The sequence below is a fragment of the Mirounga leonina genome, unplaced genomic scaffold (genome assembly GCF_011800145.1).
Source record: "Mirounga leonina isolate KUSES-001 unplaced genomic scaffold, KU_Mleo_1.0 Mir_166, whole genome shotgun sequence".
Classification (NCBI taxonomy): domain Eukaryota; kingdom Metazoa; phylum Chordata; class Mammalia; order Carnivora; family Phocidae; genus Mirounga; species Mirounga leonina.
This window is the reverse complement of record NW_023270418.1, coordinates 9,980,829-10,052,917: the sequence shown is the minus strand read 5'-3', so window position 1 is coordinate 10,052,917 and position 72,089 is coordinate 9,980,829. Positions and strand designations below refer to the sequence as shown.

The 72,089-nt window shown below is 38.7% G+C and overlaps 1 protein-coding gene across 1 annotated transcript; it reads right to left on the bottom strand.

The window, feature by feature from the left end:
- Window positions 1-21,973: 21,973 nt before the first annotated feature.
- On the bottom strand, window positions 21,974-38,778 carry ARL14EP (ADP ribosylation factor like GTPase 14 effector protein). Its single transcript, XM_035012482.1, has 4 exons — window positions 38,677-38,778; window positions 26,380-26,881; window positions 24,609-24,736; window positions 21,974-23,371 (listed from the first exon to the last, which is right to left on the bottom strand). Exons 2-4 carry the CDS (start codon window positions 26,800-26,802, stop codon window positions 23,143-23,145), a joined length of 780 nt encoding a protein of 259 aa, XP_034868373.1. The 5' UTR covers window positions 26,803-26,881; window positions 38,677-38,778; the 3' UTR covers window positions 21,974-23,142.
- Between the last annotated feature and the right edge of the window lie 33,311 nt (window positions 38,779-72,089).

Sequence of the window (72,089 nt, the reverse complement as noted above, 5' to 3'; positions counted from 1 at the left end):
ACCCGACCTTAGGACCAGGAATGGAGCTGTGGCAAGTGGCATAAAAGGGTCCCTGAAACAGGAATATGCAGATATGGGTTCAGCTAGCTCTTGCTTTATGACATAGATTTACCCTCTTGGGTGCAGAAATATTAGACTCGAACCGATTGAAAAATCTATCTATGCTATTTGTATAATTATATAATTAGACAATCTATACCACTATAGATCAAAAAAATAGTCTATTCTAATTTGCTGAATCCTGAGAGGAAAAAAAAAATGGAATTCAAATATTTTCTACTACTGAAACCATGACCCGAATCGTTATCACGACCAAGCCTGCCCACCCTGGTAAACACACACTCTGGGAAGGGAGAGAAGATGCAAGATTGACTCAGTGAATGAGGACTGACTGATAAAAATAAGGACCAAAGGATAAAAAAGGAATATCAAATAATTCTGTGCAGTAAACCCGACTAAAGCCAAATGATATCAACCCTCCTTTTTCAATCAGAAACTAAGCATTCTGCTAAATAAAACAAAATGATTTGGGGAAATGCAAGTCACTTTAGTGGAAATACAATATTCCAATTTAAGAGTAACTCACATATAATCAAGTACGTGAGAGACAGTGGGGTTCAAAATGTCCTTTTAATCTGTAGTAAACCAAGCATTATAATGAGAGTAGTGTCTAAATAGCTTTCCCCTTCTTGTGGTCCACACCAAAGAAGATGAATAGCCTGGCTTAGCTACAGAGAAGCAGCCTCCAAAGTAGGGAAGTAAATGTGTCCTTCCTCTGGGAAAATGCTGGGAACCAAGAGGGTTTGTAAACATCAAGGGACAGGTGTATCCTTTTTTTTTTGCTCTTCACAGTTGAGGATCTGGAACATTCCAGGCTGCCTCCAAAATTGGCAGCAAAAAAGGTTAACCAGCTGTAAAAGAATGGAAAGGGCATATCTAAAGGGGCAAACTCTTTCATGCCCTAGGGATTCTTTGGGCTCTGGTGAGAGATTGTGTCCACCTCACCCTCTCCTAGCCTGAGGGAGAGCTGCAGCTAGCCGGTGCTGGGGCTTAGAAGTAGATCCATAGCGGCTTCTCGGCTTGTTTTCCAAACAAGTCCAAATCAGAGACAGATCAAGACTGAGCTCACACAGAGAATTTTTAGGCATGGGGGTAAACTCGAATTTTCTGATTAGAGAAATGAGAGCTAAGGCAAGAGAGTGCTAAATGAAAGATTCCAGGCAAAAACATCAGGGCTGGTTGCCAGCTCCCAGACTGAGCTTGGCAGACAGACAGTGGAGTTCTGACAGGGAGTTTCTCTGTGCATTTTAGAAGAAGGCAAAATGGATCTAAATGCAGCGAACCTATTGATTTATTCTCTTTGTACTGGACATGGCTTTTTATTAAAGAAAGCAGATATTCAATAGTGTTAACTAGTAATGGGAATTGACTTTTCACTAATTGCACAGACCTTGGCATTAATACACTTTAATGGAACCTGGGCTCTGCATCCCTCAGATCAATCCTGAAGTTTTTCTCTAACTCTTTCTGGTCAAAGGACATGAACAGTATTGTAACTGAGGGAGACCTTTTTAAAATCTTCCTTTCTTTTTTTCTTTTTTTTAATTCGTGGGATGAATAGGCTGAGGGACTTTCTTTTATTCCAGGGGACTAGAGAGAGGGATAGTTCGTAGAAAATATATAGAAACTCTGCAGTCTGAACTGACTGTGGAGTTTGGTGTCAGCTGTTTAGAATTCAGTTGTGAATGCTGGAAAAGAGTTTGGCTCCCCATGTACCTGGCTGGGTCCTACCCTTGCTGGATTCTCTGAGGCAGAAGACTCATCACTTATTTATCACTCATTGCTGGATTTATTAAAAGTAAATAGGATCCCTGACAGATACTGAGTTCACACACAGACCTGGAACCAGGGATGTGAGAATATATGTTGCTCTCACGAACCTCTAATAGAATCTGACCTCACCCAAAGGCAAAACAGCATGGGATACTAGATCCTGCCAGGAAGAAGGACATTCCTGAAATTCCCACGATGGCAAATGTCCCATTCTCTAGGACTCATTGCTAGATTCTTCCTCTGGCCAGGCAGGGCAAAGATGACCTTCTAAGACAACGATGTTTCAAACCAAACCATGAGACTGGGAGGTTCTCAAAGAGAATGTTTGTATCTTATTCATCTTTGAATACAATACCCAGAGTCAGAGTGGGAAACCCATTTAATTCATGCCTTTACCTCCTTCTAGTTGTGTGGCATTAAGTGAGCCAGGCTCTGTGAGCTGCTATGTCTTTATCTAAATAGAAAAGAAAGGAAAAAAAAAAAGGTAATTGAAACACATGCTTTGCAGAGTTGTTGTGAGATTAAGTAAGATACTGTATGTAAAGCTGTTACTCATTACACTCAAAGCTTTTTAGCTCACTGAGGGCACATAACTGAATGACAGTTATGACTTCATCATCTTCGAATCCTTTGAGCTTCGACATTGGGCATTTGGTAAATGGAAGTTCGGTGAACGGGTTCATTCTTCGCTTCAACTATTTCTATGCCTGCTCTGTATCAGCCACGGCTCTGCCGTGCACAGACAGAACGCATTCCCTGACCTCATGGAGCTTACAGTTTGGTGGGGATACAGGCAATAAACAAATACATGAGTGATGAATGAGTAAACTATCTGAAATGTAATGTAGGATAGTGGTAAGTGCTGCGAAGGAAGTTAAGTAAGAAAAAGGGGTAGAAAATGACTGTGTCTGTGGTCAGAGAGAGAAGGGCAGGGGTACTGGGGAGACAAGTGAATAAATGGGCAGAGGTTTCTTCAAGTACCTATAATGCACCTTTCCCAGCTTGTTTTAATTCCTCTGACCATGTGCTAACTCAATAACTTCTCTCCTTACCTGATGGATTTTTGTGCTATAGAGTTTCTCACTATGTAGTGAGGTGACATAACTCCTTATCCAAACCTTCTTATGCCTTGCATCTTTTTCCTAAAGTGTCCCCCACCCAAACCCAGGAGTTCACCTCAGAAATGAAGACTACAACCTGGGAATTCTTCTACAACATATTTGCCTTCTGGAAGGGGACAGCTATGGATTGGAGATGTCTAGAGCTTAGAAGGAGTCTTTGCTTTCTATTTGGCTCTGCAAAGGATCACAAAACTAGACTGCCATATTGAATTATTTTCAGCAGTAGAAATTCTTCGGTGCCCCATCTCAGACCAGGCTCTAATTTGAAAGTAATAACATTTGGGCAAAGCTCAGATGCACTAAGTTGCTGCCGAGGGCTTGGTGGGTTTTGAGGTAATTGGTTTTACTCAGTTGCTGATGCTTCACTTGGACAAATGAGAAATCAAACTACAGCTCAGTTTGCAGAAAAGCCCACGTCAGCAGTTTATTCTGACTACTATTTCAGAGCTTGTTATGTTATTGGCAATAAAATGCAACTAATATACTGTTAATTAATATTGCATCCTACAGCTAATTTATCACATTATTAATCAGAGTGATAAAGCCAAGGAAAATGCGGCTCACCTTTCTTGTCTTTTCATCTCTTTCAAACACTTGTATTTATGCACAAATACATGTTTTGGTCAACACTGCCAAGTGTTTGGCTGTTCCTGGATGAGTGTATTCTATTTTCAAACAGTAACTTGCCCCTCAGGAATATTTTATTTAGCAAGACAGGACTTAAAGTGAAAGGGTAACCATTTCTGATCATAACCTTGGCTTTGTGCTTCTAGTAATTATCCTTTAATTGCATTACCCTATTTGAAATAGAGTTGTAATTGGAAAAAAACAATTTGACATTCCCTGATGCTTACTCTGACATGCACTATTTGCTTTTTATTCAAATGTAAATTTTCTCCATAATACTATCAAAGAAAGAAAAAAAATTAAGCAAAATTGAAATGTCAGTTGCAATTTCTGACGTGCAGGCAGTGTCATTCACTCGTGCTGTCTGGAAGGCAAGACTTTCGGTTCAGATGGAGAAAAAATCAAGCTATGAAATTGGCATGCTCTGAGGAGAGGGAGAGATGGATGGCAGAATCACAGATTTATCCCTTTGGGATATGTGTCCACTTTGCACAATGGCTTCAAAATATCAAACAAGCTACCAGCTACAATTTTTGGATGAATAATCCTTTCTGTTTTATAATAAAAAAATGTTTTTCCTTAAAAACTGAAGGATAATAAACTAACTCTAGACCTATTTCACCTTAGGCTTCTTGAGGGTGTAATTTTAATTTGGAACATGTGATAGGCAGCCTCTAAAAAGTCTCCAGTGATTTTAGACTCCTGACAGTCCTGCCCTTTTGTAATCTTTTCCCTTTGAGTGTGGTCTGGACCTTTTGACTTGCTTCTAATGAATAGAACATGGCAAAAGTAATGGGATGTCACTTCCAAGATTAGGTTACACAAAGTGCTGTGGCTTCTGCCTTGGGCTTCTCTGTTTTGTCCTCTCATGTGCTCACTCTGAGGGAAGCCAACTGCCATGTTGAGACCTGCCCTCTGGAGAGGCTGTGTGGTAACCGAGAGAGGTCTCTGGCCAACAGCCAGTAGGGAATGGAGGCCCTCATCCAACAGCCCACGAGGAACCCAGTCTTGCCGAGAGTATGGAAGTGAATCATTGCTCAGTTGAGCTTTCAGATGAGCCTGCAGCCCCAGATGACACCTGACTGCAATCTCTGGAGAGACCTTAAGTCACAGACATCCAGTTGAGTGACAACTGGATTCTTGACCCACAGGAATTATGAGGTAATAAGTGTTTGTTATTTGAAGCTGCTAAGTTTCAGGGTAATTTGTTATATGGCAATAGATAACTAACATAGGGCAGGAGAGAATGGTTATTAAACAAATAAGTAATTGTAGATATGTTTGGCTTGCCATGTTATTTGGTAGGGAAAAACATGAACAGTGATGGAGGAGAACAACAACTATGCTATTTTCTTAGTATATTCCCTCAAATAAATCACATAACCTTACTGTGTGCCTCAACTTTCTTATCTTTATCATGGGTATAATTTACTCACAAAACTTTTGTGAGTTGGAAATGAAATACCAAATGCAAAAGCAATTAGAAAAGTTCTAAGTACTGTACATATCTGAAATGATTAGTACTAAAAATTTCTGGTACTTTCGACAATAACCCTCTCAGTCCAATATGCAATGTAGAACTCGTGGCATAGTAGAATGAGGCCTATGTCTCAGTAGACCTGGATTCTAATCCAGGCTTTTCCACTGCATGGCTACAAGACCTTGACAAAGCCACTTATGCTCTATCACTTTCAACTTCCTGACACTGAGAGAAAGGGAAATAGAACAGGTAAGTTTTGATCAGTAATGGCAGCCTAAAAGCATGGGTATAGTAATTGGGACTCTGGTCAAAAGTAACAGAAATCCACCTGAAATAGATTATCTCTAGGATCTACTCTAGGTTTAAAAATACTGATTTTTAGTATTTGTTTGGGTTTTGCTAGGTTCCCAATAGAATGTGATTGTAATTTTCCTTCACCTAGGACATTTATGTGTCAGGATGAGTGCAAAAAATACATTTCTTGAGAGGGTGGCTAGCTAAGTGAATCAATTATATGTGCAAATACTGAGCAAAGGTATTAGAACAATGAGGTCTAAATGACAGGCATGACAGAGTTGACTACCAGTGCCTACTTTTGGTCATCTGATTCTTCATTCAACGTAACTTCCAACACTTACTTTCATGTAGAAACAGTGTCTTTATTTCAGGGGGTCTTTATTCGTAGACACCTGAAGTCTGAATTTTGCAGCTATGACCTTAAGGATATCACAGGGCTAGGGCAAGCCCTTGCATAACCAGCTATGACCTTAAGGATATCACAGGGCCAGGACAAGCCCTTGCATGACCAGCTATGACCTTAAGGATATCACAGGGCCAGGCAAGCCCTTGCATGACCCTGAATATAGGTGTCTCCTACTTGCCTCCCCTCCTCACTTGCTTCATCCTAGTCTTGGCCCAAGTGTTATTTCCTTTGGTCCCTCCAAACATAGGCAACGGCATTACCCCCTTTCTTGTAGGCAGAGTTGAACGTTCCCTAACCAGTTCTGAAGATCCTATGAAGGTCTCCTTGATCACATCATCTTCCTCACTGGCTTTCATCAATAACCCGAAGTCGAAGCTTTGGGTCACTTCCTCATGTAAGAAGGTATTGGGGAAAATATACTGGATTTGGAGACAAAAGATATGGGTTGAAATTTAGATTCTGGCAGGAAATAACTGGGGGGATTTAGGCAAAAATTCTTGTGAGTCAGCAGTTAATTAATCCAGGCCTGACTTTTCTCTTCTGTAAAGTAAGGAAGAGCATAACCACCCTATCTTCCTGCATGTTTTGTGGATTAGGTGAAACACTGATTGAAAAATTATTTTGAAATTTGTAATAGTAGTGTGTAAATGCTTCCTGTGATCATTAAGGGCTAACACATTGTTCTCAGTGTTAGCAGTGATGAGATCATCTGTTCAATCCTTAGGACACGGAAAAGAATGGGAAAATGTTGAGTAAGTTTTAATTGATGAGCACAGGGTGAGGGCACAGGTATATGAATCATGACCCTTAGATCAAAAGTGAAAGAAGTCCAATTCAGAATAGTTTAGGTAAAAGAATGGGCATTACTCATAATCTAGAGTAGAACGAGGGTGGATTTAGTCCTCAGGGAAAATTGGAAAGGGACTCAAATTCAACCAAGACTTGACTTTTCTCCTGGGGCAGTGCCCTTCTCTGCTATGTAGACTGTCTTCTTCCCTGGACTGGGACCCTGGCTGATGGGTGTTCCCTCTTTTCAAGTTCTGTTGCTTCCACCACCGAAATGAGGCACATCCTCTCCTTAGTTTCAGCTCTAAGCATTCCAGGGAAGGATGCTGATTGGCTGGGCAGAGGTGCCCACGAGTGGACCACCTGAGGCCGGGGAGGCAGAATCCCCAGGGGAACACCTCAAGGTTGCCTTTCCCAGAGGGGTGGAAACCCCTGGGAGCAACCCTCTGAATGTCCCCTGTGGTGAGGCTGACCGGGTGGCTGGGCTGCCACACAGAGTCACTCAGCTTGTACACAGTGCCCTACACAATAGCTCCACTGGCCTGGGGAGAAAGCTAACTGCCATCCAGCTGCATGAAAGCACTTCATTTCTCAAGGAAATATACCCCCAAAAGGTGGCAGTGAAAGCGATCTTGAAAAATGTTTGTCTTGGGCGCCTGGGTGGCTCAGTCTTCAAGCGTCTGCCTTCGGCTCAGGTCATGATCCCAGGGTCCTGGGATCGAGCCCCGCATCGGGCTCCCTGCTCAGTGGGAAGCCTGCTTCTCCCTCTCCCACTCCCCCTGCTTGTGTTCCTGCTCTCTCTCTCTCTCTCTGTGTCAAATAAATAAAATCTTTAAAAAAAAAAAAAAAGAAAAATGTTTGTCTTCATGAGAGGGCATGGCAAAATTCCACTGGGAGAAAGGATATGCCCATGTCAGAGAAGCCCTTCTCAGTCCTTCATCAGAGCCTATGAGTGAAGGCCCTGGCCTGGGATGGGCAATAATTCCATCCCTCCCCCTTTCATACTGAGGTAGCGGAATGGGAAACTCCACTCAGCCACTAATATGAATGGGAAAACTACAAACTAGGGGTTCCTTTTTCACACATTAGAGAAATGATTGCCCTTCCCGATGTTGTTGGAGGCATATTGCAACTTGTCTGAGTTGCTAATGTAGGAGGACCCCCGTCACCTTCGTTACTGCTTGCCAGGATGATGAAGTGCACCGAATCCACTCCATCCCTCCTGCAGAATGCTGCTGGGTTAATCTTCCTCAAGCCCACAGGCTCTCATCCTCTCTCCACTGCCTGCATCCCCGCATCTGGGCACCTAAAGCCCCTCACACTATGGCTAAAATCTGCCTTTCCAGGTCCATCTCCTACTTTCTCTCTAGTCTATAAATATAGACCTTGTTCTCCAACATGTCCAGCTGGGTCTCCCCTCCATGGCTCCCCTGGCAGGCAGAGGAATGTGCTCCCTTTCACAACCTTCCCTGGTTATTCTCTGTGAAACCTTTCCTGACTCCTCCGAGTAGAAATGTCCTCTCCTCCTCCGACTCCCAGAACTGATGGTTGGTACTTCCTTATGGCACTCACTATACTCTGTCTTAAGTAATATTTGTACTTGTTCCATTCCATTCTTTCAGGGAAAAGATCCTTGGAAGAAAGTTTTTAAAAAATGGTGGTGGCAAATATGTAGATTTACTATGTGCTGACACCACCGCCTATTTGAAGTTATATGATACTCAGTACAGATAAAAAATGTTTACAGATGAAAAATTGAGGCACACAGAGGTTTAGGGACTTGCCCAAGGTCACACAGCTAAGTCAGGATCTGAACCCAGGTAGCGTACCTCCTTGAATCCATGTTCCTGACCACGATTACACTTCCCATGGAGGTAGAAGTGCATTTGCTGCAAAGCCAACAAAGCCCCTTCCAAGACAATGCACTTAATTTTTATGCAGAGCATTTGCAAGGCATTCCCAGCCATGTCACTGGATCCTTCCAACAACCTGAAAGTCAGGCCTGGTCATGGCTGCTTTTACAGATGGCAAAACTGACCTCAAAGACGATGATTGATTTTGCTTAAGGCCACCAAGCTAGTAAGTGATGGATCTGGAGCTGAAATTCGGGGTTTCTGATCCCATATATCATGCTTCCTCTACTTAGGTATTTGCTGCCTGTGGGTTCTGAGAGCCTTTCCAGCGCTTAGTGGATGGCACTCCTCCTCACCCCCACCCCACGCAGACCCATTTGAAGAGCACTCCATCACAGGCAACAATTATCTAAATTGAAGTTGTCCATCCTGCCTTTTAAGTTCTTCTCCAGATAATGAACCTTTTCAACCAACACAGGGTGCTTGATGTTAATCACACAGAGAAATGCAACTCAATCTGTTCACCTTCAAATAGATAGAGCCTAAAAGGTAGAGGAAGTGCATTTAACTTCCAAGCCCTCATCTTGATAATTTCTTAGGGGACACTTCTTCAACTGCCTGTATTCCAGACACTTTCAAAGCCCTCAAGCAATTGCTAAATGATAATAGAAATGTGTTTGCCTGTATCTAGACGTTTTTTGGTAAGTAGCCCATAATTGATCATTCTGCATTACAGAAAGCCTGGAGAATTATATTATATAGAAGGGACCAGCTTTTCAGCGGGTATGTAAATATATTCCCAAAGCAGAGGAGCCCTGGATCCTGTTAGTAACGTCTAAGCAGTGACCCTGGAGAAATCACTATGTCCAGTCATATCCACGGACATGCTGACTCTAAGTGTCATGGAGGTGAGTGCCTCCACCAGCAAGGCCCTTGTCTTCTTTCCCAGACTTAAGTCGTCAGTGGGAAAAAGGTAAACAGGGGCAGTAGTTAAGAACTCAGTCTTTGGAGTTAGGCCAGCCTGGGTGTGACTCCAGCTTCACCCCTTACCAGCTGTGTGGCTTATGCGTGGTGTTGAACTCCATTCATTGATTCGACAAATGTTTCCTGAGTATGTAGAGGGTAGCCAGTGTTGTAGGTACTGAGACAAAGGAGTGAACAAAGCAGAACTACCTCATCAAGTTTTCATGTGTCTGCAAAATGGAAATATTGAAGCACCTACCTTCGATGGCTGTTTAAGGGTTACAACACAAGTGTGGGTCCGCGCTCATACTTACTACTGCAAAAAATAATAAAGTAATCTTTTACTTTGAGTCTAGATTTTAAAAAAATATCTCAGGGTTGTTCATGTGTTTATATTTCAAGCCTCTCTAAATTCTGTTTTTCAGGATATTTTTGAGGGGTTTCCCTTGATGGGGCCTGACAGTAAATAGTTTCTGGTGCTTCAGGCCATGTGGGTGGGAATCGTGGCAGGAGGTGGGGCCACGGGAGGGGAGAAGTGCATTTGGCAAATCCAGCCATGGGAGGGAGAAGCAGGCTTCCTGCTGAGCCGGTAGCCCGATGTGGGACTCGATCCCAGGACCCTGGGATCATGACCCGAGCCAAAGGCAGTCGCTTAACCAACTGAGCCACCCAGGCGCCCCAGATGAAGTGTTTAACCTAAATCCCTGATATTGTGGCTCACATTCATTTTGTTTCCTCTTGCGCTCCAGGTCTCAGTGGTGGGGGGTTGAGTTGGATGGCCCAGCAGAGAGATATGCACTTCTACCCAGGTCTGGGTACCTGTGCTCTCTCTCGGGCCTCCGTGGGATGCACCACAACCCCAGGCCCGTGTGCTGGCCCATCTCTCGTTGGTACACAGACACAGAACCACTCCTTTTCTGATAGCCAAGCAGCTGTTCCTCCCTCCCATTCCCAAAGAATCACACTTTCATTCCTTTGTCTTTTTATCATTAGGAATCCATTCCCCAGAAAGGTCTGGTATCCATTTCCTTGTCTTCAAACTTTTGAGATGGGGTGAAACAAGAGTCATAGTCAAATCTTTTTTTTTTTTCTTTTTAAGATTTTATTTATTTGAGAGTGAGCAAGCGAGTGAGAAGGTGCAGACACGAGCCGGTGGGGGTGGGAGGCGGGACGGGGGGGAGGGGGAGGGGCAAAGGGAGAGAAGCAGACTCCCTGCTGAGCAGGGAACTCCATGGGGCTCCATCCTGGGACTCCAGGATCAAGACCTGAGCCAAAGGCAGATGCTTTACTGACTGAGACACCCAGGTGCCCTGTCATGGTCAAATCTTATGAAATTGCTAATATCAGCTGTTTTTTGAGAAGAAGGAAGGAGGGCAGGTAGGCAAGCTTGAAGAAGCCAGGGCTAGAATTTGGTAACAACTCATCTGTTCTGCTCTCTAATAATAGTTATTACAGTTGATTGGATGCTTCCTCTGTACCAAGCAGTGAGCTGAGCAAAGGTTTACATATATCATCTCACTTAATGATCACAACTGAATGAAGTCCCTCCCCACTACCCCCACTCTATTGAATTATTCCCATTTTAAGGACACAAAAAATGAGGGTCAGAGTTGTCAAGAGACTTGCCGAAGTCCTTTAACGTTTGTCCACAAGAGCCATGCCTCATCGGCTATATGAGGGGATACAAACCATTGGCATCAACAACTTCCACCACCTTTTTGTAATGCTGCATTTTTGTGATTAGAGTGTTCAGTATAGGAAGTTTGAAAACTGTACAACATGATAGAAAAAAATGAAAAATAACACCCAACCAAAGATAAGTTCTCTTAGCATTTTGAGGTTCCTGTTTTTCTGCTTTATTTTGCTTTTTAACAATTTGGAGTTGTCCTGTTTACCTTGTTTTGTACTCTGCCTTAAAAAAAAAAAATTAACCTCATGACCATTGCCCCATGTCATTAAAATTTTTCCACCCAACCTATTTGGTTGCATTATGTTGATACATAAATATTATACCATTAGTTATTCAACAGTTTTCCTCTAGTTGGAAAATTAGTTTGCAAATTTTGCTATTATAAGTGTGATGAGCATCATCGTACAACATCTCTATTTTTAAGCCCCTGGTGGCAGCCATGTTTGTCATTTAGAGGTGATTTCCCTCCTGTGAGAAGTGTCATCACTTACATCTTCTGGTTGTTTAGTCATGATGACCTTCATGGGTCAATGGAGCTGACATGTTGTACCTGCTGGGAGTAGACACAGCTGGGCCTGGGGCGTGAGTACCCAGACCAAAGGCCAACAGCACGCAAAGTGGCAGAACCTGCAGCAACTCCCCTTTTGCTGTTCTGGGCTCAGCTTGTTAAGGGTTTCCCAGAAGGAGGGATGAGCAGAGTAGAGAGAGGAGAGCTCATGTGTGGCTGCTTTCACCTCTGAGAGCTCACCACCCCCTGCCACAGAGCCAGCTCCCCTTGGCACCTGCCTTTGGCACCTGTGGCTCTTGCCTCCTGGGGCCCAGGGTCTGGACTCTGCACTTCCTGCGGCCCCCAAGCCTTTGCTTTCCTTCGCAGCAGATTCTTACCTACCAAAGACAAAACAGAGGACCGCAAACAAACACTTCCTTTTATTCCTTTTCCCCTTCATTTCTAAAACCTTATTCTTACTTGGTCAAACTCCCTTCCCTCACTCAAAGAAAGGAGGGGACTAGCTTCTTTTATTGGGGGCAGGGAGAAGAAAGGAAGGGAAGAAGGTAGAAATATACCTAGTAAACTACATTACCAGTTTATCTCCAGCTTCCTGCTTTTCCTAAAGTGTAACTTTTTTTATATTTTAAAATATTTATTCAACAAAATTGACTGAATGTGTAGTATGTGCCAAGTGTTTTTGCTTAATGCAACAGAGGATGGAAATGACCAAGGCTCATCTTAAAAGAAAATTTCATATAACTTTGCTCTGTTTGGCTGCTTTTTCAGAAATGTAGAACATTGCCATTTACTGAGCATCTGTGTTAGGTTCCGAAGCGGGCACATTTAATCCTCACAACGTTGTTATGTTATCCTGTAGGTACCACTATTCAGAAATCTGAGGTCTCTAGAAACTAAGTAACTTGTGTGAAGTCATAAAGCCAGGAAGGAATAGAGACAGTACTCAAATTCAGGTTTTTCTAACACCAAAGCCCATGCTCTTTTCTCTGGATTGTAGGAATACTTATAATTGAAGTGTGGACTGGTTCTAGAATATTCCACTACAATCTACTTCAATAAAGTATTTGATTTTCAGTTGAAAGAACAACTTATATAAAAATGAAGTGGTTGAGAAAGAAAACTTTTCTCTTCTCCATATAATATTTAGAAGAAACATTTTCCTCCCAAAGGACTTAAGCAAAGGGTGCTCAAGCAAATGGCACTCCAATTTAACCTTAAGAAATTTTGTTTCTAAATGTACACTTTGTCCAAAGCAGGTTGGAGGCAGTTTGTAGTAAAACATCGCCCTCTTCTGGGCATATGGGTATCGTACAACGGAGATGGATACAAAGGATTTAAACGTCAGAACAAAAGTAGTTAGGTGCCCAATAACACAATGAAAGGCTGTTATCATTTATCAGGTGTATATCTAACTCTTCAAAGTGACTCCTCAGAATGGAAGCAGAAAGACATTTTGGAACTGGCCAAGCAATAATTTTCTGTCCATTTTTCTGGAGGTGTCTGAATGCTGGGGACTCCAGGACACACCTTAAGGAACCTGTAATACCTAACTAGAATCGTAATTATAATAACAAGCCATAATAATTCCTAAACCATCAGAATCAAATAGCTACAGTGAATCCTGAATAGGAAGAAGTTCACATTCATCAACTGAATGGAAAAAGAATACAGTGGCTGTAAGTCAGCATTTGAACTTTGGAGTCAAATAGACCCCATTTGAATCCCTTCTCTCTCATTTATAAGCTATGTGACCGTAGGCAAGTTATTAAATTATTTGAGCCTCAGTTTCTTCATTTGTTAAATGATAATTATAAAAGTAGCAGCTTAAGTGAAATAAGCCAGGCAAAGACAAATATTGCATGGTAACACATGTGGAATCAAACAAAAAGTCAAAACTCTTGGAAATAGAGCATGGAAAAGTGGTCGCCAGGGCCTGGGGGTGGGGGCGGTGGGCAGGGGGACCAGTTTACCAGGGAAATACGGAGAGGTTGGTAAGAGGGTACAAACTTTCAGCTATATGATGAATAAGGTTTGAGGATCTAATGTAAAACAGGGTGACTATAATTGCTAATACTGTACTGTGTAACTGAAAAGGTAGGACAGCTGGGAAGATGAAATGAGAGAACACCCAACAAAGGTAGCATGTTGCTAAGAGTTAGACTCAGTATGTGTGAAATGGTACTATATTATTAGGTCTGTCCCAATTATTAATTGTATAGAATTGGTTCTTTTAAATTTGAAGCATAAAAGTCAACAAAGTAGAAGTATAAAAACAGGGTTGTTTTTTTTCCCCCTTAAAGTGTGTTTATTTTTACCAAAGTTTTGGCTAATAGCAAAGGTTTAACAATCCAAATATTTCTCTAAATTATACAAATGTTAGAGCTATATATTTTTCCAAGGAAATAGATGATAGCCCTACAAAGATGTTTTGGAACAAAAAAACCTCAGAGGGGCGCCTGGGTGGCTCAGATGGTTAAGCGTCTGCCTTTGGCTCAGGTCATGATCCCAGGGTCCTGGGATCGAGCCCCACATCGGGCTCCCTGCTCAGCGGGAAGCCTGCTTCTCCCTCTCCCTCTGCTGCTTCCCCCTGCTTGTGCTCTCTCTCTGTCAAAAAAAAAAAAAAAAAAAAAGTCTTAAAAAAAAAACCCCTCAGAAATATGCCAACCTGTGAAATTCATGGCAAAAATAATCAATGCTTTTTTTCGTTTAATTTCAAAACTGAAAAAAAGTTTTAAAAATACATCAGTATAGAAAATAAAAAAAAATGAAAGCATCCAAATATCCTTATCATAAGTGATTTAGAATATCCAGCTTCTAAAATACTATCAAGTACGAGGAAGTCCCTGTACATTTAGTTTTCTGGCACTATTATCATTGGAAGTGACATACAGAAAATGTTGAACTGTGCCTTGTTCACCCTTTTCTGGTAGAACCACTGCCTCACATTGTCTACTTCAACATACAGAATTAAGTGTCCACGACAACTACAGAGTAAGCAGCTTCTGCAAGAATTTGGAGGAGGAATAAAGATGTGGCTGTAGGTCACAGCTACTTGTGCTCCTTCTTTAAAATGCATATACAGGGCGCCTGCGTGGCTCAGTCGTTAAGCGTCTGCCTTTGGCTCAGGTCATGATCCCAGGGTCCTGGGATCGAGTCCCACATCGGGCTCCCTGCTCGGCAGGAAGCCCGCTTCTCCCTCTCTGACTCCCCCTGCTTGTGTTCCTGCTCTCGCTATCTCTCTGTCAAATAAATAAATGAAACCTTAAAAAAAAAATGCATATACATTCCAAGGGCATGAGTTTCAAACAGGCCATTTTACCCTTGAGCTCTGGTGGTTTTTATCTTTGGATGAAGAGAGTTCATCCTTGTATTCACTTAATGGCCAATCACGGGAAAAAAAGTGAAAATGACTGGCTCATGTGACTGGATAGTTCAGGATTGACTTCAGACATAGCTGGATCCGGGTATCCAAATCCTGTCTGTCTGTCTGTCTGACTGTGGCTTCTGCTTTTACCTATGTTGCTTTCATTCTAAGGCTGATTCTTAAATGGTGTCTGGATAAGACACCAATAGATCCAGTCCTAAATCTGTAACATTAGAAACTCTCACTGAAAAATGAGTATCTCTTTTTCTCCGGGCCCAGCAATGCTGATGTTTATTGGCTTTGATCGGATCAGCTAATCGTGTATTCACCCTTGAGACATTCACTAAGTTTGGGGAGATGCTGTACTCTCAAAGGCCAGGACTCGGTGATGTGCCCACCCCAAGAATCACAAAGTGAGGTCAACACCACCTGAACACAGGCTGAGTATGAGGGTGGTTGCTCAAAGGCAAATTTGGGTGCTAACACCAAAAGGAGGGATTGATACTAAGTATGCAAAACACTACTGAGCTTTAACCAGGGTGGTGAAAACAAAATAAAAATGAACAACAAAAAACCAAAGCAGATTCAAGAATGTTCCAAGGAGGAGCTAAATGGATTTGATAACATGAATAGGAGAAAGTAAAAATGATTGAGTTACATACTCACTGACTCACCGAAGGCCAGAGATATAGAAAAAGAAAAAAAATCTAATGAAGAAATTACACTCTGATTTAGAGCCAGGATCTTTCTGGGAAACAATCTGGAATAGAGACTAAATGGGTTATTGTATTAGCCAGGGTTCTCCAGAGAAATGAAAGAAGGTGTGTATAGATTGAGAGAGATGGAGAGAGACACACAGACAAACACACACAGATTTTTTAGGGAATTGGCTCATATGATTGTGGGGCTAAGTCCAAAACGTGTAAAGAAGAGTTGATGCTGCAGCTCGAGTCTGAAAAGGCAGTCGAGAGGCAGAATTCGTTCTTCATTGGGGTTCATCAATATTTTTAAAACCTTCAATTGGTTGGATGATGCCCACTCACGTTACGGAAGGTAATCTGCCTAATCAAAAGTCTACTGAAGGGCGGCGCCTGGGTGGCTCAGGCGTTAAGCGTCTGCCTTTGGCTCAGGTCATGATCCCAGGGTCCTGGGATTGAGCCCCACATCGGGCTCCCTGCTCGGCAAGAAGCCTGCTTCTCCCTCTCCCACTCCTCCTGCTTGTGTTCCCTCTCTTGCTGTGTCTCTCTCTGTAAAAGAAATAAACCTTAAAAAATAAAAATAAAGTATACTGATGTATATGTTAATCACATCTAAAAAATACCTTCATAGCAAATCTAGAGTAATGTCTGATGAAAAACTGGATACCATCGTCTAACCGAGGTGCCACAGAAAATCAACCATCCGTCACCCACTTGAATTCTGAGTGATCTCCACACTGAGCCAGAAGGGAGTTTCCTTCTCAGTGCTCAAGCCAAACCCCAGACCAATTAAACCAGGTGTCTGGGGGTGAGGCCCAAATAAAGGTATTTTTTTGATGTTCCACAGGTTACTCCAGTGTGCGTCCAAGGTTGAGAACCACCGTTGTAGAGCAGTTTTTCAAGGATGGTTTCCAGACTAGCCACTTCAACCTCACCTACAAACCTTACCTACGAAGGTGATAGAAATGCTAATTCTCTGTCCCTCCTCCAGACCTACTAAATCAGAAACTGTGGGTTCAACCCTAGCCCTGCAGGCTGGGGTTTAACAAGCCCCTCAGGTGATTCTGATGCTTGCTCAAATTCGAGAACCACTGGTCTAGAGTTCTTCAATGACACAATGCTAACACGTGCAGGAGTGTTAACACTACACCTCCTCCACTCTCTAGTCTCTTAATCAGAAGAGCAGGTCTGTTAGTAAGTCTCCTTGGGTGAAAGAACTCATTAAGGTTTTCTTAAGTAATCGAGTGTTTGTTGCAAGGATATGTAATGAAAATTATGGAATCTTGACTTTGCAGTGAGAGTGGGCATTTTCGAGATACAACAGATGTACGCATCTGACAGCAGCTCTGGGGACTCACTGACAGCTCCGAGAGCTGGTGCCTCCCAAGTGTGTAGGTCTAGAACCCTAGCGTGCCTTAGCGATTCTGTCCTTTCATGTCCCCTTATACAAACCACCGAATTCTTTCTCCTCTATCTAGTCTAAAGTTTTGAGAGCATCTGATTGGCTCAATCTCTTTCATCACTTGGTGATGATGTTTCCTTAACATGTGCCCAACTTGTAAGCTTTGCTGGCCAAACTGGCTTCCCTTGGGCCAGGTCTCTTACCAAAGTCAACCAGTTGGGACCAGGGGAAAACAAAATGCAAAGAATCTCCTAGGGCCACTTCCCTACTTAAAGGTCTGAGGGCCCTAACATGGGCCGTGGGTATGGCACACAGTGGGAAGCTTCGTCTGTTAAGGATGTTTAGCTGTTCTCTGACCCTTAAATCTATGTGAAGTTCTTTGATACAAAAAGACATCGAGGACAAATTGAAGCATTTATTCAACTACAACTTCTGGGGATGAGTTGGAAACTTTTACAGAAAAACTTTGGAAATGTTTTCCTTTCAATATTTGCTATAGGGAAGTCTTGTGGCCAAGTTTAGAAAAGCCATAAGCCATGTTATTTTGGAAAATCATCTTATTTGCATGCACCAGATTGTAGGGCCTATATTTTATGCAGAGTGCTCTTTGCATAGTCTCCTTCACTAAGGCATAAATGACGAAAGCATGTTGGAATTTTAAAAACCTCATTTACCAAAAAACCAAAACAAACAAAAAAACCCTCAAGTGATAGTTTTCTCCAGATCATCAGGTTGGCCCTCCAGGCTCCATTTTAACAACTGATCTGGGGGCGCTTGGGTGGCTCAGTAGGTTATGCATCCGACTCTTGATTTCGGCTCAGGTCATGATCTCAGGGTCATGAGATAGAGCCCTTTGTGGGGCTCCTTGTTCAGCTCAGATTCAGCTTGAGAGTCTCTGTCTTTCCATCTCCCTCTGCGCCCCCCTGCTGGTGGGAGGACTTACGCTCGTGCTCTCTCTATCTCAAATAAAATCTTAATGAGACCTGATCTGATTTCACTATACTAAGCTGAACTGAAAAACGGGAAAGTTCTGTCCAAATCAAAATGGTTAACTAACCTCTGGGGAAGGCATGAGTTTGTTATTTAAAACCCTTAATGGGGCACCTGGGTGGCTCAGTCGTTAAGCGTCTGCCTTCGGCTCAGGTCATGGTCCCAGGGTCCTGGGATCAAGCCCCACATCGGGCTCCCTGCTCGGCAAGAAGTCTGCTTCTCCCTCTCCCACTCCCCCTGCTTGTGTTCCCTCTCTCGCTGTCTCTCTCCGTCGAAATAAATAATTAAAAAAAAAAAAGTAACCCTAATGATGCCAGAATTCACTGAACATTCCTGAATAGTTTTACCTCTCAATGCCAAAATTAAATTTGTATTTCACCCAGAACCTTGTAGAACCCACTTACATGGTACCAGTGCCTCCACTATTACTTTATCTTAGGCCACTAAATAACCAATTTAAAAAAAAATAAGTAAATACTACCTTTAAGTCTAAATCATAAACTTGGGCTACCAGAATATAACCAAAATAAAAAACCCCAAAACTTAATGTGTATTTATCAAGTTGTTTAATGTATCTGATTGGTTGTTGATAACAAAGGGATACTTACAGAGCTAGTATTTACATTTTGAATCATTTCAGGTCTCCTTTTACAGGCCATATTCTTCTATCTTGGTTTTACAGAAATTCTCTCAAAAGGACAAATATCCTGCAACTCTGACCCATGTCTAGTTTTTATATTATTTCATTAAAGAAAGATGTGCCCTCACCTCAAAATGTCCCTCTGAAAAGAACTGAGTAAAAGAAGGATCATCCAGCATGTTTACAATGAAAGTCATGAGCCAAACTTTTGTGTTTTCATGCATTATGTGATGGAGTTGGGAGTATTTTAGCAGCATTTGTAAGCATTTTACTTTTAATAGGTCCATTTATCTTAAAACCATAGCTGAAGATTATGGCAACTCTTTAATAAAACAGTTGTTTGCTTGCAGTGATAGGAAATGAGAAAATTGAAGTTTTAAAATCATTAAGTGTCTCACAAAGAAATTTTTCACTCATGGCTTTAAGGGGAAAAAAAATTAATACATTTAGTTTAAGTGCCATTGATAGGGCTGTAATTAAATACTTTCAAACTGCACTTAAAGATGCAGTATTACTAACTCAACTGAGTTAATATTTTATCTGGTAAATCTCCTTTATCTTCTGGAAGTTAGATTATCTTGGTAAAATTAGTTAATCCTCACAACTATGCCATTACAAATAATCTATAGGTAGGGAGTATATATTCTACAGGAGCTTATTATGCCTTTCAAACTAAGTGTTCAATGGAGTGTTTGATGATTTTTAAGTAGATAAATGCATTATTTTTCCAAGTTTCTACACTTTATAAAAATAAGTGAAATCCAGAAGTACCCCTACATATTTTCATATCCTCACTCATATTCCAAAAAAAACAAACCTGGTTGAGTCCTGCGGGGTGAGGCCTAAGAATGTTACAAAGAGAAACCATTCTACTTTACCAGGGTTCTTTAAAATACCCCACTTCAATGTAAATACTGGTGTTCACAGTTTAATTTAGAAGTGAAGAGATTAAGCATTAAGGAGTAGCAGCAGAGAGTTTATTTACATCAAAATACCAGCAGATGTCAGCAAAAACTAAGGCAGTGCCACATGACTTTGTACAAGGACCTTAAGGTATTTCTTTCAGGGTATCCGCAATGTAAACAGAAAATCTCGAATTACCTAAGTGCAGTCCTTTTAAGACCCCTCCGTTTTATACATTGTTACTTGACCCGGGAGGGGTGGGGTCTCAGTGGGATCTGCCTTTTCAGCGCAGCAACACCTCTTTCAAAGAACTGAACTGCCCAGATTTTGTCCAACAAAACTCACCTACAATGCTTTATATAACTACACTTCAGACAGCCATCCCCATTAAAAAACAAACATTTTTGTTTGTTTACAGAATACTCATATTACCTAGGCTCTGCAATATGTGTTTAGGGGCTCTGAACATGGAATATTTGAGAGCTCATGAAAGCATTTTTCTGAAGAATTTTCTGTCAGGTGGTAGAACAGCTTGTTATACAGAAGTAGATATAACATTTTAAAAATAGAAGAATCAAGTATAATATTTCATCTTATACTTGTAAAAGAAATAGGAAAAAGATTACATGGGATGCCATTTACTTCAAATATACACATGCATTTTTATTTTAATATTTGTGGCCAATACTGTGTAAGACCAATGTTTATGGCCTTACATTAACTTCTCCAGCAGGAGCCATATACAGCAGAAGTGTTCGTATTGCTTTTATTTCTGCTTGTTAGACTAATAGTATCCTAAAATAATTTAGCCACTTGGAACCATATTATAAAAAGAATCTAGATGATTTAACTGTATTCTGTATTTCTGTGATTCTATATTAAAAAACAGTAAGTGAACTCATGATGTAATTTTCCCAAAACACAGCTTTTATTATAGCATACTCTAAATTAGACATACCTCTCTCTGTAAACATTGTGCATGCTCATGAAAAGTGAGTGCTTCCTATTTAGGAAACAGGTATAATGAACAAATATAAGCAAAACTGTTCAAAAAATTTACCCTTGAAACTTAAATTATTACCATCTTTGAAAAAAAACACAGAAATGTTCCACTAAGGAATGCTGAAATATAAACAATTTGAATTTTAAAGTCATTTATTCTTTTGAAAATGTATTCCTGTTTTAAACAAAAAAAATCTAAGACTTAAATTTGTCCCTACGAATAGCTTAAGCAATATACTAAATCATACTTAGAACCAACAAAAACATTGGCAGTAATGCAACTAATGTCTAATGAACCCAGAAGTTCAGATAAAATTGGGAGTCTGTGTATCCTCTATAACAAAATATTTCCTTAATTCAGAAAAAAAAAATATAGCATCTGATTTAAGTGTATAAAGCCAAAATATCTTTTTTGCCAGTGCTCTGTTGAAATGTGAATTAAATAACTGATACTGGGGTGCCTGGGTGGCTCAGTCATTAAGCATCTGCCTTCGGCTCAGGTCATGGTCCCAGGGTCCTGGGATTGAGCCCTGCATTGGGCTCCCTGCTCGGCTGGAAGCCTGCTTCTCCCTCTGCCACTCCCCCTGCTTCTGTTCCTGCTCTGTCAAATAAATAAATCTTTAAAAAAAAAAAAAAGTATGATACTAACCATACTTCTGATAACTAGGCCAGTGACAAATGTAATTTAATGACAATTCCATGGTTCAAAATGGCATTCCATCAAAGTAAAACCGGTTAAACAGGTACCAGAAGTATACAGGAGTAAAAATAAACCTCTACTGGTCAATTTAATCAAACTGGTTGTATAAATTTCGTTTCAATAGCTAAAAAGTATTTCAAACTGCTAAAAGCTCATCTGATTAAACCAAAGTACTCTAATTTAGGGAAAACCAAGCAAAAACCTAGTTTAGTGGCAATGTCCTAGATGAACAATTTTAGACAAATAGGTAGCTGCTTAAAAAAAGAGCAGTTATCACCCACTCTCATCCTCCAAACAGCACCCATACAAATTCCATAAATCCTGTACAAGATTCAATTTCCAAATAATTTATACTCTCTCTCAACCAGCGTTGCTCTAACGCTTTTTTCTCATTATTACTCCCTTAAAGCCTTTTTTAGGCTTCTTAATCCTAATCACCACCCATAAAACTTTAATACCACAGATACAATGTATCCCTGTTTATGTATTATATGTATATCCATGCTTTATACAAAGAATGAGATTTTTGCCATCAAAAACAAATTTTCACCAAGAATGTATGGTCTAAACAATGAAAGGTTTACAATACTAAAACTTTTTTTAAGGGTAAATCGCCAGATGAATTTTAGCATTTAGATACGCAGATTATTTCCAAAATACTTTTAACACTCGACCACCTAGTTTTATCAAAATTAATTTTTCCTGAAGTAGGTGGGCACTGTACTCAGCTACAGTCCTTGGCTTGCACAGTAATGTAGGACCATAAAAAATGGCCATTCAAAGCAATCTTAATAATCAATGCAGGAAAATGTTCTGTGACCTTTAAAAATCTGTCAAAATATTAAAAACTCGGTGTTATAAACAAAAGAAAATGAAAACATTGTAAAAAAGTATGTTAGTACACTGTAATTTAAAACATCAGAAACACGGCGAAAGTGTTATTCCACTGTAAAAAACTAACCATAAGGGGTTTGAACAGTGCTTGACTTTTTGTTAACTTAGGATACTAAGTAAGCATCTACTCTATGCCATGGCAAACTGTCATACTCAAGTTTGGATCAGCTTCCACCATTTTATCATTCATACTTTCAATGTTGTAAAATAACTCTAATTGCCTTTAGTGTGAAGTTTTTACCATCACTTCCTCTGGGACCTACTCAACCTTCTCGTCACAACCAGTTTCCCTTACGCTTGCCTCCACAAGGCTCCCCTAGCTGTGTACGGAGGCTCGCGGCAGCACCAACATTCCCATCGGGGATTTCCTCCACAACTCCACTTACGTTCAGTTCAAGTCTCACGTCTAGCATTACCGTTTTTCCTTTCTTCATTCACTTTTATCTTTGTTGGTCAGTTCTTTTGATGATCTACTTTTGTAAAATGTCACATGGGTGACAAGGAGACAATACAACCACATGCTTTGCTGTCTGGGAGTGAACTGAATGACAGAGGTGCAGTAACCAATCACTAGCAGAATCTGAGAGAAGTACTGTGATTGGTCTGTGACGATGAAGCACGTCCGCTACATAATGATTTGTGGACCAAAGGGCTTGCAGGGAAGTTGGTACTTTACCTAATGCTCACAGTATAGACCATGGTAACTGAAATTTGTGTTGTGCTAATGGAGGACTGCCTCTGCCTACTTGTTGACATTGACCCGGACAGGCTCAAAGCTGACTGCTGAGGAACAGCTCATCTAAATTTACATCAGATAATGAATCTTAAAGCTCCCTAAATGCAACATTAGTGCAGAGTGAGTGCATGCTGAGGTGGTTTTCAAATTCTTGTCATTTGGCAACCAACTTTAAAATGTATCTTAGGGTGACAGAGTTTTAGAAACAGAGAAGGGATATTTAAAGAGCCCATAATCTGATACCACAAATTATCCAGCGTGTTTGTTATGAATGATTTCTCCTCCTTCGATTTCGATTTGCTCATACAGCCACTTGCGGTCACAGCGGCATTCAGCTCCGCATTTGGTGGAACCACAGGCAGGACAAGCATAGAAACATCCTAAACAGTCTTCATCAAGGCAGTCACAAAGGTCCATTCCACTGAAAATCAGGAGACCCTGGCTATCATAGACCTTACTCTTTGCTGGTATCACTTGTCTGTAAAATAAAACAGACGAATTACACCTCACAAACACGTTATTTTTGAATAGGTTACTGAAAATAAGGCAATGAAAACAAATTTAAGGAGGTGTACTATTTTGAATTAGGGATGACATCCTGCAAAACTGGTACATAACTTACCAGACTCAAGCCTAATTAGCAGTAAATGAGCTCTGTGAGAAGAAGAGACTCATTCTAAAGTGTGGAGACAAATCCAAAAAGCCTGAATATGCCTCTAGAAGTCCATTTAAAAGTCAACTCAGTCCATTCCTTTACTATTTCCAAAAAATATATTTCTGTTTAAAGTATTTTCCCCTTACCTTAACAGCAACAACAGAGAACAGCAGCTTAATAGTGGTACATTTTGTTGGTTACCGATCTCTTTCTACTACCCTATTGGTTTTTATACTGCAATTAATCTGTTTCTTGTTCTTTAACGGACTCTAGCAAATCTGGCTTAAAAACAATTAAATGACCCAATGGAAACCTTAACAGATGGAATAAATAGCATATGTAGAAAATAATTCTGAATGATTATACTAACATTTCTTTGTCAACCTGTGCTTAAGAAATGTTCAATTTAAAAAGTCATATTCTAAACAATTTAGTTTTCTCATTCTGTTGACTGTACCATAACTGTTTCTACTTCAGACATGTAAAAAGATAAAAAGCAACCTTGAATTCTTCTAAGATTGACTTTTTGGATGCTACCCATAGAGGAATGACATACCAATTATATAATACTAATGTTTTTAAAGAATTGTTTTAAGTATAATATGCTTAAATTTTAATTCTCAAAAATTGCCAAAAATGTTAACTTGTTCACTTCACTGACACTTTCTTAGAAATAAATTTTTAGGGGCATCTGGGTGGCTCAGTCGGTTAAGCCTCTGCCTTCGGCTCAGGTCATGATCCCAGGGTCTTGGAATCAAGCCCCGCATCGGGCTCCCTGCTCAGCGGGGAGCCTGCTTCTCCCTCTCCCTCTGCCTGCCTCTCTGCCTACTTGTTCTCTCTCTCTGTCAAATAAATAAATGAAATTTAAAAAAAAAAAAAAAGAAAAAAGAAATTTTTAGAGTTGAAAGGAATGCCTTCATTTTATATGCAGTCTTTGGAGATTCTTACTAATCCCAGATCATCCAATTTAAAATACCCAGAAAATTCAAAACTTAAGATAGTGAAAACAATACAGATGTGAAGCAGCAAGTTAATACAAGTCTTAATGAACACAGCCTACCTGTCAGAACCAGCGGTTGCATTTTTTGTGAGCCTTCTTTTTTCTCTTTTACCAGTTTCTGGAGCAAATTCAGTTTGCTTTCCTGGGTTTGTAAATTGCAACGACCTCAAAGCTTTAGCAGTTCTTCCCTGAATAAAGGTAACAAATTATCAACTCAAATCTTGACAACAGACCATGAACAGATTAATATTTAACTTAATGTTAATCCAGATTATTCCTTAACCTGAAGGATGGTCTGGAATTCACAAAAAAGAAGAAAAAGGTTTTAGAGCCCAAGTGCAACAACATTTACACAGCCCTAGACAATACCCAAAGTTTATGGGTTAATTTAGTTGTAATATTTTCATTACCTAATTATAGTCTCTGGCATATCAGGAGGGGCAACAAGCATGGTAAAAATGCAACAGCTGCTGCTAAGATGGCAGAAAAGGCAGAAAAACTGTTGTATAACAGTTGTATAACAACGGCATAACGCTGAGATTCCTGGGGTGCCTGGCGGTGGAGTCTGTGACTCATGATCTTGGGGTTATGAGTTCGAGCCCTATGTTGGGTGTGGAGATTACTTAAAAAAATATTAAATCTTTAAAAAAAACAAAAACAAAACTGATGTTTCTAATATGATCTTGAGTCCTGAAGGAAAGGTTCTATTATATATATTTTTAAAAGCAGGGAGGTAATATGGTTTTAAGTTCCGAAATAGTATTATCATCTTTTTAAAAAGCTTTGGTAAAACAAAATTTCGATGATTAAGGATTTAAGTTCATTATCTGGGAAAAAAGCAGTTTATGTGATATATTCCACGAGAGCAACAAATAAATGAAATGGAGAAAACATCTAAGTGACAGCAGCAAGTACCCAGTATGAACTGCAAGAGAATAGTGGGTCCTGGAGATATGCCTCTAAGGGGAGAACAAAAGGGAAGCACTACATATAATTTAAAATTTTAATTATCTTTTAATTTGGTTTATTAATATAATGAAAAGGAAGAAATTGAGAAAAATATCCCAGCACCAAGAATTATAAATTGGTTATAAATAGAAATTTTGAGAAGTGCTCCTTTGATATACTTGTCTTTGTTCTACACCAAAGACAGCTTTATGAAATCTCAATTTTTTTCTGATATAGTTAAATAATCTGAATGTAGGCATGTGAATAAGCGAGTTATAAATATTTAGTATTTACAATGTAAAAATGTATGCTTTTTGACCACAGGGAGTTCTTAAATTAGCTGGATCATACCAAATAAGAACTCAGAGCTAGAAGCAAAGGAAACTCACAAGCATCTAAAAAACCCAAACAAGAATGGTATTAGTGACAAAGGAGAAAGAAGGGCTGAAGAAACAATTATTGCAAGTCATTTCTCTGGTGTTCCATTTTAAAGCAGTCATTTTTAAGTCCTTCATAAGAAAGGGGAATTCATTTTGCTATAAAGATCCTCACTGGTGGGCAGGTCTCATGGAGTTACTTTGGTATTAGAAAAGAAACTAAGATAACAATTAAGTCCTGGCTTTACCAGAATGTTCTGAAAGCCACTCCCAACATCTTAGCCCTAGGAATTACAGCTTGAGTCTTGGACATAGTATGTTATTCCTTTCTCAAGCATACTTTATCATCCAGTCTGGGTATACAAAAATATTTAGAAACACCATTTATTTTCACCTCCCCAACTTTAATTACAATTAGTATAATAAATGATAAATATTTCTTTATAGTTCAACAAAACCTCACATTGTAGAAGTACACAGAAGAAAAAAATGACTGCTATACATACATCTGAATCAGGTTTTCTTCTCTGCCGGTCTTCAGAATCAACATCCACACTTCCATTGATTATCTGTGTACATTTTGGGCAAAGTTTCCAACCAGGTACAAGCTGTCTTCCAAATTTTGCACTCAGAAAAGTGGCATCATCTAAGTCAATTACATGCAAATTTTTTTTGGCTAGTTTTTTGTGTATGTTAAATGGGTCACAACATGACTTCTGCAAATCCTCAAATCTGTCAATGTAAATTTTTGCATGATGGAAGCAAATGGTATTGTTCCCAGAAAGTGTCATTCCAGTTCTAAGTTGAAGTAAAAGCATATCATTTGATGACAATTCTTGCAAAGTCTTGAAACCAGTGTGACGAGTGTAGTAGGTTTTATGGCACTCATTTGTGGTACGAAGCTGGACTCCAACTGAACATGGATCCATCACTTTAGATTCCAGCAAATTTCCCTTGTTTGATTTTGCCTAGGGATCTCGCTCTCTAGTAGGTCATGTGCTGATCGCCCTAGAGAAGACACTGAAGTCAGATTTGTGCCGCAAACTTTTTATCTGGGAAACTGAAAAAGCACTTTATAAACTTCAATATCTATTTAAAAGAAAGAAACTCTTAGCATGCAAGGAGTAGAAAAACATTTACCAAAAGCTTACAATAAACATTATTTAATCATAAAACATTAGAAGCATTCCCTGTAAAGTTAGAACTACAAACGAATACTTGCCATTTAACACTACAGTAAAGCTTCCACTTAATACTGTATTAAAAGGTACAGGGATTGAGAAGTATTACTCAAAGTTGATATAAATATCTACACAGAAAATACAAAAGGTTCAGCAGACAGACTATTAAAACTAGTAAGATAATTCAACAATGATGCTAGAAACCTAAAACATTAAGAGACCTTACAAAATAAATCCTACAAAAGACATGCAAGACTTTTATGGAGAAAATCGTCAAACAGAAATACAAAAAAGGTATCCTAAATAAATGTAGAAATTAATCATGGGAAATCTTACCGAGGCATATAAATTCTCTGGGAATTTATCTATAAATTCAGTACTATTCCAGTCAAATCCCAGCAGGTATTCCAACCACTCCCCCTTGGAATTTAGCATTTAGTTTACATGGAAGAGTAAAAATCCATGAAAGTCAAGATAGTCTTGAAGGAAAACAAAGTAAGATATTTGCTATAAAGCTGTTGTAATTAAAACAGTGTGGTATTTAGTACAGTAGTATAGACAAATATAGTATAGTATAGATCCAAGAAAAGATGAGGGCTTGGTGCAGTATAGGACATGTGCTTTTATAAAATCAATGGGTAGTGCACATTAATGGGGAAAAGATTTAATAAAAGATTAGGGGATAACTAGCTAACTACATCGAAACAGACAGACAAAGATCTCTTTCTCACAAAAAAAAAATCAACTCCAGATGGGTTAAAGCATTAAACAAGAAAAGAAAAACTGTACTAATGTTTGTAAGAAAACCAAATCAACTCCAGATGGATTAAAGAATTAAACAAGAAAAGAAAAACTGTACTAATGTTTATAAGAAAACATAGAAGACTCTGCAACATTGGGAAGAATTTCTCAAACAAGAAAGAACATATCAAAGAAACAAGAAGAACATATCAAAGAACAAACAATTTCTCAAACAAGAAAGCACATATCAAACGAAAAGATGGACACATTATATGTCAAAATTAAACATTTCCTTATAACTCTAAAGGAGGAAAAACAGCCACACTTGAAAGGTGTGGTTAGGATTATTATCCCAAACATACATAAAGAATTCTGACATCTACAAATCAATTAGAAAATGACAAAGAACCCATTAGAAAACTAAGCAAATAGGGGCACCTGGGTGGCTCAATTGATTAATGGCTGCCTTCCGCTCAGGTCTCATGATCCCAGGGTCCTGGGATCCAGCCTCGCATTGGGCTCCCTCTCAGTGGGGAGTCTGCTTCTCCCTCTCCCTCTGCCCTTCCCCCTGCTCGTGCTCTCTCAAATAGATAAATAAAATCTAAAAAAAACCAACAAAAAAAACAACTAAGCAAATATAGATAGGCAATTCACAGAGGAAGAGAACAAAATAGCCAATAAACGCATGCAAAGATGTTCAACCTTTATAGTTATCAAAAAAAAAGAGGCAAACTAAATACCATTTCTCAAACATTTGCTTAGCAAAATTTTAAAAATCTGATAACCTAGGGTTGGTTAAAATGTGGCCAACTCTTACATGCTCCTTATACATTGGTAGGAATGTAAACTGCAACTGCTTTAGAGTGTTTTTGGCAATTTCTCACAAAGTTAAACAAGTCCACATCCCAGGACCTTGCACTTTCAGCTCTAGGTATTTGCCAAAAAAAATGTATGTCTGAAAAGAGCACAAGGATTTTTGTGCATTATATATATAAAGGACTTCGAGCATTTACGGTCTTTGACAGTGAAAAGTTAGAAATTATCTAATTTTAAAGAGGAGAAATCATGGGTTACTCAGCAGGCACTCCCATAGGACAGTTAACCACACAAATTATATGAATCACCACGGACAAATCTTAAAGATAATCTTAAGAGAAAAAGTTGTAAAAGGATACATGTATGTAAAATTTTAAACACACAAAATAGGGGCACCTGGGTGGCTCAGTCGGTTAAGCGTCTGCCTTCGGCTCAGGTCATGATCCCAGGACCCCCCACATCGGGCTCCCTGCTCAGCAGGAAACCTGCTTCTCCCTCTCCCACTCCCCCTACTTGTGTTCCCTCTCTCGCTGTGCCTCTCTGTCAAATAAAAAAATCTTAAAAAAAAATAAATAAACACACAAAACAGTGTACATGGTTTAGAGATGAAAATATGAATCATGCTAAAATATACATAAGAAATACCAAATTTGTGGCATACATACTTCTAAGGGGGAAGGAAACTTTTTAAAAAGAGATTTATGGAAGATTAAATTGAAGGCATGAACACAAGTGTTTTATTATTACTGTACTTTCCATTTGAAAATTTTCATAAGTATTTTTCAAAGCAAATACAAAAACTTGGTTGAATTCTTAAGGAAAGAGTCAACAAATAAAAGTCACTAGGAAGAAAAAGTGTTGAAAATATATGTGAACCATTGAAATCTGGGTGGTGGCAGAATGTTGAAATATCTAGGATTGTGCAATTTTGCAAGTGTTTTTATAAACTTTCCTCCATATTGAAAAAAAAAAAAAAGACTGGTTAGAGCTTAGATACTTCCCAATGTTTTCTTCAGAGAAAAACCAGAATCATATAAAATCATATAAAAATATACAAGATGACTCTGGTCTCATGTAACAAAAAACTGAATAAATATGTTTTCAGTTAAAATACTAAATTTAAAGTTTAATAGAATACAATCTAAAGTTTAAAATGTCACTGAACATTTTAGCTTAAAATGTTTAAAAGCTAATTATGATGGAGCATATTTATATATTTTTATTCTATTTCAACCAACTTTTAAAATTTAACTTCCCAGTAATGGTGCCAAGTACATCAGCTAAAATGGCTTGCATTATACAAATTAGATTTTTTTTTTTTTAACAGAAATGTGAGTTAAAATAAATGAAGGAATGGAAAAGAGGAAGCCAGAGATAGAGTCATAAAACAACAAATTATGCTCTACTGTACTTTAACAGATATGGGACACAAATCTGGCTCTGACTTTTCTTAACAGTCAACACAAGGAAAGAAACTTGATCAACAACCTCCTCAGCACATTATAGAAACTGCTAATGCTTATTCTCTCATTGATGCTTGATTCTTTATATTTGTAGGTAACTATCACAAAATTTGTAGCCACTAATCAGTGATTTTCTGAACATAAAATTATTTCTAAACATTCAAAGACTTGGACTACCCTGACCATATTTAATAGAAGTATTTTGGAACTTAGAAAATTCGTTTTAGAAATTGTCTGTCCATAGAATTAATATTTTTACCCATTAGGGAATTCTTTTCCTTGGCTACTGGGGCATCTGTTCCTTACTTACCTTTTATCTTTCTTTTTTTTTCATTCTCAACTTATTTTATTTAAGGCAAGCATTACCTTGATACAAAACCAAGGACATTCCAAAACAGGGAAAAAAAATTCCTCATGAACATAGGCAAAAATTCATAAAAATAATTTAGTACACAGAATCCAGCAATACATATAAAAAAATCACAACCATTGAAGTGTCATTAAAGAAACATGAAATACTTAGGAATAATTTTAACAAAACATGGAAGATCTGTACACTAAAATCTACAAAATTTTTTGATATTTTAAAAGACCAAAATAAATGGGGAGATACCCCATGTTCATATATCGGAAGACACAAAATTGGTTAAATTTTCTCCTTAAATTAATTTATAGATTCAATGCAATCATAATCATAAATTAATAAGCTTTACCTAAAAATTACATACAAATGCAAAGGGACTTCCTATATCCAAAACAATCACAGAAAAGAACAAAGCTAGAAGGCCTTCCATTCCAATCAGAATGGACTTACTCTAATCAGGATGGTATGGAATTAAATATAAACCCAAGAGATATACCCCCATTTATATGCACAAGTCATTTCTAGTAAAGGTACAAAGCCAATCCTATGGGAAAAAAGTTTTTTTGACAAGTGGTTTTGAAGTAAGTAGATATCCATATGAGAAAAATGAATGCTGGCCAGTACCATACACTATAGATGAAAATCAAGCTAGTTCATAGTCTTCAACACTAAAGCTAAACTAAAGACTTTTGGAGAAAACACTGGGGACCATATTTATGATGTTGTGTAGGCAAAGATTTCTCAGGACACAGCAATTACCATACAGAAAAGATGATAATTAGGTTTCATAAAGACTATTTTTATTCATAAGTCAAAATTTCAAATATTAAGGAAAGCCACATACTGAGAGAAAATATGCAAACAGTATTTATCAGCCAAATCCTTTCACCCAGATTATTAAAAAAACTACAACTCACCAATAGAAAGACAAACCATTAACATTGGCAAAAGACTTAAGCAGACATTTCAAAAAGATACAGACAATAAATAGACAATACATGATAAACAATTGACAGCCGTTAAAAAGAATGAAATCTTGCCATTTGCAACGACATGGATGGAGCTAGAGTGTATTATGATAAGTGAAATAAGTCAGAGAAAGACAAATATATGATCTCACTCATATGTGGAATTTAAGAAAACAGATGAACATATGGGAAGGGGGAAAAGAAGAAAAAGGGAGAGGGAAACAAGCCATAAGAGATTCTTAATGGTAGAGAACAAGCTGAGGGTTGATGGGAGGAGGTGGGTGGGGGATGGGCTAGATGGGTGATGGGTATTAAGGAGGGCACTTGTTGTGATGAACACTGGGTGTTGTAAGTGATGAAGCACTGAATTCTACTCCAGAAACTGATACTGCACTCTAAGTTCACTAAAATTTAAACAAAATGAAAATAAAATATAAAAAACAAGTATTACAGGGGCACCTGGGTGGCTCGGTCATTAAGGGTTTGCCTTCGGCTCAGGTCATGATCCCAGGGTTCTGGGACTGAGCCCTGCATAGGGCTTCCTGCTCAGCAGGGAACCTGCTTCTTCCTCTCCCACTCCCCCTGCTTGTGTTCCCTCTCTCGCTTTGTCTCTGCCAAATAAATAAATAAATAATCTTTAAAAAAAAATATTCCAGTGAATGTATAGTGGAATATCACTGGAATACTTAGTTCAATCTCTAAAGACCAAGTAAGCAATTGTTCATGTGTTTACTTTCCTTTTATCTTGTCTAAATTACTACATAGCTCATGAGAGTTTATTAGCAAAACTCTAAGTTGTGCCAGTGTACTTAGGTGATCTCCCTTAGGAGCTTGGAAATATGATTAAACTCCTATTAAATCACTTTTTTCTGATAGTATTTGCTTGGACATCTTCCATAATAGCATAAATTCTTTTATTAACCTTAAACCACTGTGAACCTGAACTCCTAGTTGGAGAGTATAGTGTTAAATGTGTTTTTAATTTAACTTAGGCATGACCCTATTAGTCCTTGAAAACATCTTCTGGCAAACAGGTGCTTCCAACTATTTTGAGCTCCTGGCACACTTTTGAGTCCTGTAATTTTTGGACGAACACTTGAAGGAATTAAACTGCTGCACAATACCATTTGTAAGCAGCCATCCCTCAGGTGTCACTGTTAGGGTAGATTCACTATTAGAGTTGCCAGATAAAATACAGTAGGCTTAGTTAAATATGAATCTTAGATAATGCATATATTTTAACTGTCCCAAATACAGCTAAAAAGTAATCTGTTATTTGTCTGAAATTCAAATTTAACTGGGCATCCTGTATTTTTATTTGCTAAATTTGGCAATCTCATTTACTATGCATTTTTTGCATCTTCCAGTAAGTAGAGATGTTTCTTTGGTACCAGCTTCACATTATGCCCCACTTCTTACTTGTTGCTAAAAGAAAGCTGAACTCCCCATTAATAAATTATAGGACCTGCTGTTTAAAATTAAAATGTCCTAACAGAAGATAAACTGCCTGCCAGTTACAGTAAAAAAATAAATTTTACACATTGATTAAAACTCAGTGGCACAATGGTACCAAATCATTTAAAACTGTCAAAGTAAAAATGTATACACCTGTGTTAATGAAGTTTTATTGCTTAAAGTCTTACATGAGTTTGTTTCCTGATCTACTATTACGCAGTTTGTTCACGCATGGCTAATGCAGGGCTAACAAAAAGTCAGGCTAGCTCAAGGACCACAAAATTTCAGCCAGTGATCTTAAGTGGTTACTGCCTGCCTTCTAAAAATTACAGCCTCTGGTTGCTCCTCCCCTGTTGTATTACTCAATGTCCTTATTTCTGTCTTCCTTCCCTAAAGTTCTACTGTAGAGCTCTTTGGATCTGTTTCCCAGCAACTGTTTCTTTTGCTAGCTTTGGTCTGTGTTCTAGCAATGTGGCCCATGATTAATTTTTTTTTCTTCAAGTGACAGTCCAGTAGCTTCATGTTGCTCCCTTCACCTACATGATGCAATGTTCTCCATGCAATGATGTAATGATTAATCTAGCACCTTCCTTAATTAACACAGTCAGAAATGCCCTACTATTCCCTGTCCACGAACCAGTACTGGCGTCAGCTGGGAACTTGTTAGAAAAGAGGAATCTCAGTAAGGACCCTAGACCTACTGAATCAGGATCCACATTTTTAAAAAAGATCTCCAGGTGATATGTAAGCATATTAGTTTGAGATCTACTGCTTTAGGTAATTCAATTAAGAGAACATTAACCAAGCATCTTATATATTTATAAAGCATATTAAAAAAAAAAGGAAAATACACTCAAACATGAACTTGCCTTCCAGGAAGTCTGACATTTAGGGAAGATTATGAGGGGAGGGGAGTCATAAATTTGATAAAACAGATGTATACAGCACTATGCATTGTTGAAAGCACAGCTATCAAGGTTTTCACTTCTGATTATGAGAGTTGTGTCTTCCACTGCTAGTTTACTGCTGACAACTGTAGATAATGGTTAGCAATGCAAATACAATTCTTGTCTATATTCTTGTAACTTTGTCTAGTGGAGATTCAGTGGACTCCCTGGCCTACTGTAGAAGACCATTTTGCCTCCATGTGCTCATTTATTTTAATATTCCTGATCAATAAATGTTTTGTTCTTTTGTCATGTGAACTGGTTATAACATCTTACCAGTTCCCTCATTAGTAAGGGAAACAAAAACTGTGTGTTCATAATCTTGTATCTGTGTGACAGTCATGATTTTAATTCTGCCCTTTTTGTGGAACTTTGTGTATGAGTGTGTGGAATATTCTTTTAGACATAGGAAGAGATTATTTGCTCTAGCCAATCACTTTAACCAGTATATCTAGTATTCATCGTGGAAGAAAAAAAAAAAGTACTGCTTTCAAATGGATAAGAAGAAAACCAGTAACAAATGAAAAACCTTAAATGTGTTCATTTAGACCTGATTTAGTTCTTTTGCCCCACCTTTGGGAAGATTTTACTATGATACAAATGAGATCCAGGTCTTGAAGTACTTTTAAACTACACCTAGTGAAGGATTTACAAATACTAACACTTAATTTCTCAAGGGTCACTGAGTCTCCTAAGGCCTTCCTGTAGAGGTCTGGATGAATTTTATTTGTAAACTTATTTTCCATTTCAAATAGCAAAAATGCCTTTTGAGAAGTTGAATTTTTCCTGATTCTTTGAGAGTCATGGTTAAAAAAAATCCTCCCATTCCTCTCCTAATGGCTTCTACAAGACTCTGAGGATACTCCCTTGTTTACCTATGACTAGGAAAGATAAAGGCTCTCCAAATTCCTATTCTTTGCCTCACTTATAAATTTGTGAATCTTTCTTAAAGATTTACTCATTTATTTCAGAAAGAAAGAAAGGAGAGGGAGATAGGGAGATAGGGAGATAGAGCGCTAGCGTGCGCAGGCAAACATACACAGGCCAGTGGGGGTAGGAACAGAGGGAGTGGGGAAACCGACTCCCCGCTGAGCGGGGAGGCCAATGTGGAGCTCCAGGCTCAATCTCACAACCCAGAGATCATGACCTGAGCAGAAACCAAGAGTCTGTAGCTCAACCGACTGAGCCACCAAGGTACCCCTATAAATTTGTGAATCTTAACTGCATGGTCAAAAGTGACCAACTGGAACAAAAATGTCTGTTAGCTATATTTTAAGTTTCTCTCCTTCCCCCCAGGTTCCAGAACTTTGGCCCACCCTCAGCCAGAGCCCACAACTCCTCCAGAGAACAGGCTGGCCTCAGGGTAAAACACTCTGGAATCTACAATCAAATCAAGGAGTCTGTTCTAGCATCCTTTACTCCTCCCTTGAGATGCTGGTAGATCTTTTGGTCAGAGAATTCTCTCCATTGCAATAGTTCCTTTTCCCTTATTGCCATAAACCTTTCAAATAAAGTCTCTCGTTACTAACTCTGGATTTTTTTTATTTGAAAAATCCCTAAAAATTTTTGGCATCTTGGGCTTTCTTTTGCTTTAGGGTTGCCAACATTTTATTCAGTGCCTACATATACTACATTTTGTGATTCTAAAATTAACGTTTAATATTCTTATAGCACTAATAGAGAGTCAAAAGACAATGAAATAAGTGTAGATAGATTAGACCCCTTCTTTTCCTTCTATCACCTTAGGCAGTAAGCAAAATTATTTGCTCCTTGTATGATTTGAACACTGCAAGCTCAAGAAACAAGTTTTTTTAATTGAGGTGTAATTTACATATAACATTAGTTTCAGGTGTACAAGGTAATGATTTGACATTCGTATTATTGTGAAAGATCACCACAATGAGTCTAGTTAACATCCATCACCACATGGTTACAATTTTTTCTTGTGATGAGAACTTTTAAGATTTACTTCCTTAGCAACTTTCAAATATGCAAGTGTTATTAACTATTGTCACCATGCTGTACATTACATCCGCATTACTTATAACGAAGTTTGTACCTTTTGACCCCTTTCTGCCATTTTGTCCATTCCCCCACGTCTGGCAACCACCAATCTGTTCTCTGTATCTATGAATTTTTTTTTTAATTATTTAAAATTTATACATGTAGGGGCACCTGGGTAGCTCAGTGGGTTAAGCGTCTGCCTTGGGCTCAGGTCATGATCTCAGGGTCCTGGGATTGAGCCCAGCGTCAGGCTCCCTGCTCAGAGAGGAGTCTGCTTCTCCCTCTCCCTCTGCCCCTCCCCTCGCTTGCGCACTCTTTCTCTCTCACTCTCTCATATAAATAAATAAAAATCTTAAAAAAATTTATACATTTAGATTCTATGGAATAAGCTTTTAAGCATTATCACTTGCTATCCATTATCAAACTCTAAGGTAGGCAGGCTAGATGTAGCTGAGCAAGCTCATACAAGGAAATGACACTAGCAAGCTTTCCTAGTAACACAAGGTCTAGGACATTACCGCAGGGCTCCTACAGGAATTAAAGCAGGACACCACAGCCATCACTGCCACTAACAAAATAGCAGACGAAGGTAGGGATTACGCAAGGAGAATTTTTTTTTCTTTCTAAAATTTAGAGGGAAATTTCCCAAAATATTTTCCAATATGTTGGTTTCCCTTAATACAGCTTTTCCAGTCTGCTAATTAGTGGGAAAAAGTAGCATTAGGAGGAAATTTAGCCAAACAAGAAATTTACTGAGTTTTTAGGTTGAGTCTTTCCCTTTCATGACAAATGCCTTTTTTCTTTTGGGGGGGAAAGGGGGGTCTTAGAAATTTACAAGGCATTTTCCCAGATTCTCTTTTAATGAAAAAAAAAAATCATCTGCACTTTATAAATCAGCAGTTTTGGTCATAGGCATACAAGTCATGCCTCTTGCAACTGTCAACTTTTTGTACCCATTATCTTCAAATACTAACTACTCACACTACAAGTGAATGGACAGTAACAGGAGGATTAAAGAGCCAAATGAGATAGTCCTTAATCCTTAAATCAGGCCCAACAGGAAAAGTAAAGAACTTAAAACCAAACACAGTCAATAGTACCATTTAAAATATTTGGTTAAAGTGCCTGTAGTTAGTAAGTGCCAGGTACAGTACTAAGAACAAACATCATCTCATTAATCTTGACAACAGTGAAGTATTATCACCCCATTTACAGATGATGAAACTGAAACTTAGAGCTCTAGTTACCAAGCCTAGCACAGAGCCTATTACAACATTCAAGTTCTTGCTTAACGGAGAAAAAAAAACCCACAAAAACTAATTTTACTTCATATGAAGAATCCCTCTTAATTAGGCCCTCATGATTTACTCTAGGTTTACCTAATGTACTCCCCTCAGATTCTTTAATGCTTTGTCTAGCATACTTTTAGATCATTTGGGGAACAATTTAGCAAACCCTTCAGGCTTCCAAATTTGCAATTTGTCTCCAGTCCTCTAGTCCTTAAAGGCCAAAGAGAACTGAAGTGGGATTTCAACAACTGGAGAGACTGTTTCCAGACCAAGAAGAATGAGCAAAGTTCTCTTTATTCTACCTGATTCTGGATGTGGCCCAACCTGTCAAACAATACTTAACACTATAGTTGTTAAGTGATTGTGAAACTGAACTCTGTATCATTCTGTTGAAAATACTTTCATCTCTTCCTAAAAAACAGAGTCTGGACTCTCTAACATGGCATTAAATGCCACATACTCCAGGCCAAACTACACACCCTGCAAAGGCCTTTTACACTTTAAGCCTTTATATTGTCCTCCTGCTTGGAAAGCCCATGGCCCTTTCTGTGCCAGGCAATGCTATTTTTCAGTGTCTTCACCTATCTGGTGTGCCTTACCCAGATACCATTATTATAGGTCCTTCTTCCTCTGGGTCTGCAGAACAATTTAACAGTGCATTCAAATTTTTTCTCTATTCTCAGCTGTGGGAAAGCAGGAGCTATATGGTTTTATTTTCTGCATCACCTAAGGCAAAAGAGGAACTTCAGGGACTTCCCTTTTCATAGTACCATCACAGGTTTTTTTTGTTCTTGTTAGTTTTTCAGTAATATATTAAGCTCTGTGAGGACAAGAAACCGCCTAGTTCCTGTTTTACAGTTGTGGCTTCTCTAGCTTCAATACTAGCACTTTGTGAACAACGTGGTTTGAATACACGTTCGTAAACTGCCACAATCTCACACCAAGGAGGATGAATCTCTCCAAATCAGGGTGACTAGGTCCACAGGATGCTGCAATTATTCCCACCCCAACAGCATGGTGGTCACAAGCATAACGCCCCTAGCTGACAGCCGCATCGTAACGTTTCAAGCTCCCAGCTACGTCCAAGGATCATTTACTATGTTCATCCTACTGGGATGGAAAAAATGAATACTGATCGGCCTCCGGCCTCAACCAAACAGCTAGGGCTGCGAGGATGCTCATTAAAAAATAAAAAAACGAAACTGGAGGGATATAAGCTACGGACTAGGTTCAAGGCCATCATCACCCTCTTGTAAACAGTACAAGCCTAAATCATAGCTTTGAGGGCTGCGGGTCTCCCGAAAAGAGGCGACAACCCAAGGAGAACACAGATGCGACGCAACTATACTGGGCCCCGACACAGGGGGCCCGCAGATGAACTGGGGGAGGCCGGAGACTGCGGGGTGGCCGGCTGCTGGAGGCCTCAGCCAGCAACTGGAAGTCCCTCTCACGTGTCTGGGCCTCCTCTCCCACCTCTCCTTAGAGACCTCCGTGAGCCGGTCCTGGCTCCCCCTCTCACCCAAGGGCCTGTCTCCACACTCGCGCCCTTCAGAGCCTCCCCCCGGTCCCTCCCACCTTAGCTCGCGCTCTCCTCTGCGGAGTTTGGGCTGCACCGCATCCACGCACGGCGGACTTGACGGCCAGCGTTTCCTCTCCTCCCCGCGCTACCACTGAGAGGACGGCGGATGAGGGCTAGAGAGGCTCAGCGTTACCATAAAGAGACATGCAGGAGAAGCCTAGAGCGATCTAAACCTGGCCGGCCTCCCGGGCCGAAAGGGCGGGGCGGCGTTAATTGGCGGACGATGCAACGTGAGGCAGTGGTTGTTTTAGAAGCTAGCTCAATTTTGCTGTCTGTTCTCTGAGGTTAGGGAATTGGGAGCTCCCTGGGACCATTTCTTACAAGATACAGGCTCAGCTGACTTAGATTGTGTTCGCAAATCTCTGCGCCTGTGCGTGAGGCCAAATTTTTGCACCCCACTCCTCTAATCCCTGGAGAAGTGAATGAGTTACAAGAAGCTCTGGAACAGACTGTTTATTTATGGTCTCACGTTTCATGTGATTTCTTTTGTTCAAGCGAAATCTATTCCAGAATGCATCTCTTTTATTTTAAGCTATAAAAATAGCTATGTTTATTACTTCAAGTAAAATGTGGGCTCCAGGAAGATGCTTGTAAATTTTCTGAGGGAAGAAACAGTGTATTTCTTGTACCCTTATTTTCTGCCGCAGTTTAGGAGCTCAGTTTTTAAAGTGGATTTTATTCATCTAGAGTCTTTGAGAGCTTGTGATCTCTTAGACTGAAGGGTCTCAGCCTTCAACGATTTTCAGGTGTGCGGGGGGGACACCTAAACTATGGTTTTTTTGACCAGCCAAGTGAAAAATGTGAGATGGGGAAATAAGGCATACCAATACCCCAGCTTGCTAGTAATAAGAAACACACCACTGTAGGTTGTTTTAATGCAGTGAGCCTGTCTATAGTCCTTCTTGCCACTTCCATTCTGCTCTGCAACCAGGCAGGCTTTTGCTGCTCACTAAAATCAAGTCAGTCTTAGAACTAGGGAATGGGAGAAAGGCAAAAACAAGGGACAATCCCCTCAGCTGTGTCTGCAGGAGGTCACATTCAGTCGTTCTTTTGTTACTTTGTGGTTGGTACTTTGCTAAGAAATAATAAAACAAAAATAAAATTTACCCCTGCTTTGAAAGAATTCACAGACTAGTGAGAGACAGAGGAGTAAACAGTGTGGTGTGATAAATGCCATAATAGAAACACAAGGATATGAGCAGGATAAAACGAGAGGCATGAAGGCAGGGGCATTCAGGGGGGAGATTAATGCTTGAATTGAGCTGTCATATGGAAAAATAACTGGATACACTGGTGGCCTCCAAGCATACTACTAGTTAAGCTATCCTAGAGGTAATGAAACAGAAGGCTCACAGACCAAATTAAGATGCTTGAATAACCTGGTTTATTGAATCAATTTAAATACCCAGTGAGAAGCAAGGGAAATAATTGGAGTAAGTTGATACTCTTAGGGTGCAAGCAAGTGGAAGAACATCACCTAAATCATGAGTTATGTAATATTCATATGTTCTGTCTGCCACATCAGCGTTTTCCACTGATGATATGCTTATAAGGACTAGAGTTGAGCTTATAGCAAGGAGACCCACAGGTGGAAAGTGCTTTGGGCCAGTGGCATAGCCTGCTCTGTTGGCTATGCAGGGAAACATGCCTGGCCACAACCAGAGCCTACTAGTTAGTTTGATGAACAGACCACTGATTTTATTTGTATTTCTTGGATGGAGCACATACATATGAGACTGTATTAGGTGTCATGGGTAGCTAATTTAGGGCTGACAAAACTTTCAGCCCAGAGACGGCAGTTATTCATACCTTAGTTTTTCTATCCCTTTTTGACTATAAATGACCCTCTTCCATCATATTTTTTATTTAACTTTGGCATGCCTTATAGTTTACTAACTTACTATGTATATTTAACACAATTCTGCCTATGTTTCACAAAGTACATAGTTACTCATACTCTATATAAAACATCCTAGGAGTTTTGCATTTATCTCATAAGCTACTAGTGTACTTAACACTTCTTCTAACACTTCTGACTTTCTTCCATCCTTAAGGAAACTGCAAGGAATTCAGTATAGTTGGAGTGGGAAGCTGGAGAGGTAAGTAGACAGATAGTACCCTTTTTGGGGCATAAAAAATTAAAGAAAAAAAAACAGGGTTACCAGAGGGGAGGTGGGTGGGGGGATGGGTGAAATAGGTAAAGGAGATTAAGAGCACGCTTATCAAGAGGAGCACTGAGTAATGTACAGAACTGTTGAATCACTAATTGTACACCTGAAACTAATATGACACAGTATGTTAACTATATTGGAATTAAAAAATTTTAAAAAGTGAAAAAAAATACTAGATTTTATACTGAAGAAAACTAAAACTATAAGGAGAGTGGAAAATAGGGAAGAGGTCCACTCCTGGGCAGGAGGGCCAGGTGGAATCTCTTGCCCTAATGCAGGTGATTAATAATGAGGACCTCCGTCAACTAATGCAGTGGCTCTATGGGGTTAGAGGTGATTTCCCCACCCCCCACCCCCAAGACATTTGGTAATGTTTGGAGAGAATTTTGGTTGTTCAAAGTAGGGGGTGCTACTGATAACTACTGGGGTAAGGATAGGGAAACTTCTAAACATCCTACAAAGCACAAGACAGTCCTTCACAACAAAGAACTGTTGTGATATTAGTAGTGCCAAGATTGAGAAACCCTGAAGTAAGGGATTTATTTATTTTTTCTTTTTTTTTTTTTTTAAAGATTTTATTTATTTGAGAGAGAGAGAATGAGAGAGCACATGAGAGGGGGGAGGGTCAGAGGGAGAAGCAGACTCCCTGCCCAGCAGGGAGCCCGATGCGGGACTCGATCCAGGGACTCCAGGATCACAACCTGAGCCAAAGGCAGTCGCTTAACCAACTGAGCCACCCAGGCGCCCTGAAGTAAGGGATTTAAGGAAGCATAAAGAGGATAGAGGTTAAGCAATTAGATTTACTTGGATTTTATAACTGATTAGATATAGATGTGAGGTAGAAGGAGAGAATGATTTTAGGGTTCTAGCTCGGATAACTAGGAGGACAAAGGGTTAGGGAAAATAGAGACAAAGAATTAAATGTTAGACATGTTAAGTTTGAGACATCCCCAAGATGTGTAGTAAGCAGTTGGAAAAAAACAGGAGATGAGAACAAAATTGAGAATCTTAATAAGAAATGTTTGTGCCAGATTAGATTAGAATCTCTACAGATAAGCTCTAAGAATCTGCATTTTTGGCAAGCAATTAGGTGATCTTGCAGCATGCCAAAGCTTGTGAACAATAGTTTTAGGTCTCAGAAGAGAGGTCTGAGAAGCAGACAGTGAGGTAGCCGGAAAACTAGGGAAGAGCAGAGTCCCAAAAACCGTCGAAGGAGAGAGTTGAAAGCAGGGGTTTTATTAGTACAAGAGGTTGCTATAAAGTAGTACTGGTCATTAGAAGTATAATGCGAGTCACGTTTTCTTAGTTGCCGTATCACGAAGGTAAAAAGAAGCAGGTGAAATTAATTTTAGAACTCTATTTTGTTTAACCCATTATATCTAAAACATTGAAACATGTAATTCATATAAAATTAATAAGGTATGTTATATTCTTTTTTCATACAAAGTCCGAGAAAGCTGGTGTGCCTTTCATACCTCTAGCACCTCTTGATTTGAACTAGCTACAATTCAGGTACTCAGTAGCTACATGGGGCTAGTGGCTACTATATTGGATAGCACAGCTGTAGAAGGTCAACTAAGAAAAGAACTTAAGTGTAATCTTTAGCTGTAGTAATAACGGTGGTCATAGATAGTGTGATAAGAACTCTTTCAGTGAAGAAGCCAGAATATGCCCAGGTAAAGAATGGGAAGTTAGAGATGATAAGAGCCACCATAGAGAATATTTTTGGGAATATTTGCTATTAATAATATAGTATGAGGGGCTTTTTTTTTTGTACTTTTGAGTATGAATTTAAGATCAGATAGCATAATTCAGTTTTTTATGTAAGGTTTAACAGTTATATTTGAACTTCTGCTTGCACAGAATTGCCTTCCCCCTGGATACAACTAGAAAATTGGGCATAATATATGAAGTGACTGTTTTTCAGACATTAGACAACAGACAATACAGAATTGTGATCCTTGAGAGAAGAGAAATAAGGTAAGTCCTACAATGACTCCAGCTTACTGCCTGGAGGGCAGAACAGGGAGGGAATTTAAACAGAGACCAGTGGTTTCACTGAATGGAGGAGACAGATGGGAATTGAGGGAAGCCATTGAGAAGATATCAGAGAGGAGGAAGTGGCACCGAGAGAGGTCTGCCCAGGTGTAGCTTTCCCCTTGTCCTTTGGCTGAGTATTGATCCGTGCAATGAAGACTGAAACTCCATGAGACCTGGCACCACAAAGCAGTAGGCCAAACCCTTTCTGATGCTTGCACAGGGCTGGGAATAGTTTGTGTTCCCATCTGCCAGAGTAGAGAGACTGTAATACACACATTTCTACCAATCAAAACAAGAATAGTTGGAGCCTGGTCAACTTGCTCGCTCTCTCTGTCTTTCAGGTCTCTCTGCTTAGGCTTGTTTGGTCTTCCTGATAGCATAGTAACCATAGGGTACCTGGATTTATTACATGGTTCAGAGCTCCCAGTGCTTGTGTTCCAGCAAGGTGAAAACTGCGTAGCGTTTTATGACTTATCCCCTGGAGTCATGAATTGTCACTTCCACCTCATTCTGTTGGTTATATGCAAGTCACTGAGCTTGGTCCAGATTCAAGAGGTGGGAACATAGCTCCTACCTCTTGATGGGAGGAATATAAAAAAATTAGCAGATATGTTTAAAAACTGCATAAAATATCATAGTCTAGTACCAAATCTGATAATGACCATCACTTCAAAGTAGTTATGAATATAAATAATATTTCAAGATATCTGTTACAACTTTAATTTGATACAAAAAATCTGTGATTTCTGTTGGTGACTAAGTTTGAGGTATTGTAGACACAATACTGCAACAGTACTAATAATTACAGCAATTCTGAGATACCAGCTGGGAGATAATGTCAGGTCCCACTGGTTAAGGGTTCAGTCCTACAAGACTGCCCCTTCCCCACTTCAGATCCTAATCATAAGTGTTTCTGATCCACTGGCTATAAATCAGGTTCGATTAATTTGCCAGAGTAGCTCACAGACCTCAGGAAAACATTTTACTTAATAGATGCCAGTTTATTAGAAAACGGTATAACAGGAACCACCAGATAAGAGATGCATAGGACAGGGTATGTAGGAAGAGGCACAGAGAACTTCCATGCCCGCTCTGGGGTACACCACTTTCCTAGAACCTTACATCTGTTCACCAACCTGGGAAATTTTCTGAACCTTGTGCTTTTGGGTTTTTAGGGAGGCTTCATTAAGTAGATATGATTGATTAAATCATTGGCCACCGGTGATTAGCTTAATCTCCAGCCCCATTTCCCTCCCAACCTTTGTGGCTTTTCAATAGTCCCTTCATTAACATAAACTATGGTGTGGTTTAAGGGGCTTGTTATGAATCACAAAAGACACTTTTATCACAACTGACCACTTAGGAAATTGCAAGGGTTTTAAATTCCTGGTAGGAAAGGAGACCAAGACCAAATATAAATTTCTTGTTACAGATTACAGTATCACAATATCACAGTACCCTTCACATATATATGTATATATCTTATTAATACACACACACTCACACACACACACACACAGAAAGTACCTGGCACACAGTAAGCTCTCAGTAACTGGTAGCTATAATTACTCTTGCTACTATTTATGAACCTCTCATTATATCTGGAAACACTGGAGTGATCAGCTCACATATGTTCTATCATTCGTGACATGCTATGTTCTAATCTTGAAAGATGGATATTAACCTGAGTTATTATTTGTTGTTATTTGAACTTGTATCTTCTGACTTCCCTCTCACCACTTTGTACCGTCTTTCCTTGCAACGATATTTAAGAGCCGTTTGATTTAAAGAAATGCAACATAGGGAATTTAACGACTGGACAGTAGGACAGATTGAAGCTGAATTTTTAGCTTCTGATTTTTCTCATTTGAAGCAAAGATTTCAGACTGTTGTGGGGGTGGTGTGGGGGAAGGAAATGCAGATCTGTTCACAGCTGCTACTCAAAATACTAGCCATATAACCAGGAGAGAATTTGGCTCGAATTAAAATCCCTGGGCTCTTCATTGCCATCATAATCATTATTGTATCAATTAAGATTCGTTTGCATGTCCACAGTGTGTTTGGCACTACATGAAGGAAGGAAGCTGATGATCACAGAAACAGTTCCGACCATTTTGCTCATGTCTGAGAATGACCCAAATGGTATAAAGAAAAAGCAGAAATAAATCATTAAAATTTTGCAATTCAACAGCACTTGGAATCATAAAATATTAGAACTGGAAAAGGATCCAACAATCCTGTTGCACAGCTTCTTTATTTAGAGGTTGATAAAACTCAGCTCCAGAAATAGTAATATTATACAACCAATATATAAGTGACAATTAGTAAAGGTTACACAACCAGTAAGTGATAGGGAAAGACAAGACTCCTACCCATGTCATCTAGCTCAAAATGCAGTGTTTCCCCTGCTTTATCAGCCTACACCACAATCTATGAGTAAGAATCATATTCTTAGAAAACCAGAAAATATAATATTACATATAACTCTCTTTTGAATTACTCTCTTGGAAAATTAGGAGTCAAGCCATTCGAGTCTACATGTTTTCTATATTGGCCATTATTAATGAGAGAAGTGGGTACTGATGGTTTTGATGGGGATGTTTTGGCCTGAGAGGGGGCTTATTTAGATGAACAATATGAACAGTTCTAAATATTTTTAGGGATTATATGAGAGAACCCTCATTAGGCCTTCGGGCAGATCTTTGAAGAGCAATACTGCCTAGAAGCCAGCAGAGGGAGAGCAGAACATTGTTTTGCCAATTTTTACCAAGTTCCTCCTTGCTGTTTTACCTTTTGTTCATTTTTTTGCACAAATTTGATATATTCCGTGATGGTGATGAGAAAAATACTACCTTTTCCTGCTTTTCGGGGGAGGATAGAGAATGCCTCTATCAGTGAATTGGGGTTTTATTGAACTTATTTTTCAACAGGCTATCAAATGAGCTGGGTTTGGAAAGTCCTTAAGCATATTAGGAATTTATTTGTGTGGCTTTCACATGCTTTTCTGCATAATATTGGGTAACTTAAGTGATTTTAAATATACGTAATCAAATATATAGATTATCTTTTAATAACTTCTAGGAGAAACTAACAATGTAATAAGATTTGGAATTCTCTAATTAGTCACTTGATTTTGCTCTGTAAAAGGATGAATGTAAATTGAATCCAGAGAAAGTTTGAAATGTTGACTTTTTATATCTAGAGTTTTATTTTTATTTATTTATTTATTTTTTTAAAGATTTTTATTTATTTGACAGAGAGAGAGATAACCAGAGAGGGAACACAAGCATGGGGAGTGGGAGAGGGAGAAGCAGGCTCCCGGGTGAGCAGGGAGCCCAATGTGGGGCTCGATCCCAGGACCCTGGGATCATGACCTGAGCCGAAGGCAGACGCTTAACGACTGAGCCACCCAGGCGCCCCTATATCTAGAGTTTTAGAAATAAAGTCCACATGTCAGTTGAAGTAATCATCTACTCATTTTTCCAGAAATCTCCAGTAAATTTATACCTTCATTATTGCTTTGTTTTTGTGTCTTCAGAGTTTGGGGCATAAAACCGAAGGTGATACACACTTGTCCTCACTGAGTTCATGGGAGATCAACACAGAAACAGATCATTAAAAAATTTAATGACGGTATGAGACAATGAGGCGTACGGGTGGGGCAGTAAGAGTGCATGGAATGCAAGTATCCAACCCAATAAGGAGATCTGGAGTGAGTCCTGGAGGAGGGCCACCTGAGCTAAGTCATAAAGGAAGAGTAGGAATGTATTCTGTTTCAATGCATTTTTTAATCTTCCCTCCCATATCCACATGGTTATGTTGAGAGCAGCCATTCAGTAAACTATTACTCTGCATTCCTAGGCTAAACATTTTTGATTCACAAGTGGTCACCATAAACATGCTGGGTTGATCAGTGTCCCTCCCTAGGATTTTTCAACACCGGACCCAGTGAAACTGGAGAACTCTCAGCTACTTTGTTTTCTGCCTTTTGTTAGAGGAAAACAACCATAAGAACTTTGACATTGCATTGACACACATAAGTTGAGGCGCAGACAAGCTCTGGAGAGAGTGCATCCTCCCAGCATTCAAGCCTCTAGCTCTCTTGTTGCCTACGGTTTATGTGCAGCTACTTTCCTGTTCTGTTTCATGAGATACCCCAGTATCCATATAAGTTTCTCTTTTTTCTTAAACTAGTATGAGTTGACTTTCTTTTCTTTGAATCCCAGCTGGTATAAAGAGTTACCAAGGCAGAGAGAGGGTGAAGGACATTTCAGGGGCTGCAGGAGCAAAGACATAGAAACATTAAAAAGCATGGCTTGTATAGAGAAATATAAATAGTTCAGTATTGTTAAGACATAAATGAAAGAGATAAAGAGTGCTAACAGATGAAGTGGGAAATCTGTCATTTTAGGGAATTTAACTTTACCCTGAAGGCAATAAAGAGCCATAGAATAGTTTGCACAGTGACATTTTGAGGTCTGTGGTTTAGATGGCTTACTCTGCCAGGAGTTTCTTCAACATTTCTCTCCTCTCCGGGCCTATGATGTGCTGACTTTTTATGACTTCACTGAATTACTTTGTAACAGTGTGTCTTCCCCTCCATTCTGAAAGTACCGCTAGAGCAGGGGCCATATCTACTTTGTTCATCATGAATTCTCAAAATAAGTAAATGAGGTAATTTCCATCTTAGTACCTGGAACACATGGTTATACAATAAGAATTTGCTAAGTCAATAAATGAGTAAATTGTGATGAGATAGAGGAAATAAATTCATGATATATATTGGAAATAGGGCTTTTTGAGTTTGATAAAACTAGCTATATATATTGAGCACTTATACATTAAGCGGGAGGCTGAGGGTTTTGCATGCATTACCTTATTTAATCTTCATAACAATTCTCTGTGTAATGTGTATCACACTTTCCCCCATTTTACAGATGGAGGAAAAAAAGAACCTTAAAGACACTGAGAACTAGGTAGAACCGTATGAATTTGCCATCTAATAACTTGCTGTTATAGGTAATGCATTATGAGCAGAGACCTATTCAGTACTAATCTCTAAATTACCATACTATATTATACATAGATGTGAAGGGGAGGGAGTGAAGAATGATTCCCAGCTTTCTATCATAGATGAATGATGGTGTCTCCAGCTGAAGCAGAGAATACAGAGTAGGGATACTTCCAGTGGAGATGATGAATTTGATATGGGACATAAAGAGAATGAGGCCTGTGGGATGACTACAAGAAAATGTCCAGCTGCAAGTTAATGTATGAGTTTTAAAACTCTATTGCTGAGGAATTGGATTCATGGTTCATTAAGTTTCAGTTAAATAAAGATATTAGGTGAGGTCTAACAAGGAAAGTATGCTGTTTAAGATGAGTACTGGGTAGAAGCCAGACCTTGGGAAATATTACATAGGAGACACCAGAGTGATTGATCGAGACTAGAGAACCCTGAGAGTACGGTGCCATGGGGAAAAAGGGAAATAGGGAATTTAGGAAGAAGGAAATAGGAAGGAGGGAACAATCTATAGTGTCTATTGCAGCAGAGAGTTCCTGTGAAATGTATACTGTCCATTGGATTTGACAGCCAGGAGTTTATTGTTGATCGAAAAAAACCAATATTAATAAAATAATATAAAATAAAATGGTAGAAGCCAGACTACATATGGTTGAAAAATGATTGGAAAGTACAGCCAGGAAGAATAAATAATATTTTCAAATGTCTTCAGTGAGAAGAAGGAGGTCAGACATTAGTTAGATGAAGACTCTGAGAGAAAAGAGACATTTTTATTTTTAGGAAGAGAGACATAATTGAGGATCTTTACCAGCTGTGGGAAAGAAGCCTGTGGAGAGATTGAAGGTATCCAGGAGAGGATATTGGAGAAAATGACTCACAAAGGAGAGAGGGAATAAGATAAAGCTTATAGATGGAGGAGTTCACCTTTAGGAGTTGGGACATTGAACTTCGGAGCTTAAAAGAAAGTAAGTGGAGATATATGTGAATGTGTGCATGGAAGGAGAATTTTGAGAAACATATTTGATGGGCTTGATTCTCTTGATTTAACGGGAAGCTTAGAGTAGGAGCTTTGGAAGAAAGTATAGAATAGTCATTATTTGATATGAGATTGCAGACTGACTGAAGATGAGTAAAGGATTGAAACTCTAAATGAGAGTTCAGCCAAGGTGAGAGATCACATTTGATAAGGGTAACAATTAGTACGGTTTTGAGTATTCTTCTCAGTGTTCAGCTTTCTAGTTAACTGAGGAGTAAAGACAGACCATCACATTGATCCACCGTTTAAATTTTACTGGGTCAATTGCGGTTGGACAGTTGTACAAATGAATCAAGGATGCTGATATAATAGCACTTTAAAGGATATTACTTCAGAAGTTTGGACTAAAGTGTAAAGAGATAGCTATTAGATAAAAAAAAAAATGAGATGGGATATTAACCATATTCAGATTCTCAAAAGAAATAACCCAAAACTAGTTTCATGGCTATTAATAAGAAAAGAAGAAACTGTCACTTATAAAAGGATCAAAATAAACTGGTGAGGATTAGGGAAGATATTTCTTGGGAGAAAGCTGCTTCTCTGCTCCATTATATTCACAAGGTGGATGGATCAGTAATACTTTGACCTACACCAGAAACTTACATGGGTGAGCGCTCTCAAAGATTATTTAGAGAGCTTAATAGAGTAAATAATGAACTAATGCTTGACTCCCACCTTGAAAATCTAGAAGACATAAGAAGGCATGAGAAGCTGATAAGCTACTTTGGTAGTAGGGTGCTTGCCTTTTCTATTCATCACTGTACTGGGGGTTGTAACCAGTGCAATAAAGGAAGAAAATAAGACATACAGATTGGAAAGGAAGAAGTAAAACTTTATTTTCGGACAATGTGTTTACCCATGTATAAAATCCTACAGATTCTGTAAAATCACTACAAGAATTAATAAATTAAGCAAAGGCCCAAAACATCAATATAGAAAGTTAATTGTATCTCTATACACTAGGAAAGAATTACTGGGAACCCAAAACAAAACAAAACAACCTAGATAGCAATGCACACTATAATGAGATTCTCTTTCTCCCTTAGAAATTTATAAAAATGTAGATAAGATTGGTATGAATGGAAATATTGTGTAAGCTAATGAAGCTTCTAGATCTGAGATGACATAGGAGCAAGCTGACGTGAACAAATTCAGGCGTAGAGGCAGAGAGAGGAGAAAGCATACTGTAGAAATCATGAAGGTAGTTCTGGGAGCCTGGTGGGCTGAGTCAAAGCAGAGATATGTGTTCTCAATAACCAAAAAGAAATTGTGGGTTAAAATGCAAACCCAGACTTTTTTGTAATATGTCACTGGGTTCAAGAAAAGGAAAGTTAAAGCTAGAGCAATAAACTTACCAGCTGATGCTCTGGTATCTTGGAGGAGGGGAGCTGCTGACTGAATATAGCACCTAGGAACTAAAGGCTATAGTGTCAAAGATTTCCTGGGGACAGAAGACAAGACTTTGGCTTGTGTGAGGCAGAAAGTTAGAACTGAAGTCCCTGCATAAAGTCAGGAACTTGGAATGCTCTCTTTCAGCGAAAAGGGAATTAGAACAACTAAGCACTAAAACTGGAAACTAATATAAGTTCCCCTGATAAATCAAAGCTCCAAGATTTTTCCATATACAGATGTGAAGTCTCATTTGACATTCTTCCTAGGATTTTGGTATGAATGCTTATCTTTCACACCAATGAAATCCTAGGATGTCCAGTAGCAGTAAAACTCTTCGTAGCAATCCTTCCAACAGTCCAGGGCAATAAGGGACTCTCAAGAAGAGTTAGTGACTAAAACTTATAAATCATAGGAGAAAATAATTCATCATGAATTAGACATAGTGAAGAAGAAAATCAGATCTTTAAGAACTTGAGAAAATACAACAATCTGAGAAATACTATACAGTAACTATGCTTAATATTATTGACAAAAGGAGGAGTAAAAATCAAAAGGAAAGAATAGGATATTTGATATTAGAATGCGTGAATTTGAGAAATAATTGAAAATAACTCTTAGAAATAAAATTATTGAAAATAATAATTTGATGGAAGGGTTAAGTGATGGGTCATAGTAAAAATGAGAATTACTGAACTCGGGGAAAGAGTTGAGAAAACCAAAATACAGTGAAGATAAATAAAATGAAAACTAGGGAAAAGAAGGTTAAGACATAGAGGATAAACTGATGGGGTGAGCATTTGTTTAACATAATGAGCGTTCTAGAGGGAAAGAAGGGAGAGTGGATAGGAGAGGTGGTAGTTAAAGAACTTCCTATAATTGAAAGTGTGATGGTCCTAAATAGCACATAGTAATTTTTTTTTTCTGTCTGACAATCTTTGTTTTTCTACTAAAGTATAGATTCTTTTTGTAATTAACAGTTACTGATCTACTTGGGTGTATACTATTATACTCTCTGTTTGCCTCATTTGTTCTATGTTGCTTTTTTCTCCTTTGCTGGATTAATCAAATATTTTTATTATCCTTTCTCTTTAAAGCATGGATTAGAATTATGCATTTTATTAGTGCATCTAATACATGCATTCATTAGAATTATGCATTCTATTAGTGGTTAAAGTTGTGATGTCCAATAGAGTAGTTATTAGGTACATATGGCTATTTAAATTTATATGTGAATGTAAATTAGTGACAAAATTTTAAAATTTCAGTTCTTCAGGTCAGGTACCCAATAGCCATATGTGTGCAGTATTGGACAGCTCACATATAGAACGTTTCCATCATTGCAGAAAGTTCTATTGGATAGTACTGATCTAGATAATCCAAAGGTCTGTTTATATCATCTGGGCTTTCTGTTTGTCTTGTTTCTTGGTATGTCTTGTCATCTTTCATTAAACGAATCTGATTGTGGGGTGCCTGGCTGGCTCAGTTGGTAGAGCATGTGACTCTTAATCTCAGGGTGGTGAGTTGAAGCTCCATGTTGGGTGTGGAACTTACTTTAAAAAAAATTAAAAATTAAAAAAAATAAAACCTGTTGTATATGAAAAATTGCAAAGTTTCCAGACACTTTTTTTTTTTGACTAAAAGTGTTTCTTTTTTTAATTTATTTTATTTTTTTTAAATTTTATTCTTATGTTAATCCCCATACATTACATCATTAGTTTTAGATGAAGTGTTCCATGATTCATTGTTTGTGCACAACACCCAGTGCTCCATGCAGAATGTGCCCTCCTCAATACCCACCACCAGGCTAACCCATCCTCCCCCCCCTCCCCTCTAGAACCCTCAGTTTGTTTTTCAGAGTCTATTGTCTTTCATGGTTCGTCTACCCCTCCGATTTCCCCCGCTTCATTCTTCCCCTCCCGCTACCTTCTTCTTCTTCTTCTTCTTTTTTTTCTTAACATATATTGCATTATTTGTTTCAGAGGTACCGATCTGAGATTCAACAGTCCAGACACTTTTATCTAGCCTCAGAAAGGGTTCACTCTCTTCTCTGTTAGGAAGCTAGGGTCAGGTCGTCTTCATTTGATCAACAACTGAATTGCCATGAATCATCTGTGTTGCAATTTTTATTAAGATTAATATACAACTGGTTTGTCACCACTCTTGGGGATATAACCCTCCAAGGATTTTAACTGAGAGGCTGGGGTGTTCAGTAGGACCCCTCTTTTTTGCTGGGTCATATACTCTTACTTTTGTCTTCCTGGCACTGTCAGACTATTGAAAACACCATATTTTTAAGTGGCATTCTACTTAGGTTTTAAACCGTTTGCTTTGTGTATCTTAAAAAATTTGACAGTGGCTCAGGTTTGCCTTGTGCCTCTCTCCCTGTTCTTGCTATATTGGTGACCCTGGAATCTATGTGTTTGTCTTTTCTGTCCTGTGAGATTACCAAAAACTCTTTCAGCTATTCTGCCTCTTAGCAACTACACCCTGACCAGATTCTTAGCCTTTTACCCAGAACTAAAAATTTGGAAATTCCCCAAGAGAAACTTGCTCACTCTTCTCTCTCTCTGTATCACCTTTCTTTAGGATCTTGGTCCCTTAAGTCCTGGTTGCCTCAGCAGTTTTCAGAGATTTTTTTAAATCTTTTTTTCCTACTTTTTCTTCATGTGAGCATTCATTGGTTTGCTACATGCTATGCTACTATAGATGGAAATAGAATCCCTTCCACTTCACTTGCAGTCATGGTTGATTCTGGTGCAAACTTTACTAATATTCATAGGAGACTCACTTTATTATTACCATTATTTCCATATAGTTATGTCTCTTTCTATGGTATCAAAATGACTGCTACTGTGCTTGTATCTGTAAGCCCTTAATGAAATATTGGGGATGCATTGGAAAAACTCATATGATTTAATGGGGATTTAATTTTTTTGGCAAGCTTCTGAGAGCTATAACAAGTGCCATTTTTTTTTTTTTTTAAGATTTTATTTATTTATTTGACAGAGAGAGACACAGCGAGAGAGGGAACACGAACAGGGGGAGGGAGAGGGAGAAGCAGGCTTCTGGTGGAGCAGGGAGCCCGACACGGGGCTCGATCCCAGGACCCTGGGATCATGACCTGAGCCGAAGGCAGACGCTTAACCGGCTGAGCCACCCAGGCGCCCCTAGAGCAAATGCCATTTATCAATCACCTATCAAATGCCTTGTGTGTTAGATATATGTTTCTTCTAATTAACAATTCTGCAACATATGTAATATTGTTACAACTTTACTAATAAGAGAACCAGGGCTCAAAATGGTTAAATAACTTCCTTTGGAAAATCCAGGTCTGACTTTAAAGGGCTCAGCATCATTTCCCACTTATTCTTGAGAATGTAGCAAAAGCCTAGGAAGACTCTGTTCTTCACATCCTCTCACACTTAGCTGTAGTCACTTGCTATAATTCAATCCAGCCTTGCTAGGTGATATCCCAAAGCAGTAAAAATAGAAATAGTGACAACAGGTCATGCTTGTTGTACTGAGAGGCTCCAAAATCATTTTTAATGAGCTAAGCCTACAAGGTTTAGTAACAGTCTAATAACCACCAGCATGTTCTCTGCTTCAGGCAAAGTTTAGTTGGCTGGACATAGATGGGCAAATCACAGATGAGGACTCTTTTTATTAAATACATTAGCAATGCCATGGCATTTATTATCTATTGTAGCTATTTTAAGCTGAGAGTACCATGCAGAGCCAAGTAGAAGATGCTGGGCATTAACTTTTGTTTTACCTGGTGGCTTGGAAGATAGTTCTATGACCCTGAAAACAGGACCTGAAAACTTCTCCCCAGATCCTTACTTCCATGCAGATTCAAGACTACCCATCACTGGTCTTCTTATTCCCTAGCCTCCTAGTGCTCTTCTTAATCCTATTCTTTGTGATGTTTTATTCTAATCTGAAATAGAATAATGGGAAATCAAATTATGGTTGTGGGTACCCTGTAGTTCCTAAGTCAGATGTTAGCAAAGTGATAGTTAGGGAATGATTCTAATTGATTGAGAACCAGAGGATTTATTTTAGACTATAACTCTGTCTAGAAACATTTGGAAATGGAGGAGTCTAGGTATTACAAAAAAAGAATCTAATCTTATGAATGGTTATTAGAAACAGATTCATAGTTGAGAGAATACTCCTAATCATTTCTTTCTTGTTGCCATTGGGTCCCCTTTCAGTCCAAACTGTCCAGGAACCTGTAGAATTTATTCGGCAGAAGCAGTACCCTACTCCATGTACATCTGTTCGAGTGATCTGCTTACTAAGCATATTAGGAAATCCCCCTTAGGAAACAGCAGTGGCCTCAGGCCAGCAGTTGGTGTAGCAGCCTGTGTTCCCACCTGTTCCTACACAGTGGCACTGTGCTGTCTGAGATCTCTGCAGCTATCCTGTGGAACCCTGGTACTTCTCTCAAGCTTTAAGAAACCTTCACTACTTTTCCTTGCATGACAGGTCTCTGTCCTGTCTGTCATGGGAGTTCTGCCAATTTTAATGTGATTATGGTATAAACAGTAAAATGATGTAAAAATGGAAAAAAAAAATCATCAGACAAGGACCAAGAAATATCTTCTTTTTCAGTGTCTTGACCTTTGTCCTTTCATTGCTTCTGTTCTCTCCCTTCTTCACACTCTGCTGGGTTCTGGTAAATTTTGCTGCCCCAGGAAACCTATTTGACTCTGTATTTGAATAGCAATGGTGAACCTTTATTTCCTTAAATGGACCACTTATAAGGCAAAAGAAAATCTTTTTGAATGGTCAATCCTAGAGCATTAACATTGTTGCATTTTTATGGGAGGAGGTCACCCTCTGTGCATCAGAGATAAGAGTGGAAAGTGATGGGGTAAAGGTCACAGAGACCCCTCTGTTCCAGGATTATTAATAAAGAGAGTAGGCATGGCATGACATATAGGAAAAGATTTTAAGAAGTGTTCAAAGATGGATTGGTGTATAACTCTAGGGAAACAACACATCCATTTATTGTGTTTATTAATCGTGTACTCTGTATCAGGCATTGGGTTAGGGAAAAAAAGGTATGTATTTGATAAATAAAATACATGTGGTTCCTGCTTTGCTTAATACACAACCTAGTTGGGAAGATAGAGAGCAAACATGTTAAAACAAGCAATGAGAAATGCAATAAAGAAAAAGAAGATATGGTTGTAGGGAATACATGCAATGTGAGTGTGTGCATTCACTAATTGGATATAAAAATAGAAGTCATCCACATATAGATGACATTTAAAGCTGTAGAAATCTGTGAGATCAACAAGGGAAGGAAGATGTAGAGATATGAAAAGAGATTCTTAGACTACGCCTTGGTGGACTTCCTTTTTTGGGAGGTAGGGGTCAAAATGAGGCTAAATCTGGTTCCATCTGTTAAGATTGCTTGAAAGTTCATTATCAGGCATTTTATTTCACAGATTTCTTTCCCTCACTTGACTTTTACAAGAACCCTGGGGACTTATAAGGTCCTTAAAGGCCAACACAAGAGTCTATCGAAGGTTAATTGCTCCAGTGTGTGCTTCATTTCCACTGTACTGTGTTTAACCAGAGAGACCCTCACCTAGACTCCCAGGAGTGTAGCACTTCTTACCTAATCAGAGCCTTCTATAGTCCTTGCACTATACAGACATTTTAGGCAGGTCAGTCCTGACACCCAGGGCAAATTTGCAGTCCTAGAAAATCAACAACTATCAGCCTGCCAGATAACACTCCTTAAAACCTATTCTGCTTTCCTTTCCAAAGCTTCTTTCATTCTCTAAATGGATCCAGACCTTTGAAGCATAAAACCCTTTTTAGGGGCTATCTTTTTTTAGTTTTATTATGTTATGTTAGTCATCATGCATTACATCACTTGTAGGGGCTGTCTTCTTGGTAGTGGATTCCTGCCTGCCTGGTAACTTCTCCTTTGGTCTTTGACACACAACATGATTATTTATTCTTCCTTAGTTCTGGCCCAGCCTGAGAAATCAAGTCCTGATCCTCTCCCTGGGGGGTGGAGATGACATCCTTCCTTTCTTCCTTATGAGTGTAGCTGGAGAGTAGCCAGAAACAAACAAATTATTATTTCAATTGATTATTCTGCCACATTAAATGGCAGAATACATTTTAAATAACTTTAAGTTCAAAATACATGATTCACTGCTGGTTGGAATGGAAACCGGTGCAATATTTCTGGACATTAAATTAATAATATGACTGTACCCTAAGAGGTTCTGGGTACATATCACCCAGAAATTTTTGTACATGTGCATCTAAGGATATTCATCACGATTGTCATTCAAAGGCAACCAAAGTGGTCACCACTAAGGGAAGGAATAAGTAAAAGTGTGGAATTTTCTATTTACATAATAGTGTCATCTGTAACTAACAACTGTATATTTCTCTTCTGGCAGTTATTTTCTTGACTAATTGTACTGGCTAGAACATTTATTAAATGTACAGAAGGTGACTTAGTTTTTTTCTGATTTAGTGGCAGCATGTTTATTTATTCTCTATTAAGAATTACGTAGCAGTAGGGTTTTTGTTTTGTTTTGTTTTTGTAAATGTTCTTTATCAGGATGTGTTTCTTTCTATTTCTAGTTTTCTGGGAGTTTTTCTTTTTTATAAAGATTTTTTTAAATTAATTTATTTGGCAAAGAGAGAGAGAGAGAGAGTGCGTGCGCACAAGCAGGGGGAATGGCAGAGGGAGAGGGAGAAGGAGACTCCCTCATGAGCTGGGAGGTCAGTGTGGGGCTTGATCCCAGGACCTGGGGAGGTAGGTAGATGCTTAACCAACTGAGCCACCCAACTACCTCTCTGAGAGTTTTTATTATGAATGGATATTAGTTTTTGTTCAATTCATTTAATGCATTTATTGAGATGATCATATTATTCTCTTTAATTATGTTAATGTGGGGGCTCCTGGGTGGCTCACTCAGTTAAGCATCTGCCTTTGGCTCAGGTCATAATCTCCAGGTCCCAGGATCCAGCCCCGTGTGGTCTCCTGCTCAGTGGGGAGTCTGCTACTCCCTCTCCCTCTGCTCTTCCTCCCCTCTTGTGCCCCCCCAATAAATAAATAAAATCTTTAATTATCTTAATGTGGTGAATTATACTGATTGATTTAAAAATGTTAAACCAACTTTCCATTCCTGAGGTAAACTGTAATATAGTATTCTTTTCCTGTATTGATATATTTAATTTGTTAATATTTTGTTAATAACTTCTGCATCTATATTTTTGAGGGTTATTGGTCTGTACTTTTCTTCTCTTATAATGTCTGGCAGGTTTTGGTTTTAGGGTTATATTGGCCTTATGAGATGACTTGGGAAGTGTTCTGTCTTCTTCTGTTTCATAGGAGAGTTTGTGAAAAATTGGTGTTGTATCTTTCTTAAATGTTTGATGGAATTCTCCATCTGAGTGAAGAAGAAAATGGATGCCCATTTTTTTTTTTTGTAGGAACGTTTCTAATTACAATCGAAATTTTGTTAGTAATTATGTCTATTTAAGATTTCTTTTCCTTTCTCTGTTGGTTTTGGAATTTGTTGCCATTCAAGGAATTTATTCTTGTTATCTAAGGGTGGATAAAACAATGTTGATGCTGAAGAAAACTGCTTATTTCTCTGGCAAGGAAAACTAAAACATGTCCTGTAGTAATTAAGTTGGAAGGCCATAAAGGGAAGCTAAGAAAAATAGACTAAGATGTGGATTTTCTGGTGCCTCTATTGAATGTCTCAGGTGTTCATGAAGTTTCTACTGTGACTGGTCATAATTGAGATGTTCTCAGTAGATAGCTTATAGCAACATGATATTTGCTCTTTTCATTGTAGTTGCTTTTTGATCAGCTGTGTGACATCTTAGAATCAACCAAGACTCGAGATCCTGATGCAGATTTCTGGCATTTTTTTCTCTGCTTAGTCCTGTTCCCTTTTCTCTGGTTCTTTGCCTCACAGATTTCAGCTGCTCAGCCTCTCAAACTCTGGTTTCTGTCTCTCAGTTCTGTAGATTAGCCTTCTCTGCATGGCTTATACCTCCTTGCTTTGTAGTCTGGACAGTTACTTTGGGTAGAAATTGGGGGTAAACATAAGATCACAGTCCTGTTTTACCTGTTGTCTAAAGTCTGAAAACTGTTCTTTCATAAATTTTGTCCAGTTTTCCATATTTTTATTATGAGATGTCTCGTTTAGTATCAGTTAGTGCATTAGGACCAGAAGAGGATGGCCATTCTTTCCTAGAAGTCTACAGCAGTCCTGTCCTAGGCCAGAATTAATTAGATTTTCGTATTTGTTCCCAAACCAATTACTAGCAATGGGTATGCAATTACTGTCTTTGACGCAGTCTAATGAGAGTCTACTCGAGGAGTTGAGGATGGCAAACATTTTTAAGGCCACATTTGAAAAAAGTCCATATCAAAGAGAAAATAGGGAAATCTTGGGTGATTTAAATGTTTTATATCTTAATGATAGTGCTGGTTACACAACTTTTTTTTTTAAAGATTTTTATTTATTTGAGAGAGAGAGAATGAGAGAGAGCGAGTACATGAGAGGGGGGAGGGTCAGAGGGAGAAGCAGACCCTCTGCTGAGCAGGGAGCCCGATGCGGGACTCGATCCTGGGACTCCAGGATCATGACCTGAGCCGAAGGCAGTCGCTTAACCAACTGAGCCACCCAGGCGCCCGGTTACACAACTTTTATGCCTTTAAAACTCTTTAAATTATAAACTTAAAATTGGTGAATTTTATGGTAAATTGACCTCAGCTGAGCCAATTAAAAAATGATTGTTGCCTGCTTTTGTTGCAATATATAAATAACTGTATTTTTTTTTTTTAAGATTTATTTATTTATTTATTTATTTGACAGAGAGAGGCACAGCGAGAAAGGGAACACAAGCAGGGGGAGTGGGAGAGGGAGAAGCAGGCTTCCGGCTGAGCAGGGAGCCCGATGCGGGGCTCGATCCCAGGACCCTGGGATCATGACTTGAGCCGAAGGCAGACGCTTAACGACTGAGCCACCCAGGCGCCCCAATAACTGTATTTTTTAAAGTACAAATATCAACGGAAAAAAAGAGCCTGAGCCCCATTCTTTCAGCTTCTCAGGGAACATTATGCAAGGTAATGTTTTAACTATAGAATCACTAGCAGCCAAAGAGAGACAGAATAGGCCAGAAGCTTTAAGAACTTTTTTCTTGTGTTCTTTCTCTTGTTTTTTTCCTGGTTAGTGTCATCTCTCAAGTAGCCAGGTTCTTTCTCTCTCAAACCCCACTTGAAGAGAAAGTGCTCTCCTCTCTTTAATGGAATGACCTCTTTTTCCTTATAGGAGCCCATCCTCCTCAACCTCTCTTAATAGCCTGGAGACTAAAACAACCAGTGCAGTGTCTCAGTTTGTCTTCCTAGAGAAATAATCATTTCTTTAGTATCAGAAGTGTCTTATCTGTATTTTATTTGGGACCATTGGTAAAAGAAGCCATTATAGCTTTGAACTTGCTGCCCTGTGGTGGACACTGATGTTTATCTATAGAGCATCCATCCTTCTTTCTCCAACTTAGTAAACTCTGAATCTGTCCCAGTATCCCCTAATACTCTCCTGCCACCCAGGAGACTTAGGGGAAGTTGACCTCATCTTCATTCCATATAGTATGAGCTCAATAACTCTTTGTAGAATGAATTGCATTTATTAAACTTTATGTTCACTTCTCTTTTGATCTCCTGTTTCCCCTACTAGACTTAGGGTTGTTTCCTTTACTAGGTATTGTTGGCAGAGTGTCTAAGGCCTGAAGGCCAGGCATAAAAGACCTGTAAAAAGCCAAAAAAACCCAAAATGGGGCTTTGTACTAGTCAGCATTGATTAGATTGTGCTGCAGTAACAATTATTTCCCAAGTCTTAGTGCATTAATGCACAAGACTTTATTTCTAGCATATGTTACATGTTCATTGCTGGCTAATGATGAGAGAAAGGGCATTCCGTGCTACACAAATTCCTTTGAGAACCCAGGCTGATAGGACCTCCACCATCTCTTACATTGCATTATGTAGTAAACATAGGCTGCCTGATTGCCAAGGTAGAGCGAGAGAGCTTGAACTTGGCACAGGCTTTGCTCAGCCTTGTCACTCACCTTTCATTTGGGCAGGACTAATTAATCACATGGCTTTGCTCAACTGTAGGGACTGCTAAGTACAGCTTTCTATTTGCCCAGAGGCAAGGAGGGCCAGATGTTGGTGAATATTATTATTATGTCTACTAAAAATTCCAAAATGTGAAAATAAAACTGAAAATCCACATTTAGAAATTCAAATTAATAAATCCGAAATTAAAAAATAAAATCCAAATTAATAAATAATTAAATGTTGACTTCATTATTAAGTTGGGTATTCATAAACATTTCATTACATTTGAAAAGTTTGTTTCCTAATTTTAAAGTCCTCAATAAGCATTATTGCTATAAAATCATAACAATTTATGAGTTACATGTACTACTTGTGTCCAATAATGTCCAACACAAATTTGTAGGACTACTTTCATAACTTTTACTGGTACATTTAAAAATATTTGATATGATATTTCCAAATTAAGAAATCCCAAGAAAGTTTTTTAATGAACCCTAGTAGACAATAAATTCCATGAGGGCATGCTCTTTCTTGCTTGTCACTTTATCCCTGGAGTTTTAGCACAATCCCTGAAATAGTGGAGGAACTTGTAAATACTTGTTAAACTACTGAACAAATAGATAAAATAATTAAGTCTTCACTTTTGAGGCAAGTATAATCTTTGTAAAAAAAAAACTGACAAGTAAAAATGTTCAATAGATTTTTGTAAATGTTGTTGGTCAGAGTCCCAGTAGAAAAAGTTGGAATGCACAAAAATTGAATAATTCAAGGAACATGTAATGAAGATGTGGGCAGGTCTGAAGGCAAAGAGGAAGAAGCACTTGCTAGAGAGAGGGCCACCTACAGCAAAGATGACTTTAGGTCAAGAGACTCAGCTAGCCTACAGGGACCTTTTCCAAGTCAAATAGAGAAAGTGAGATGGAAAATTCATGCCAGGCAGAGAAAATAATATTTAACAAAGCAGAGAGGTGTGAAAAGGCTAATGTACTGAACCAATGGTGAGAAGTGCAGCATGTCAGGAGTAGGCAGGACAGGATGATTCTGGAGTGGAGGTTGATGAGGCTAGAGAAGCAGATGGGAGTCATACTGTGAAGGGTCTATGGAAATGGGATATTCCCTTGCTGGCATGCCCCATATTGGCTGATTAGGAAACCAAACCCTCCAAAACATTCCTGAATATTATAAACTTCTTCCTAGTGAAAACAGAAATACAACCACAGGGGCTAATGCTAGAGAGATTTTACAGGTTGGCTTTTGCCTTTGCCTTCAAAATATAGTCAGAAATATTGTTTTTCCATCCAATTTCAAAAATTCCCTTCATACAAATTGAGACATTAAGCCAAAAACATATCAGAACATGGCCCCCGCTTTATGGTGGCCAGAGAATCTCTGGATGGAGGGTGGGTGATGAGGGATCGGGCCAGAAAAGAAAGCAGGGGAGGAGGAGGTGGAATCCTGAGAGCTAGATCTTGAGTCCCCAGACCCAACATTCTGGACCTAGAGCCACAGTTTCTAACATGATCCACCTGTTGCTAGAGTTGCATTGGTATGACGTGCTCTGGCTTGGTTTAAGGCTGACTCAGCCACTATATTTTTTCAGGATGTGCCCAGGAATTGCTGCTGATTGGCTATGGCCTCCACTCCAGCCAGGTGCAGACAATTTTCAATTCCACCAGCAGGTGCAGGAAGCAGTAGTAGGGAGTTTAAAAGTTTGCTCCAAAGGCCAGGAAGCAGAATGCAGACATCCTAGATGTGGGTGGGTAACAGGAGGGTAGCTGTGCAGATGAGCTTACTCACAGTTGCTCCTTTTAGTGCCTGCAGACTTTAGCTCCTGAGCTTTAGTCTTTCATTTCTGGGCTGTCCACATGCCCATATAGCTCTCTCAGGGCCTTTTTAGTTCTCCCACATTCCTGTCTGTCTGCTTCATGGTTGATTTCCAGCCTGTTTACTCTTCAGCTCTGGGTGTGATTACCCCTTGGAAGCCTTAGGTTCAACTAAACTACCATCGGCCAGGCTTAAAATAAGCTTCTTTTGTGGAGATATTGGTCAGGAAAAATAGCATGCCAGCAAAGAAGTCAAATGTATTCTCTTCAGTGGGAGTAGTTCTTGAAACAATCTGTATGGTCATCCAGGAGCCAGTCTTTTTGCACCCGACCCAAGTTTTAGCTCAGGTATGAGGAGGGGAGATTTAATTGGGTAAGTACAATATTCACTCTGGCTTAGAAGCCTTGAGTTCCAGATATGACCTGGTATCTCACATGTTAAATGAGAGAGAATGAGAACATGTTCCTTCAAGAGGTGTGCTTACTTACAAAAGTTAACCCTTTCAGGGACATCAGAAGCCATAGATTCCAAACAGGAATTTATAGTTCATATACATAACTTTCAATCCAGATGCTATTTACCAATCAGGAGTTGTTTTTACCATAAGAACAGTTGCTTAGTAGCACAGCTCTTCTTACACCTTTATCAGATTTCAAGGGAACAGTGGGAAAATGTTAACCCAAGGTCAAGTTTGTAGAAGAGGAGAAAGGGTACTATTTTACTGAGAAGATATTATTTGAGCAAAAACTTGAAGAGGGAGTTAACCATATGGCTATCTGGTGAAAAGTTCTCCAGGCAGAGGTACAAAATACCCAAGTTGGAGACATGTCTGGGATGAGTGAGGAATGTGAGGGATGTCCCTGCATCTAGAATAGAGTGAGTGAGGATAAGGGTAGTAGGAACTGGCTAGAGGTGAATGATGGGGGATACAGTGTTAGTAGTGCCTCTTAGGATGTCGTCAGGACTCTGAATATTTCTCTAAAATTGGGAGGTATTAGAAAGTTTTGAAAAGGGCGCCTGGGTGGCTCAGTTGGTTAAGTGACTGCCTTCGGCTCAGGTCATGATCCTGGAGTCCCGGGATCGAGTCCCGCATCGGGCTTCCTGCTCGGCAGGGAGTCTGCTTCTCCCTCTGACCCTCCTCCCTCTCATACTCTCTGTCTCTCATTCTCTCTCTCTCAAAAATAAATAAATAAAATCTTTAAAAAAAAAAAAAAAAAAAAAAGAAAGTTTTGAAAAGAAGAGTGATGAAACTGACTTATATTTTAGAAAGTTCATTCTGGCGGTGTCTGGGTGGCTCAGCTGGTTAAGCATGTCACTCTTGATTTCAGCTCAGGTCATGATATCAGGGTCGTGAGATTGAACCCTGTGTTGGGCTCGCGCCAAGTGAGGAATCTGCTTGGGATTCTCTCTCTCCTCCCTCTGCCCCTCCCCTGCTCATGCTCTCTATCTCTCTAAAATAAATAAATAAAATCTTTTTTTTTTTTTTAAGAGTTCATTCTGTCTCTTGTTTTGGGAATAGACTCTAGGAAAGGGTGGAAGCAGGGTGTCTTGTTGGGAGGCTGTTACAGTAATTCAGTATGGACAGTAATTTGGTCTCGTGTAGTAGCAATTGAAATGAAGGATACTAATTACATTCTTGATATAGACAGAGTGTGCAGTTCCGTGTTTAGGTTTGCATTCTCTATAAAATGCAACTTATTAAGGTTATTCAGATATCTTTATAAATGAATATAGAACATAAAGAGCTACAACAAGGTTTCCTGAGGAATTTAAAATATTTGAAATATGGCCAGTAAGAGAATGAAGCAAGCAAAAAAATAAAAATAAAATAAAATAAAATAAAAAAAATAAAAGATCCCTATTGCCCAGACTGAAGTATGAAAATCTTTGAAGGGTGCATTGCAGCCTATGAGAGGCCAATGCTTGTGTTTCTAAGTGTATGGGAAATTTATTATCCTTCTATTTTGTAAATTACCAGGCATTTACTTTCCCTCTCATCTTTACTCAAGTGCTACATTATTGGCCAGCCCCTTCTTTGCCACCCTCTTTAAAACTGAAAACTCCTTTCTCCTGACACCTCGCATCCCCAATACCACTTCCCCACTTTATTTTTCTCCATAGCACTGATCACTGTCTGATATATAATGTATTTACTTATTTATTTATTATCTGTTTCCCCATTAGAATGTAAGTTCGTTTATGAGCAAGTATTTTGTCTGTATTGTTCATTCTTATATTTCAGTACTTGACAAATACTAGGCACACATATATTTTTTTAGAGGGGCGCCTGGGTGGCTCAGTCGTTAAGCGTCTGCCTTCGGCTCAGGTCATGATCCCAGGGTCCTGGGATTGAGCCCCACATCAGGCTCCCTGCTCCACGGGAAGCCTGCTTCTCCCTCTCCCACTCCCCCTGCTTGTGTTCCCTCTCTCGCTGTGTCTCTCTGTCAAATAAATAAATAAAATCTTAAAAAAAATAAAATGAATAAATGGTATATTTAATGCAAACCAGTTTGATTTCAACTAACCTATATATTTTTTCTCCTGATGTACTGTTGTATTGGTTGTTTGCTTTTGGTGCAAGTCTGTTTTTGCATGTCTTCTCAATTATGGAAAATTGCAGACACATCAAAGTAGAGAAAATGGTATTAAGCCCCAAATAGCCATCACCCATCTTTGATGATTATCAACTTAGGAGGCATCATTTCCCCATCCTTATCATCACCCGGTCCACAAATTATTTTCAAGCAAATCCAAGGCATCATATCATTTTAGTATGTATGTTTAAGAGATTAGGACTCTTAAGATATATAGTTACAATACTATTATCATACTGCAAAAAAGTGAGTTGCAGCTCAGTAATGTCAGCATGGGAGGAAAAAAAGGGAATATTTCCATAATGTCAGCAAATACCCAGTCACTGTTTGAGGTTTCTCAGTTGACTCAGGTTTATTTTAACAGTTTGTTCAAATCAAAACGTAAGATCTCTATATTGCAATTTGGTGGATGTATCATTTATTACTTCAGTAGTGCTTTGTTTTATTTTATTTTGTTTTTTCTTCAGTAGTGCTTTATAACAAAACCCACAATACTTCTGAGGTAAAAACAAACATGAAGTTATTGCTAATTGTTAAAAAAACAAATTGCAACTGAGTAAATGTAAAGATCTAATTGGTTTTATTCGATTCAGTAATCAGGCAGCATCTCATCTAGCAAAGAGAAGATCTGAATTGTACAAAATGGAAGGTTTTTATAGGCAGAAGGAGGATAGGACGAGAAAGTTAGAAGAGTGGAATATTTCAGGCAAGGTTACCTTCCCTTAGGAGAAGGCCGGGGATCTTATCATGCATATTACCTCATTAGTGCTGATTAAGAATTTCAGACTGACTGGTTTAAAATTCCACAACTGGGGGAGGCGGAAACTTCAGGTAAGTCAGGTATTAAGTCCTGGTGGAGCTTAGCAAAAGTGACTCCATTTGGGGTCTGTTTATTTTTAACACAGTGCATCTATGTCAGTTTGGCAGCTCTGTTGATCTTGTCTGGGCTTATTTGCATATCTGGGTTTGGCTGGGTGTTGGCTATGTGGACCGGCCCTACCTGGGGTGATTTGGATGATTTGGCCCTAATCCATATGCTGTCACCATCCAGTAAGCTATCCCAGGCATGTTCCCATAGCAATGGCAAAGGAGTGAGACAAACAGTAGCATGCAAGTCTCTTGAAGTTTGGGCTTAGATGTGGCATACCATCATTTCTATCTCATTCTTTTGGCCAAAGCAAGTAACATTGCCAAGTCACAGTGTCAGATTGGAAAGGACTACAAAGTTAAATTGCATAGGATGGGTGAAGAAGAGGGCAATTTTTTATTAGTCTATTGCAGTGAATATATCATGTAAGTCTCTTTTAATCTATTGGTTTCCCCTCCATCTTTATTTTCCTTGTTGCAATTCATTTGTTAAAGAAAATGCCATTTTATTTTTTAATTTTTTGCTCCACTCAGACTTTAAATACTTACTGTTCACTCACTCTTGCTATTATAGTGGGCCAGTTTTTCAGCCTAAGCATAACTCACACAACTGCCTTTGTGCAGAGACCTTTCTGGGCTCTAGATTTAGGACTTCCTTAGATCTCAGTAGAATTTTTTATTAAGGAAATTCTTTGGGCAAACTCATAGGTATATGATTGTATTTTCAGATATCTTAATTAAAGTGTGGGTATATATTACCAGTTTCCTTATTAACAAAAAAAAATCCTATCTATGTTCCTTTTTTCCTCATAGTCAGCTGAAAATAGGAACTGGGAACATGCAGCCACATGTATGACTAGATAGAGGTTTCTTAGCCTTATCCTGCTAGGTGGATGATTTATTGAGTTCCAAATAACTGACATATCTTAATGTTAAATAACATTGTTTATTTTTAAAGTTATGGTGAAATATATTTTAGGAAATTGCCCATAATGCTCTGACATAAAAATGAGGTTTGACCTGCTTACAGTAAGCCCAGATAGTATAGAAAGACTCTAAATGACTTCCAGTCATTTGTCCACAGGTACTATTAGTAGTTTTTCATCCTTCCTTCCAGAGAAGAAGTTACGCATTCACCAGCACATAGAAATTTTTCTATTTTTTGTCACAAAAAGGGATCATGCTTTATACATTATTCTGCACTTGCTTTTGTAACTCAACGATATGGCTTAGCAATCTTTCCATTAACAGCTAATATAGATCTCCATCCTTGTATTATGGGCTGTATGGTATTTCATAGTCTGGGTCTGTCGTATTTTATTTAGTAAGAACTATAATGCTGAAACATGTGTTTCCATTTTCAGCTACAGTAAAAACCCTATACATCCATCTTGGTTAACTTTTGCAAGCATGGCTGTAGATAAATTCCAATGGCTCACTAGGTCCAAGCTTACATACACTTTAAATTTTAGGTGTTTTCAAATTGCCTTCAAAATGTTGCATAAATTTACACTTCTACCAACAGTGTCAGTGTTGGTCATGGTTAAACTTTAAAAATTTTTGCTCATCTTCTAGGTAGAAATAACATCTAGTTTTGGTTTGCATTTCTTGAATTATGACTTATGAATTTTTCCATGCCTACTGACCATTTGTTTTATTTTTAAAAAATTATATGTTCATATCCTTTGCTTATTTTTATTAGATTGTCTTAAACTTGATTCATGTAACTTCTATGTTAAAGAAATTACTCCTTTCACATATGTATTATAAATATTTCCCTCAGTCTTGAGTATTATTTTTTATTTTTTTATTTTTTTGAATATTATTTTTTTAATGAATATTTTTTGATGTTGTCATATGACTTCTAAATTGTATCTTGCTTAGAAAGGTCTTTTCCAGCTAAGATTTTGAATGCATTTATTGATTCTTTCTTCTAGAACCCTCAGGGGTTTATTTATATATTTTTATATTTTTTATTTTAATTCCAGTGTAGTTAACATACATTACTATATTAGTTTCAGGTGCATAATATAGTGATTCAACGTTTCAAATGTTACTCGGGGGTAATCTTGATTACATCAAGGTAAGGGTACTCTTAATCCCCTTCACCTATTTCAACACTCGCCCGGCCCCCCCCCGCCCCCCGGCCCCACCAACTTCCTTCTGATAACCATGTGTTTTCTATAGTTAAGAGTCTTTTTTTTGGTTTGTGTCTTTTCCCCCCGTTTTGTTTGTTTTGTTTCTTACATTCCACATATAAGTGAAATCATATGGTATTTGTTTTTCTCTGACTGGCTTATTTCTCTTAGGATTATACTCACTAGATCTATCCATTGTTGCAAATGCCAAGACACCAACACTTGTTGTTTCTTGTGTTTTTGACTTTAGCTTTCCTGACAGGTGTGAGGTGATATCTCAGTGCAGTTTTGATTAGCATTTCCCTTATGATGACTGATGTTGAGCATCTTTTCATATATCTGTTGACCATCTATATGTCTTCTTTGGAGAAATGTCTGTTTGTGTCTTCTGCCCATTTTTTAGTTGGGTCATTTGTTTATTTGGTGTGAGTTGTATCAGTTTTTTATATAGTTTGGATACTAACCCTTTATTGGATATGTCATTTGCAGATATCTTCTCTCACTCAGTGGGTTGTCTTTTATTTTTTGGTTGTTTCCTTTGCTGTGTAGAAGCTTTTTATTTTGAAAAAGTTGTACTTTGAAAGACCTGTACTCTGAAAACTATAAAATACTGATGAGGGGCACCTGGGTAGCTCAGTATATTAATTGTCAGACTTGATTTTGGCTCAGGTCGGGATCTCAGGGTTGTGAGATTGAGCCACCCTTCGGGCTCTGTGCTGGGTGCAAAATCTCTTGAGATTCTCTCTCTCCCTCTGCCCCTCCCTCTGCTCATGCTCTCTGTCTAAATAAATAAATGAAATATTGAAAAAAAAACCCCAACATTGATGAAAGAAATTGAAGACAACACAAACAAATGGAAAGACATTGCATACTCATGGATTGGAAGAACAAATGTTGTTAAAATGTCTATACTACCTGAAGCAGTCTATAGATTTATTCATGCAATCCCTATCAAAATACCAACAGCATTTTTTACAGAACTAGAACAAATAATCCTAAAATTTGTATGGAACCACAGAAGACCCTGAATAGCCAAAGCAATATTGAAAAAGAAAAACAAAATTGGAGGTATCACAGTTCCAGACTTAAGTTATATTACAAAGCTATAGTAATCAAAACAGTATGGTACTGGCACAAAAATAGACACATAGATCAATAGAACAGAATAGGCAGCCCAGACATAAACCTACAATTATATGGTCAGTTAACCTTTGACAGAGCAGGAAAGAATATGCAGTGGGAAAAAGACCATCTCTTCAACAAATGGTTTTTGGAAAACTGGAGCTCCATGCAAAAGAATGAATCTGGACCACCTTCTTACACCATACATAAAAAATAAGCTCAAAATGGATTAAGGACCTAAATGTGAGACCTTGAAACCATAAAAATCCTAGAAGAGAGCACCCACAGTAATTTCTCTGACATCAGCCATACCAGCATTTTTCTAGGTATGTCTCCTCAGACGAGGGAAACAAAAGCAAAAATAAACTATTGGGACCACATGGATTTATTTTTTTAAATGTTTAAGTCTTAGATCTTTCTGGAAATTATTTAATTGCTACAAATTAGATAGGGATCTGACTTTCTTTTCTTTTTTGTTCTTTTTTTTATTAACATATAATGTATTGTTTGTTTCAGAGGTACAGGTCTGTGATTCATCAGTCTTACACAGTACACAGGGCTCACCACAACACATACCCTCCCCAGTGTCTATCACCCAGCCACCCCATCCCCCCACCTCCCTCTCTTCCAGCAACCCTCAGTTTATTTCCTGAGATTAAGAGTCTCTTGGTTTGTCTCCCTCTCTGGTTTTGTCTTCTTTCATTTTCTTAATTGGTTATCTAGTTGCCTCGATGTGATTTATTGAATAATCTGTTCTTTTTGATGATTTATTTGAAATACTTATTTATCAAATGGATTCACATCCAATTTTGAATTCTCTCTTACATTCTATTGATGTTTATGTTTTTTCTTCAGTCCCAAACTAATTTAGCTTTTTACCATATCTAATTATCAGGGTGAGCTTAAACTTTCTCATTTTCTTTTTCAGAATATTTCTGGCTTTTGGTATATGTTCCTTTTTCCAGTTGGGCTTTATTTATTTATTTATTTATTTATTTATTTATTTATTTATTTATTTATTTATGATTTTATTTATTTATTCATGAGAGACAGAGAGAGAGAGAGAGGCAGAGGGAGAAGCCAGCTCCCAAGGAGCAAGGAGCCCGATGCGGGACTCGATCCCAGGACTCTGGGATCATGACCTGAGCCGAAGGCAGATGCTTAACCATCTGAGCCACCCAGGTGCCCTCCAGTTGGACTTTTAATTCATGTATACAAAGAGGAGGCTAAAGAAATCTTTTCTTGTCCTCACCTGTGTTTTTTTACACATGAATGTAACAACTATATATGTGTTTATTTCAACTGGGTGCTAGATCAGTGAGAATATAACTGATTTGTATGCTCAGAAAGACAAGTGGTGGAAATCTGGACAATTCGTTTTCCATATACATGGTCCCAAATAAGAAATAACAAAATCCTCCACGTAGAATTCTAGAGGCTTGGATGTTTGTGTGTAGGTTGTCAAAACCTTGTGATTCTTATTTCCACAGTGATAAAAACCTACCAATAAATATGAATAATAAGGGATCCAGTAAAAATATTTGAGAATAATCTCTGATTCACTGACTGGGCATTTTCCTGCATTCTTTCCCAAATCTCAAAGTTCACTTGGTGTCATCAAGTATCATTTTTAATTTTTTGTTTCTTTGACATTTTCGCAAACTTTTATGGATTCTTCTGTGTTGGCACTAAACTTAGAACAATCTCCTTGGGAATCTGATGCCCTTTCTCTTCACTTCTTTCATGTTCTTAGATATTGACAACCATTAGTTAAACTCCTAAAATCCTATCTTTCCCCATGGATTTTATACTAGATTTGATTTCTTTTCTTATTTGCACTTCCCATTGTAGAGGAAATGACAGCTAGCATGTTGCTCTAAATGCTTATACCTCACCCTCCTTTTTAATATAAATTGATATTTTAGCAGCTGGCTGCTCAGCCCAGGGAGATTTCAGAATCAATCAACATTTTTTGGAATTTTATTAGAACTCTTAATCTTACTAATGCTCTAAGGTATATATCATTATTCCCATTTAACAGAAGAGTAAACAAGCTAAGAGAAGCTGAGGGGAAAGGAAAAGAATAGTTATATTTATTGTGAATTTATATGGTAAGAGTTGTTGGGTGCTTTAGTCCATGAGGGCAGTGACAAGGTTTGTTTTGTTGACCCATCCATCCTCCATATCTAGAACACTGCCTGGGACATAATGCCTGCTGAATGTTATTTGTTGAAAGCTTGAATGAACATTTCATTCTGCAAGGCTGGATAAAAATGGCTGGTGAATAGAGGCCTGTTCTCCCTGTGTTGAGTGTATATGCAGTGTAGCCCTGTTTGTATATGTGTAAAAGAAAAATCTTTAATAACCTTGGATTACTTAGCTCTGTGTTTATCAGACCCAGCTATCCTCCCTGACTTTTGGAAACTTCAGCAGGATTTTTATTTTCCAACAGTTTTCATCTTTATATTTTTAGTCTCTCTATGTTAAGGCTAGGGAATATACGCATTGGGGCAATATATAGAAAACTATGCTTATTCTAGAAGCGAGGTATCTGGAATGTATTTCCCTTTGTCAAATGTTGTTACTCTAACTTCTTTAACACTGCAAGCATTATTCTTTCGAAGGTAAGTTTGTATTAAATTTTAGATCCATCCCCATGGGTAACAGTTCCATGAGAGAAAAATGTGTTTCATATCTTAAAATTTCAACTTATATTTTTGGGACAAACTCAGGCTGGTAGTCATTTGGCATTTAATGATGTTTGTGTTATCCACAACACTTCTTTCCATTAGCAGAATTAATCGAGGGTTGATTACACCTCCTCCACAAAGCCACTTGGTTTTTCAGTGTTTCCATCTTCATTGCTTCATATGCCTATGACAGAGCTCATGATTAATCACTCACTTTAAATATTTTGAACAACAGGAGTGCTGTCTTTCTCAACCCTGGAAAGCCTGGGGAAGGCTACCCTCACTTACAGCACACATGAAGGGGTACATCACAATAACCTCAGGGTCTCCTCCAACTCAGAGGTAATTTTTCAGAGAAATATATTTTAAAATTCAAGAGCAGTTGTATGCCTTTT

Coding starts and splice junctions, on each gene's coding strand:
- ARL14EP (XM_035012482.1), bottom strand. CDS start 26,802: ATGGATCCATGTTCAGTTGGAGTCCAGCTTCGTACCACAAATGAGTGC. Junction 24,737..26,379: donor GAAGAAAACCTGATTCAGAT/GTATGTATAGCA, acceptor ACCTTTATTCAG/GGAAGAACTGCTAAAGCTTT. Junction 23,372..24,608: donor GCAACCGCTGGTTCTGACAG/GTAGGCTGTGTT, acceptor TTTATTTTACAG/ACAAGTGATACCAGCAAAGA.